The sequence below is a fragment of the Apium graveolens genome, chromosome 2, assembly GCF_009905375.1.
Source record: "Apium graveolens cultivar Ventura chromosome 2, ASM990537v1, whole genome shotgun sequence".
Classification (NCBI taxonomy): domain Eukaryota; kingdom Viridiplantae; phylum Streptophyta; class Magnoliopsida; order Apiales; family Apiaceae; genus Apium; species Apium graveolens.
The window spans coordinates 85,809,349-85,881,437 of record NC_133648.1 but is presented as its reverse complement, the minus strand read 5'-3'; the positions used below and the strand labels follow the sequence as shown (position 1 = coordinate 85,881,437).

Below are 72,089 nucleotides of genomic sequence, written 5' to 3'. Positions count from 1 at the left end.
AACTCTGAAGAAAACAAGTCAGTATTTGTATGAAGAATTACGGAAACAAACATTCACTTTTTGAGTACAGAAGCCATATTCTGATGACCATCAAGTTCTGATAATAGTCAAGTTCTGATGTAAATCCTGATGGAAACTCTGATGCTTACGTGGAATTATTTATTTACTTGACTTATTTATGGTAAATACTGAACGGTCATATTTAATCAGAATATAATTAGGTGAGATAAAAACAGTCATAATCATTAAGGGTTAGTGGTAAACGTGTCTGTCCTGAAAAGCTGCATGTGTACGGTAATTATTGCTTATTTCCCGTACCCATTAACTCTTGCTTTAACTTTTTACTGACTGTTCACACGTTGCCAGGTGTAAATTGTTTGCCATGCTTCAAAAATATAACTGTTGAGTGGAGAGAGTATATATATATAGGAGTTACAAGATTTTCTAATCTTTTACTTATTTTTCTATTCTTAATCTCTCTAATATTCTCTGAAGCATTTTCTTACAGAACTTTTATCAAACACCTTGCCAACATTCTCTTTCTCACTTAATTTCTTACAGAGATGGCACCAAAAGACTTAATTTTCAATGGAGCTAAGTTTGTTCGTAACAACTACTCGTCTATTCTTAGCAAGGATGAAGCTCCATCGAAATTTCACTTTATTCAGGATTTCCTTGCTAATTCTGATATTGGGTATGCTTTGACCCAACCTGAAGTAATCTCTGGAACCCAAGTGCTGGAGTTTTGGAGAAGTGGAATCTATGATGATGGTGGTGCTCAAGGGTCCCCAAGTATCATCTTTACAACAGGGGAGGATGAACATGTCGTGACTTTGGCTACAGTTCGCCAAGCATTGCAACTACCAGAGAATTGCATTTATTCGACTGTTGAGGAACCAATTCTTCAACAGATGATGGCCAGTCTGGGGTATGAAAAGACGTTGGCAAATCTTGGTCAATTGAAGAGACCTTACATAAGGAGGGAATGGAGTTTCTTCTTTGACTGCATTACAAAGGCCTTCGCCAACAAATGCTCTAATTTCGATGCAATCCCTATACTCAGTCAACAAATCGGGTATGCTCTCATTAATCAAACTGATTTTGATTATGGAAGTGTTGGTTTAGGCTTTATTGGGGATAGGATGACAGAAGATAGGAATATTGTCTATTTTGCTAGAATATGTCAGCTTATTTATAGTTTTTGTTGTGCTGATAAGCTTCGATTAGCTAGTGAATTAGTTTCACCATTTAGACTAGCTAAAAGAGCTTTTAATGACTTATTATCTACTGATAATAAGAAGGTTGTGTTGAGACCCCTCCAAATTCTTATATCCGTCAAATAATCCTTAATAAACTATGATCCAGTTACATACACTTCACTATATCCTGATGTTCAACCTTCTGAACCTCAACCTTCAACTCCTACCACCACCACACAAACACCTCAAACTTCTCAACAACAACAACAACCAACCATCATGACATATTTCAAACCAACACAATCATCTCAACCATCAGCACATACCCTCAGGTCTTCATCTTCCAAACCTTCTAAGAGGGCAAAGTCTGTTCCTCAACCTCCACAAAAGCGAAGGAAGATGATTCTCAGAGATGAATCTGATAGTGAAAAGACAAATGAAGCACAGGTTCATGCTTCAGAGCCTGTGACAGTCGAAGCTGAGAATGTCATTTTTCAGAAAGAAACAGAAGCTGAAGGGTCAATCCCTCAAGTAAATGCTGAAGCTCAAAGTTCTGATACTTTAAAGAGGAAAAGTACTGTAAACTCTATTGAAAAGGCAACTCCTTCATTGGCAAGGAGACTAAAGAAAATGAGGGCAAAGAGGTTGTTATGGATAAAAAACTAAGGTTATTACTTGCTGTATTTAATACTAAGATTCGGGAGCTCAAGGCCTTTAATGGCTGCTCTCGTGTTTCGTGACTCAATCTGCCTTTACGAGATGCCTACGTATCTCTGTGAGTTAGAGAATCAAGCCAAAAAATGTAGTTCTGATTTGTGGGGTGAGGCCCCTTATATAGATGTTGGGAGTCCTTGAATTGGACTTGGTATAGGAGACTTGGTGGGCAAGTCTCATAGTTAGAATGGACTTTGGAGTCCTAGATAGTAGGAAACTGATTCCTTATCCTTTTAGGTCCCCTTGAGGCTAATCTCCAAGGATTTATATCCTTATCGGGACTCTTTTCAACATCTGTTTTGTCCCTTATTAATTAATTACGAAATTAATTAATAATCAGGGCTTTTGGGCCTTTTTTATTCCATCAGGCCTGATCTGGTCCATCAGGCTTAACCTTTCTGGTCTGAGTATCATATATCTTTTTATTGGGCCTAGCAGCCCACAGCTTGTACAATTAATGCAGTATTTAATAATACAATCATAATTTATTTATCCCTATCATTTGCCCCCCAACTTTTGGGAAACATCGATTAGGTTTCGCAGAAGTTAAGTCTATTCGTTCCCTTACAGGGTTTCATTTTTCCGTAAAGTGTGGAGCGACCTACACATTTACAATGAATTTTCCCTTTTATTCAGGAATTATCTTAATTTCCAGGAATTTTTCCCTTATTTCCGGGATTCTTCCCTTATTTTCTGGATTTTTCCCTAATTTTCTGGGTTTTTCCCTAATTTCTGGGATTTTCCCTAATTTTCTGGGATTTTCCCTAATTTTCTGGGATTTTCCCTAATTTTCTGGGTTTTTCCCTAATTTCTGGGATTTTCCCTAATTTTCTGGGATTTTCCCTAATTTTCTGGGATTTTTCCCTATTTTCTGAAAATATTTAAGGAATTTCTGGATTTTTTCCCTAATTTCTGGGATTTATCCTTTAATTTTTCTGGATTTATTCCTAATTTCTGGGATTTATCCTTTAATTTTCTGGATTTATTCCTTATCTCTGAAAATATTAACATTTTTCAGAAAATATTTAAGGAATTTTCTTATTTTTCTAATTAAATAATCAGAAAAACAGAATTTTTGTTGCTCAATACATCCTAGGCGTTGTTGATCCACGCCTAGGAGACAGTTTCCTAACAACGTCTAGGAAAACTTGCGTCCTGGGCGTTGTTGGAGGCTGATGCTTCCTGGGCGTTGTTGATCCACGCCTAGGAGACGGTTTCCTAACAACGTCTAGGAAACTTGCGTCCTGGGCGTTGTTTAAGACAGATGCTTTCATAGATCCTAGACGTTGTGCACCCACGCCTAGGAGACAGTTTTCTAACAACGTCTAGGAAACTTGCGTCCTGGGCGTTGTTGAAGACAGATACTTTCATAGATCCTAGACGTTGTGCACCCACGCCTAGGAGACAGTTTTCTAACAACGTCTAGGAAACTTGCGTCCTGGGCGTTGTTGAAGACAGATGCTTTCATAGATCCTAGACGTTGTGCACCCACGCCTAGGAGACAGTTTTCTAACAACGTCTAGGAAACTTGCATCCTGGGCGTTGTTGAATACAGATGCTTCCTGGGCGTTGTTGTACCACGCCTAGGAGACATACTTCTAACAACGGCTAGGGACGATGTATCCTGAGCGTTGTTGAATACAGATGCTTCCTGGGCGTTGTTGTACCACGCCTAGGAGCCATACTTCTAACAACGGCTAGGGACGATGTATCCTGAGCGTTGTTGAGGCTGTTCGAGCCTTGATTCATTCATTGAACTTTGATTTTAAATCTTTTCAAAATTCAAATCTTATGGGCTTCCCGCCTTTTTCTTAGGCCCAGGCCCGTTTGTGCATCTTTGAGCTCCTCTATATAAGAGGTGGAGTGTGAGTTCATTTCTCACACTTCACTTTCACAAAAATTTCTAAATTTCAACTCTGCAATTAGTCTCTCAAGAATCGCCACCTCCAAGCGATTTCCGGCTTTCTACTCCGCCGCTTTCTGGGCTTATTTTGAAGATTCCGTTTGAATCTTCATCTTCTTTACTTACTTTCAAGAGCTTCCTGGGTTTTTGTCTTCATCCATGGCGGATTCCGATTCATCTCACTCCCATGTCCCCCAAGCTGTTGCCCGTCCCTCTAGGGCCAGCCGAGGTAAAAAATCTCTTGTACATTCCTCAGTTATTTCTCTTAGGGATCTTTTAACCGAATTTGGGCAAGCCTTTCCTAACATGTTACACTTAGATGCATATAATTATCCTTCTAGATTTGGTCCAGATCAAGTAGGTACCATAGCCCGCCTTTTTGGCATTTCCCACCCTTATAGGGCCGAGGCTCCAGGCCCAAATGATAGGGCCTGCTACCCAAAACCTGGGGCCATTCGGGTCTATAAGGAAACCTTCTATGCTGGTTTTCGCCTACCTCCTCATCCTTTTGTTTTTCGCCTTTTGGCTGAGGCCCGAGTCTGTCCGACCCAACTCACTCCCAACTCTTGGCGTTTTATTCACTGTTATATGGCCCAATCTCGTAAACACGGTTTTGAGCCAAATGTTTGTGTCTTTCGTTATTTATTTAAATTTGTAAATGCTTCTGAGGACCAAGGATGGGTCAAAATAGTTCATAGATCCTTGGCTCGTTCCTGCTTTATTTCTGGCACCAATCCCGACTCGTATCCAACATGGAAGAGTGAGTGGTTTTATATATTTCTGGATTCCGAGGAGGGTTGGGACCATTTTTTCAGGCCCAACTTCTCAAAAAGTATAGACGGGTCTTTAAGAGACCTAAAATTGGGGATAGATGAGGATGCGGCCATCAAGGCCATTACTGCTGATAACTTGCACCATTGCGCTCTCATCCTTTCAGAGGGTAATTTGCAAGGTGTAGGTCTAAGTGACCTTGGTCCCGAGGGTATTTCTTTCCCCTTTTTGTTCCATTTCCTCCATTCTCTATTTGTCCTTTTTCTTACGTGCTCGTATTTGCCTGCAGCTAGGGCCGCTTTGGACACGATCTTCAAGAAGCGGGAGGCCCGTGCCGCCAAGGGCTCCGCTGTTGAGAGCCACCGCGACAAGCGGGTTAGGATTGGTGACGGCCCTTCAGTCACGGTTCAGGAGGCCATCCCTACTTTTTTATCCCAGAGGCCTCCTAGCCTTGATGAAGATAACTCTCCCTTCACCGTCACTTGGGGCCTTCAGAGGAGGGACACGGTGGTAGGGAGTTCCGAGGCTGCCGCCGTTTGGTCTCAGAGTGTGATCACGCCTCGTGACAGGGCTGAGATCGTCGAGTCTTCTGATGACCTACAGATTGAACGTCTGGGTGCTCAGGCCGTGGCTTCTATAAGCCTCTTCCTTTTTTAACTGTTTTTTTTTGTTTATTATTACTTACTGTACTTTGATATGTTCGTGCAGATGAATACCTATCTCCAGGCTGCCCTTCACAATTTGAAGGATGTGAGGACCAGCCTAACTATTGCTGAGAGGGACAGGGATAGGTACCTCAAGGCTTCCGAGGCCAACTTCACTCGTTTTCGTGAGGTAGAGAAGGAGCTGGCGGACGAGAAGGAGAAAGTTCGTAAGCTGGAGCTGGATGCTCAAAGGGCCCGAGCTGAGGTGATAGCTGAGTATAAGGCATCTCAGGACTTTCAGGATGTCCTAAATGCTGAGTACGATGCTAACTTCCCGGAGACCTTTTCTAGCTGTTGGGAGCAGATAGTAGAGGAGATTGGGAAGAAGATTCCGGAGGTGACTCTTACTGCCTATCCAGTCCCTGACATTCCTGGGAAAGAGCCTCTTCTTGATGATATCCCTCTTTCTCCTATTCTTGCTTCTTCTGCTGAGGCCGAAGCTGTTTCTCCTCGAGGTGCTGATCATGTTCCAGTTCCTTCTTCTGCTGCCAATGAAGGAAACATCGATGATGACTTCTTCAAGGATCTTTGAGTATTTTGTTTTTCTTGTTTGGCCCATTGTGGCTTTCTATGTATTGACTTAATCGCATTCAGAACTTATTACCCTTCGGGGCTTGTATTCTATATGTTGCTTTTCTTGCCTTTTTCTGTTTTATCTTTACAATCTTAATATGCATTTGAACCTTAAACATCCTTAGATAGAAATAATTTCAAACTCTTTAATATGAAGTCTGGTTTTCCAAAACCTTACATAGCATGGGTTCGACCCTAATCAACAATAACTAGACAATGTAAATTCTACTGGAATATAAAATCCTATGCAAGCAAAGCTTCAAGGTGCTTTTAAACCTACTTGTCAATGACAAGTGAGAATCGTACTTCTCCTATCTTACACATAGTAAACCTTCAGGTTTTGTGCGTGCCAGGTCCTCAGGACTTCAAAACCTTCCATAGTTTCCAGCTTGTAGGTTCCTCTACCCTGAACGCCCTTGACTCTGTACGGCCCTTCCCAATTCGGGGCAAGCTTTCCTTTCTGTCCAACACCAGAAGCCTCTATTTTTCTCAAGACTAGATCTCCTTGTTTAAAAAATCTCTCTTTAACCCTTAGGTTGTAATAGAATGAAGCCTTTTTCTGATATTCTACTATCTTTGCATGTGCCTCATCTCGCACTTCATCAATTAGATCCAGGGCTAACCTCTGCCCTTCCTCATTTTCTACAGCATTGAAAGTCTGAATCCTTGGAGAGGAATGTGATATCTCCACGGGAACTACTGCTTCTGCCCCATACGCCAACATGAAGGGAGTTGCTCCTGTCGTAACTCTACAGGTAGTCCTATAGGCCCATAATATGGGAAGTATCTCATCCACCCAATTATTTCTTGACTTCTCGATCCTTTTCTTTAATCCATCCAGGATTATTCGATTTGCTACTTCTGCTTGCCCATTAGCTTGTGGGTGAGCCACAGAGGTGAACCGTAACTCAATTTCATTTTCTTCACAATACTTCTTGAATTCCTCGTTGTTGAATTGTGTTCCATTGTCAGTGACGAGGATACGGGGAATTCCATATCGGCACATAATGTTTTCCCACAGGAATTGTGCAACCTGTTTAGTTGTGATTTTGGCCAAGGGCTTGGCTTCAATCCACTTAGTGAAATAATCAATGGCTACCATCAGAAACTTCCTTTGTGCTGTGGCCATAGGGAAAGGCCCTAGAATATCCATCCCCCACATAGCAAAGGGGATTGGGGAGTTGATAGAGGTCAGCATCTCGGGGGGTAGTCTAACAACTGGTGCGTGCTTCTGACAGCGATCACACTTCTTCACATATTCTTTGGCATCAGCCATCATTTCTGGCCAATAGAAGCCTAAACGAGTTATCTTATGAGCCAAGGCCCTGCCCCCCAAGTGTTGTCCACAAATACCTTCATGCACTTCTTCAAGAGCTAAGCGTGCCTCATCGGGCCTGAGACACCTCAAGTAAGGAACCACGAAAGATCTTTTATATAAGATCCCATCTATCAAAGAGTACCTTAGTGCTCGAACAGTTAACTTCCGTGCCTCAATCGCATCGCTTGGCAACCAACCGGTCTGAATGTGAGCCTTGATGGGATCAATCCATGACGTTCCCAAGCCTACGGGAGCCACAAGCTTAACATCTATGCTTCGTGTCTTCAAAACACGGAAGTACACACTTCCTGAACTTTCTTCAATCTCAGATGAAGCAAACTTTGATAGCGCATCCGCTTTAGCATTTTCTTCCCTTGGAATGTGTTCAACATGGCATTCATTAAATTGGGTCATCACAGCCCTTACTAGGCGAACATACTTAGCCATCGTATCATCCCTTGCCTCAAATTCTCCCTTTACCTGGGATATGATCAACTTCGAGTCTCCACGGACCTTTAAATTTTTGACTCTAAGTGTCCCAGCTAGACCAAGGCCAGCAATCAGGGCTTCATACTCTGCCTCATTGTTTGTGGTTGGGAAGTCTAGTTTCATGACATACTCAATTAAGAATCCATCTGGGCTTTGCAAAACCAACCCTGCTCCACTGGAATTTGTTTTTGATGCTCCATCAAAATAGAGAACCCAATATTCTTTCTCCTTGTCCCCATTGTCGACTCCCTTGTCTTGAGGTATGGTATCTTCCTGCCCCCCGACTTCTTGGTTGGGTATGGTACATTCCACCACGAAGTCAGCTAGTGCCTGGGCTTTTATGGCCGTACGTGGCTTATACTTGAGATCGAACTCTCCCAACTCTATTGCCCACTTAATCAGTCTCACACTTGCCTTGGGACTGTGAATGATATTTCTCAGTGGCTGATTTGTTAGTACTTCAATTTGGTGAGCTTGAAAATAAGGACGCAGCTTTCTTGAAGCCATTACCAAGGCTAAAGCGAATTTCTCAATGGCTGAATAATTCAACTCAGCACCATGCAAAATTTTGCTGACATAGTATACGGGTTTCTGGACTTTCAGTTCCTCCTTAACCAACACGGCGCTCAAGGCGCTCTCCGAAACAGCTAAGTACAAGAATAAAACTTCATTCAGAACTGGCTTGGCCAACAACGGGGCCTGGCCCATATACTTCTTTAACTCTTCAAATGCCTTCTGATTTTCCTCACTCCATACAAAGTCTTTGATGTTCTTTAGTGACTTGAAAAATGACAAGCACTTGTCTCCTGACTTGGAGATGAATCGTCCTAACGCAGCAACCCTTCCTGTGAGCTTCTGAACATCCTTGACAGTTTTGGGGGGTTCCATGTCCAGGATTGCCTTTATTTTATCGGGGTTTGCCTCAATTCCCCTCTTCGAGACCATCAATCCCAAGAATTTTCCAGATCCTACTCCGAAAGCACACTTCGTCGGATTCAACATCATCTTGTGGTACCTCAGGACCTCAAAAGCTTCCCTTAAATGGGCTATATGATCAGTCTTTACCAGACTCTTGACTAACATGTCATCAACATAGACTTCCATAGTCTTACCAATAAGATCCTTAAAAATTCTATTCACCAACCTTTGATAGGTGGCTCCTGCATTCTTGAGACCAAACGCCATAACAAGATAACAATAAACACCAAAGTCAGTGATAAATGATACCTTTGGAATGTCATCCTTATGCATTTTGATCTAGTTATATCCGCTAAACCCATCCATGAAACTCAGCATCTCATGTCCAGCGGTGGCGTCAATCAAAGTATCAATTCTAGGCAGCGGAAAACAGTCTTTGGGGCATGCATCATTCAAATCGGTGAAGTCTATACACATCCTCCACTTTCCATTAGCCTTCTTCACCATTACAGGGTTTGCTAACCACTCCAGAAATTGAATCTCCTCAATGAAACCAGCCTCTAAGAGCTTTTCCACTTCCTGCTTTATAGCCTCTTGTCTTTCTGGGGCAAAATTTCTTTTCTTTTGTTTCACTGTCTTCCGGCTTGGATCTACATTTAGCTTGTGAGTAATTAACTCCGGGTCTATGCCTAGCATATCAGCTGCTGACCATGCAAACACATCACTATTTTCTTGCAAAAATTTCGCTAACTTCCCTTTAAGGGGCTCCTCTAATGTGGCTCCAATGAAAGTCGTCCTCTCAGGATTCTCGGGGTATAAAGGAACCGAGACCAATTCTTCTGCTGGCCTTCCTCTATTCTCATCATTTTCTCGAACATCCATATCTTCAATAGGAAGAACCTGCCCCCCGACTCCATCTGCCCTCAAAGAGGCCACATAACAGCTTCTAGCCATTTTTTGATCTCCTCTCTCTTCTCCAATCCCGTTTCGGGTGGGAAACTTCATGACTGAATGGTAGGAAGAGGGGACTGCCTTGAAGGCATGTATCCCTGTTCTTCCCATGATAGCATTATAAGTTGAACTAGCCTTTACCACCACGAAATCCAGCATCTGCGTTGCTTGCCTTGGCTCCGTACCTATGGTGGTTGGCAATTTGATTATCCCTTCCACAGGACATTCTACTCCAGCAAATCCATATATCGGCATGTCGGTTGGTGTTAACTGGGAGTCGTTATACCCCATCCTTAGAAAGGTGTCGTGGAGCAAGATATCCACAGAAGCACCATTATCCACAAGGACCCTCTTAACCGGGCTATTTCCTATTATTGGTGTTATGACCAGCGGGTCGTCATGGGGAAACTTCACACCCTCTAGGTCGGAATCATCAAAAGCCAATGTTACTTCTGTCCTGGCCCTCTTCAGGGCTTCTCCAACAATATGCATAACCTCTCTAGCATATGCCTTTTTGGAATTTTTGGACAATCCAGCAGCAGTTGGACCTCCAAAGATCGTGTTTATCACAGGCCCTCGAGGTCTCGGCCCTCCATAAATGGTGTTTATAACTGGTCCTCTAGGCTGGGGGTTTCACCCCTGATCGTCTTGGTCCCTCCTACGATCTTCAAAGTTCTTCTTTCCATTATTATTTCTGTCCCCTCCATCTCCAGTATACTTGTTCAATCTTCCTTTTCGAATCAAAAACCTAATTTCATCTTTCAATTGCCTACACTCATCGGTGTCATGGCCAACATCTTTGTGAAACCTGCAATACTTGCCCTTATCTAGCTTGGCGGGATCAGCCTTCAAGGGCTTAGGCCAGCGAATATCTCTGTCTTTCTCAATCTCCATCAAAATCTGACTTCTGGGAGCATTCAGCTTAGCGTATTCAGTGAACTTTTGCCCAGGTCCTCCCTTCTTGGGGATTAAATCAGGGTTTTGTTCGGTTCTAGGATATTTGTCCTTAGCGATATACTCCAAATCAGTTTTTCGTTTCTTGCCTCCAGTGGGCTCATTACTTACTACGGTCTTCCTCATACTCTCTTCAACCTTGATATACTTCCCTGCCCTCTCTTGGAGCTGCAACATGCTCTCAGGGGGTCGTTTGGCCAAAGACATCTTGAAAAACTCATCCCTAGTTCCTTGTTGCAGTGCTATCATGGCTACCTTATCATCAAGGTCTGGGACTTTTAAAGCCTCCTTTGTGAAATGATTCAGGTAATCTCTTAAGGATTCCTTAGCTCCCTGCACAAGACTCATAAGAGATGCTGAACTTTTCTCATGGACTCTTCCACTGATGAATTGCTTAATAAAAGCCTGACTTAATTCTCTGAATGATCCAATAGAATTTGGGGGTAGGCGACTGTACCATCTTTGAGCCATACCCGACAGGGTTTGAGGGAAGGCCCGACATTTTATAGCATCATTCACGGGTTGCAGCAGCAGTGCATTAGAGAATGTCCTAACATGATTAGCGGGGTCTCCCGTGCCATCATAGGCTTTGATAGTGGGCATCTTGAATTTCCTTGAGATATGGGCATTCATTATCTCTTCTGTGAAGGGTGGAGTTGGATCATCAGGATCTCCAAGGGGAAGGAGATTGCTTGGATCAGTTCTTGGGACAGCAGCCCTTCTTCTTACTGGACCATCCAGGTCTATGACAGGAGGAGGATTTCTCCCCCTAGGAGGTATGTGGGGTCTGGTGGCTTGGTGAGCCTCCAAATCACGCCTCAGCCTTTGGATTTCAGCCTCATGAGCCCTGATCTTTTCCTGCACTTCTTGGGGATTCGCCCCTGGGGTGCTTTGGGGGCGTTGCCTTCCATCGGACATTGGCTCTTTTCCAGGACGCCTCCTTCTCGGGGCCACTTCATCATCCGAAGATTCGGAGTCTCTCTCAGTGTATGGACCAGAAAATTCCCGATTCTCAGGGATAGGATCCAAACCTCGTATATAGGGGGGCGACCGCCCTCGTGCTTCGCTTCGCCCAGCATATCCACTTCCTCCAACCTCAGGGTGAAGGGGCATCCCATAAGGGGGGTTAGTAGTAACAATAGTTGAATATTCATACCCGACGGGTCGAGAATTCACAGGTATATGTATTTGTTGAACTTGAGGATTCGTACCTTGAATAGTCGGGGGAGTTGTCCCTTGTGGCTGAGGATGAGTTGCCCCTGTCTGGGCTTCCCCCTGAGTAGATGCATAAGTTGAATGGGGGGGAACCTCCACGGTTGATGAAATCACCTGGGTTGCCTCCAATGGCGTTCCTTCCTCTAGAGCTCCAATTGTTCTCCGTGTTCTCGCCATGGTTGTTGTTGTGTTTCCCACAGACGGCGCCAAATGTTATGGATAAAAAACTAAGGTTATTACTTGCTGTATTTAATACTAAGATTCGGGAGCTCAAGGCCTTTAATGGCTGCTTTCGTGTTTCGTGACTCAATCTGCCTTTACGAGATGCCTACGTATCTCTGTGAATTAGAGAATCAAGCCAAAAAACGTAGTTCTGATTTGTGGGGTGAGGCCCCTTATATAGATGTTGGGAGTCCTTGAATTGGACTTGGTATAGGAGACTTGGTGGGCAAGTCTCATAGTTAGAATGGACTTTGGAGTCCTAGATAGTAGGAAACTGATTCCTTATCCTTTTAGGTCCCCTTGAGGCTAATCTCCAAGGATTTATATCCTTATCGGAACTCTTTTCAACATCTGTTTTGTCCCTTATTAATTAATTACGAAATTAATTAATAATCAGGGCTTTTGGGCCTTTTTTATTCCATCAGGCCTGATCTGGTCCATCAGGCTTAACCTTTCTGGTCTGAGTATCATATATCTTTTTATTGGGCCTAGCAGCCCACAGCTTGTACAATTAATGCAGTATTTAATAATACAATCATAATTTATTTATCCCTATCAGAGGTATAATGCAAAATCTCCATCTGAAGATTCTGCAGAAGCTGAGGAAGGGGATCAGGAATCTATGATCTCAAAAGAGCCAATTATCATTGAAGCCCTTCCAGCTAAAGCCCAAGACACTGTTCCTGATACAGTGATCACTCCTACTGTTTCTTCAGTCAGAGAGACAACAGTTGAAGGTTCAGGATTAAGTCCTGAAATTGATCTTCAAAGGCTGATTAACCCAACTATTTTATTTTTGGAAGCTCCATCTACAGCGACTCAGCCATCTACAATCAACTCTCCAATCTTAGATACTGAGATACCATCTACACCAGCTCTGGAGATAAATTCTGATGCTCAGAATTTAGATGATGTTATTCCTGACTCTCCAGTTACATCACACACCCTTGTGCTATCAGAACATAATGAATCTTCCTCAAGTTCTGAAGACAGTGTTTCTGTTGAAACTTCAGCTCCTATTCTGGGAAAGGAAGACTTGGTTAAGAAATTTGTTGAACAGGATGCTCCTGTACGTTGGGAAGAAACTCACAGGGGATTTGAGTGGACCAAGAAGTGGAATGAATCAGATTTTATTCCAAGCAGCAAAATTCTGACAAAACATGTGTCAAAAGCTGAGGAGTTATTGTCAAATTCTGATTTCAAGACTCAACTCAAGGTTACAGCTATGAGTACAAGAAGTCTTCATGGTCTACATTCCATTACTCATGATAAGGTTGATACACTAAAGGAACATGTTGATAAGCTAGATCTACAGATCAAGCTTGACAATAACAGATATATCAGACCTACTCTTGAGAAAATTGAAGCCATTGAGAAGATTTAAGAGAAGCAACATGCCCAAATTACTGAGGTCCTACAAAATCAAGCTTCTCAGAAAGCTCAATCAGATGAGATCCAATCTTCAGTTGAACTTCTTCTCTCTCTCTTACTTTCTGATGATGTCAAAAAGGGGGAGAAGGTAGTTAAGTCCAAATGCTCACCTACTCAAATACTGAAGAAGAAGGATGACAAAGGTGATGACTAGGGAAACTCTGATAAGAACAGAGGTCAAGGAAAAGTTCAAGGAAAATCTTCACATAAAGTAATTTCTGATGTTAGCAAATCTTCTACACAGAACAAGTCAAGTTCTGATAAGCAAAGTCTGATGTCAAGTTCTGATATCCTGATTCAGTCAGGATCTAAAGACTCTCAGAAGTTTTTACAAACTCTGAAGCTAAAGGGGAAGCAGACTACTGTATATTATAAAGATCCTAAAATCCAGACACTTGATGAGGAGATATCTAGAAGATTATTTCTGAAACAAAATCCAGGAATGGATTTGGAAACTCTCAAGGAGGAAGAAGCTAGATTTGCAGCTGAGAAGACAAATCTTAAGTCTAAAGCTTCTGATGCAAAGAAACCTCCAAGGCCTAACGAAAAAGGCATTGTGATCAAAGAAAAGTCAAATTCTGAGGCTTCAAAGTCCAAGACTAGATCACAAACTGAGATTGGTCCTAAGTCAAAGGGAAAAGAAAAGGTTGGTGAACCTTTAAATATTCAGAAAAAGATAAGTTCTTCCATTCCAGTCTATCAAGCTACAATGCATGATGATGATTTGATAGAAGATGAAACTGTTCAAATTCTGAAGAGAAGAAAGATAACTGAAGAATTTAAAACAACCTCTGACACTGCTCAAGTTGTTCAGAATGAAGAACAGCAAGTTACAAAAGAAACAGCAAATTCTGATCAAGCTATCAAGACATCAACTACTGACATTGCTCAAGTTGATTTAAAAAAGATGACAATTGCTGATAAGAAGAAGCTGTTATGGAAGAAAGCTACTCCAGTTGTACCAAAGTCCAGTCTTATGATTAATCAAATCACAACATTTGGGTTGAGATCCAAGCAACCTAAAGATAGAGCTGGATTAGGTTCTGATGAAGAAAAGATACATACAGGGTTAGAAGTTACTCTAAGAGATCCTTTCATATTGACAGACAAACCATATGAACAAATCAAACAAAAGCACATTGACAAAGTGTTGTCTGCTCAAATTGTGATAGATGCTCATGATAAAGAAAATCTAAAAGAGAAATTGATCTTATTTCTCAATGATGGAAGAACTTACAGACTAGCTGATACTGATGTGCTAAAGAAGTCTGTCAGAGAGCTTCAATATATTCACTATCTTCTGGAAGTAAAATATGATATTACAAGAAGATGGTCAAAATACATTTTGAAGGCTATAAGAGATCTTCTCAGAATCTCTGGTACAAAGCCTTCTCAGTACATTCCAATGATTACTGAAGATGATGGAAGAGAAATTCCTATGCTGAAGAACTCTGCTAAGGTGGAAGTTATTCTGAAAGGAAGATGCTTATGTTATAATGAAGACTCTTCACATCCTAGAGTTATCAGACTTGGTGATGGACTTGAAAGAACATCAATTCAAGCTCTAAGAACATCTATTTATCAAATTGGTGATAGCAAAGATGAAGAACTGATGCAGGTCAAAGCACAGTTAGTTGAAGTTCTGAGAAAAGCTGAAGATAAGCTGGTAAAAGATTTTGTTAAGAATCATTATGGATTCAGATTGATCCAGTGATGTTGGTAAAGCTAAAAGGATTGTAAGTTGTAGTTAATAGTCTTATTAAACTCTTATTGCATTTGAACTTAAATATTTTTGATATCATCAAATCTATTAACTTGTATATTTTGCATAATTTACAAGTTGGGGGAGATTGTTAGATATATTTGAGATGTCATGTCTAATATATTTCATGTTTAGTTTTCAGATCTTAACAAACAGGAAATAGCAGGACTTACTGGAATCAGTTCTTACTGGAAGTCAGAAGATAGATATCAGAACTTAAGGTCATATCAGAATTTAAGTACGGGAGGACTTACAGTTAAGGAAGGAAGCTGATTTACAGGATAGAAGATCGAGACTAAAATAAAAGAAGATATGCATGGAAAGAGTTAGAAGATAAGAAGACTTATATAAGATATCTGATTGATGTATTTTAGGAGACAGAATTATATTCCATATCAATTAGAAGTTATCTTGTAACTGTGTAGTATATAAACACAGACATAGGTTTACACTATATGTGTTATCATTATCGAGAAGATCATACATTATAACCTAGCAGCTCTTAGTGATATTTGTTCATCACTGAGAGAGAACAGTTCCATTGTAACAGAGTTTATTATATTGAATATATCTGTTTACTGTTACTTGTGTTCGAAATCGATTTTATTGTATTAAACACTGTATTCAACCCCCTTCTACAGTGTTGTGTGACCTAAAAATATCCGTTATGAACTTAATTTGGTTCATCCTAATAGGAATGCAGTTGCACGTCATTTGGAAACACTTGGAAGACATGATACGCATGACCTTCGAACATTTGATAGGCTTGTTGCAGATATACAGAATTTACTAAACATGGATTTAGGTATTAGGCCAGAGCAAGCAAGATTTCAAGACTTTGAAGTTAATGATCCTGAACCAGCAAACGATGGTCAGGTTGTGCAAGTTCAAAAATCTTTCAATGTATGTAAATGTGATATATGTTAATCATGTAAGGAAGATATATTTGTATATAGAATAAACTGCATTTGTAATTGGTTTTCAATATATATATATATCTTTTTAATCATCTATAGTAAACACAACATGACAGTAATCCAACATAAACAATTAATCATATTTGCATTTTTTGCATAAAAGCGTTTATTACTGTCCTCCAAGTAGAACAATTACAATACATCATCACAGCATACCGACTGCAACATAATTTATATATTTCGAGTATAATCATCTAATAATATGCGAAGCTTTCCACTTTCTTCAATCAACATATTAGCATGAGCATTCAAATTATTAAGATGTTCTTTCCATCCATCTCCAAACTTTTCAAATGCACTTACCATTTCTTCTGTATTTTGTTTGAATTTTTTCTCATGACCATGTAGAGATGTGGATGTATCACCTAGGAATCTGTGTGAATTCCATGTATAAGAATGTGGAATTTCAGTACTACTTTGTGATGACTCTCCACATTTTTTCCTTGATCCATTCTTCAGAGTATGTTCTATTTTGCTGTGAAACATTGAAACTGAATCCATTCAATTTATAATATAAAGCAATATAAATCATAAAAATAGATAAATATTTGAATATTACTTGAACTGTTCCTCAAGGCCAATAGAACGAGCAAACAATTCAGATTGCCTATTTTCAATTGTAGCATATATCTCTGAGTAGAAAATCTTTGGCTCTTCCATGTCATTATTGAATTCTGCGCACGTTATAGACGAATTTTGCAACTCTTGCTCCGCTACATTCTTTATGCCTGACCATCTCTTCCTCTTTTCACTTCTTGAATTCGTTTTGTAATCTATAGTATACATCTAAATGTTAAAAACACCCAAAGGTATATATACATGTGAGTATGTCTGGTAGTTTTTGGCAGTTATTTTCTGATAAATTTAACAGTTACCATAATTTAGAATAACCGAATGGTAGTTATCAATTTAATTTTTTTTCCTATTTTCAACTGTCATGTTACTCTGATTTTGTGATGTGTCTTTAAGGAATATGCTGATTGGCTCCTCATTCTGAGAAGATACTTTAAAAAAGGTTTACAAAAAATCCATGTTATATGTGTTGGAGCATATTGTGCATATTCACATACTCATTCTTTTCCTCATGTTTGAAGATCGCCACTTCTACTGCAGAGGATATGAATCAGGATCATTACATGCTTTTGGATTACTCATGCATCAGCCTATGAATGCGGCTAAGGGTATGCATCAGAGTTTCTCAGCTTTAGGAATGTAATTAGCATGTGAATATGCATCCTATTATATGCATTGTAATAACCCCAATTTTTGAGAAATTTTGAAACCCTTATGAATAGTGTTTTTGCTGAACGAGAAAACTTTTCATGCCACGCTATGTAGGGGTTCTGTTATTGATCTTATGGGATATTATTAGTACTCTATGTGGTATATAAGTGTATGTAAAGATCGTCAGAATCCAATTCCGAACACTTTGGTTTTTCCCGGAAATCCACAAGATACGGAGAGAATTGAGTATAAGGTAACAGGATAAAAAGGATTTAAATTAAAGGATTATAATAGAGGATCATAAAAAGGAATATAATGTATTGAGAAAGGTTAAGGGAACCTAAGTAATAAGATCCCGGGTATGATCCTTCAAACGATAAACGAGAAGGAAAGTTAAGCGAACCGTATAACAGATCAGCGGTCATTAGGCAAACGATTAGGAAGTTAATCAAAGGGATTAGTGGGAATGATGTCATCCAACCAATAGAAAGAGGACAAGGAAGGGAGGATGACATCATGAGGATGACATAAGCATGACATGGGAAGGAAGGAGGTGTGGTGGCTTTGTAACCACACAAATTCAAGGGCAAGAAGGTAATTGACTAAATCAAATACAAAAACCAAGCAACCAAGCCAAGTAAATTCATTCTTCATCAAAAATCAAAAAGAACCAAGGCTTGTTCTTGAGAAGCTCTCGGCTTTTTACTATTCATTAGGCAAGAAATTTCAAAAATTCAAGATCCAAGCTTCCTAAATTGGTGAGTAAATTCCCTAATCATCTTCATGCTTAGTTAGGGCTATATCATGAGTTTAAGCCATTAATTCCTTCTCAATCTTCTTCATTTAATCAAAGAAGAAGACTATGAATAGTGTTTTCAAGTTTTTAACTTGAAGTTTTTCTTGTTTTTCTTGAAGATCCAAGCTTTCCTAAGACTTCTCAAAGCTTCTTAAGGCTTCCTAGCTCCTCCCACCACTTCAAGGAAGGTATACCATCTCCAAACCCTAGATTCCTATATATTATAAGATGATTTTGATTAGTAGGATGATATTGTAGCTTGTTGTTGTGATTAGAGTTTGGGATTTGAAATGGTAGTGAAATGGAATGGTAAATGTTGAGGTTTTGATGAAAAGAACTTAAGTATGGTTAAATTAAGCTTAGGCATAAGTATAAATGATTAAATTGAATTGGTTGGGGTTGTTATGATGTGATAAGGATGGATGTTGGTTGTATGTTGGATTTGAGGTTGAATTGGGAGGGTTTTGAATGGTTTAAAATATTGGAAATCGCGTAAACATAGCCGTCGTAACGTCCGATTTTCTTTGGACTATTTTTGTGCATAGCATTAGGACCCGAGAACCCCATGCTAGAATATGACCACTGCCATGTTTAGATAGCTCATGTTATGAGCTTCGTTTTAATATGTAGTTCGTTCGATTCCGATGCACGGTTTAGGAGAAACGACCGTTTCAAGTAACGGCGTTTCGCGAACGAAACTTTTTCCCTCGCCTTACTTTGAAACATAGGTTAAAGACCAAAAAGGGTTAATTAATGTATGAAACATTTATGGTAAGTGTGTTAGGCAGTTGGTAAGACACTCGCGAAGGAATCGCTTTAAAACTCGTAAAGGTTAAATTATTAAAAATGGTGGAGCCGAGGGTACCCGAGTGACTTAAGCGAATCAGTGAGCGCAAAACAAGCGTTAGAATCTAAGTTAGTTAAAGTATAGATTTACAAGTGACTTTGGTTTAATTCCAACTTACTTGTTGTTTATAGGTTATCAGACTCGTCCCGAGCCTTTCTCACCCCCAAGTCGCTCAGGCAAGTTTTCTACCCGTTATAACTGTTGTGGTGATGAGTATATGTATTTGCATTATCTTGCGATAGATGCATGCTGGTTAATTAGCAAATGTTGTTATATATTGAAGCATGCTGCTATGGTATATATATATGCATGCCTGTTTCGTATTCATTCCATATATAATTGTTGATAATACCTATGCTAGAGGATAGCGGTAATTTGCATATACCCTTAGTACAGGGACCCAAAGGTGAAAATATTTTCTAAAACCGGGAGTCGAGGATCCCGAGTAGATTTTGTATATATGGATATAAATATATATATATATACTTATATATATATATATATGGTCATAGTTTTCAAAACTATTAATCGAATAAGGTTTATTCGATAACTTTAACTTTATTTTATTATTGAATATTATTTCGAATATTATTCGAAGGCGTATGACTCCTTTATATTAAATGAATATTATTTTGAATATTCATTCGAGGACTTATGACTCCTTTTATTTATTTATCTGAATATTATTTGAATATTCATTCGAGGGCTTATGACTCAGTTTATATTATTTAATGAATATTATTTGAATATTCATTTGAGGATCTATGACTCCGATTATTTGCTGAGGTATATTCTTTATTTTATTAAAGAATAAGGTGTCAATAATCAAACTTATTTTCGATTATTCAAATAAAGATAGTACTTTCATATAAGTATATCTTTGGTTATTTAATACTCGTTTCAAGTATAAGTTTTAATACTTCTACTTCAATTATTTTTATAAAGATTATTCTTTATGGGAATATTATTTAAATAATAATATTCAGTCATTTTCTAAATATTCTGGGGACTGATTTACTTCATTAAATCAGCTTTACTCCAAACACTCTATAAAGTGTTTTCGAGTCTTCAAAATGATTTTTAAAAGTTAGAGCGGATCCCAAAACTCATTTTTATATTTAAGATCTTCCTTTTTAAGGGGATTTAAATACTCGCTCAAAACCTAAGGGATCCGGCTCTATGGTGTATTTTATATTCGCAACAAGGTTGCAGTTTTGGTAAATGAATTGATTACTTACCCAACGTTCGGGAAGTAAGTCCATCTATTGAGTCGGCATAAGCAACAGGGGCTCAGTGGGCGTCCATGATAGTGTAAGTGGCTCAGTGGGAGTCCATCAAATGCATAAGTGGCTGAGTGGCAGTCCAACATAAGGTCCTATTGAGACCAGGGTGATGACCAGTGGGGAATTCGTCCATCTACTAGTAGAAAAGGTTACTTATGGGTATCTTTGCCTGATCAGCAAGATATCTGGTTTATGCCAAAATTCTTTTCCTTTCCAAATTTATTGGATATTGCAACTCTGTTCATACTTTATATGACAGAGGTTTTCAAGAAATTGTATAAAGAAGATGTATATGTGGATATATATATATATATATATATATATCAGAACTTAATGAAGTATATCATGACTTCATTTCCTTTAATAATATTTCAAAGATTTAATCTATTCAAATCTTATTTTGTAGTCTCATCTATGTGATGAACTGTTGAAAACTCTTTATACTTTGAACAGTGGTAGTTCAAGTAGCTTTATATATGATATAAGTGTAGTGAAGTATTTGGTAACTTCATTCCTTGTTTTTACTTATATCTAGTAAGTAATTATCTTACACTTGATAAAAGATTTTAGTAAGTATCCATTTAGATACTTATATTATTGTTATCACTATATATTATCTTGCGAGCTGTAAGGCTCACTCTTGCTTTATTTCTTCATTACACAACAACAGTTAGGAAAGATGGCCAGACTCCATCAGACCCAGCGCAAGCGCGTGGGAAGCGTCCCGCGTCTTCCCGATGATGTTGTAGCTGCTATAGCTGCAGAGGTAGATCTATTATAGATCAGACCATCTACTTTTGAGAATCAATTATGTATAATTATAACTTGTGGCAGATAATGGCAATTAACTGTAAATTTATCAAGTAATCGTTTTGGGTTGTAATAACTTTTAAATTGTGGACTCAAAGACTTGTACTTATTTCAATTTCATCTCTGAGACTATAACGGGTTGTGGTGTGTGTTAGTGTGGGGTCACAGTATAAGGTTATTATTATTAATTAAGTGAAGTGATATTGTGGAAAGAAAGACCGTGACAACCCAGATCCCCGACCCCGGATCTGGGGGTGTTACAGAAATGGTATCAGAGCTAAGCGTTATAAACCTCAGAGATGATGGGACGTTAAGATAATAAGTTAACTAAGATAATAAGAACTCTTTCCAAGTTCATAGTCGGGCTACCTAACGTAGCACTGACAGTTAAAACCCTTATGGGAACCCTTATAAATATCGTGATAGGAGCGTAGTTCGTTATCGTATATGGTAGCGGGACTCCGAACCCTGAGGTTGAGGAGCAACATCGCGATGATATTTTATTACTAATTGGAGATCGGATTGTGGATCCGATAGAGTGTCCTAATGCAGGACCGGATGATGTTGATATTGAGGATTTAGCGGTTGAGGATGTTGTCCTAGAAGGGATAGTTGTTGAGGAGGATCCCATGGAGGATCCTGACAGGATTGGATAAAGGACCACTGATGAATTGATGACCATGGTTTGGTCGACTACCCGAGGTAGGATTGGCCGGTCACTACCGGAGGTTCGTTCAAGTTGTAAAGATAGTAGCCCCTTTAACGCGGCTTACTCATAAGACTGAGAAGTTCGAATGGACAGAGAAATGTGAGAACAGCTTTCAAAAACTGAAGCAGAGGTTGGTGATGGCCCCTATGCTGGCGTTGCCGGATGGAAAAGGAGATTTTGTGAAGTGTAGTGACGCTTCGCACAAGGGCTTAGGGTGCGTGCTTATGCAGCACGGTAAGGTAATCGCGTACATGTCAAGACAATTAAGGTAGTATGAAATTCGATATCCCCGCTCATGAGCTTAGGCTCGTGGCAATAGTTTACCCTAAAGATTGGAGGCACTACTTGTATGGAGAGAAGTGCGAGAATTACCTAAGCCATAAGTGCTCTAGTACATTTTCACGTAGAAAGAGCTCAACATATGCCAGAGGAGGCAGTTAGAGCTAATCAAGAATAATGATTGGGAGATTCTTTATCATTCGGGGAAAGCCAATATGGTGGCTGATGCCCTTAGTAAAAAGGAGATCCTCAAGATGATAATGTCTTTTGGAGAGTTTATAAGAGATTTTGAGAAAATGGAAATAGAAGTGAAGGTAACCGGAGCCGGTACCGAAAAGCTGTTTGAGATTGCAATACAGCCCGAATTATTGGAAAAGATCATATTGTGCCAGAAAAAGTTATGAATGAAGGCAGAGAGCCAACAATTAGATAAAAGATTAATATCGAGAAAGATGATAAGGGAATAATGAGGTATTCCTATAGAATTTGGGTTCCGAAAGTTCAAGAGCGTAAGGATGAGAACTTAGATGAGAGCCATAGTTTGAGGAATAAGATTTAGAGCAAACCCTGAACGCGATAGTCAGGGAGGTCGCCATCAAGATAGAAGGAACCCATGACATAATGGAGTGGAAAATGAGGATTTTAAATTAAAAGATGACCCCAATTATGGGGAGTAGGATGAAACATTTCATACTAAGGAAACAAAAAGTCGAGTAAGGAAAGGAGACCCGAGACGGTACTCCTATACGTCAATTCATGGACCTGTCTAGACAGAACTTAGACTATTATCCCCAACCACCACCTTGAGGAAACAATGTGGTGTGAAATTCTTTCAGGACCTCTAAGTCGCTAAGCTCTCAGAGTTCCAAGGAACAAGCTGGCCCAATCGAGGCAAGAGCCTGGCTAAAGGAAATATAAGAATCATTTGAGATTCTAAATGATTGACGAATCTCAAAAGGACTGTTTTGTCACTTACCCTCCTAAGAGAGAGACCACCCGCTGGTGAAAGACCAAGAAAGGCACGGAGCCAGAGGTTAGAATAAACTGATTTAAGTTCAGTCAATTGTTTTCGGGAAAGTAATTCCCAAAGATAAGGAGATAGTGTAAAAGCTTTGGAGCTAGAACAAAGGCAGACGAGTATGATAAATTATGAATCTAAGTTGTAAAAGTTGTCAAGATTCGTTCTGAGGACACGAATCCAGAATGACGGGATGTTTAAAATCAATGTTTATGTTGTGTTGGTCCATGAAATAACGATAAGAGAAAGGAAAATAAAAAGAAACTGAAGTGGAAAGGAATATAAAGGCAATAGAGTTTGAGGAATGATAAAGGAATTGGGTATGAGGAAACCCTAAAGACTCGTAGCAATAGAAATAGAAAGAGTATGTAATCATCAGGATGAGGGTGATTCACCATGAGTTAAAATTGCTGGGTGAAGGCATAAGAGATACATATATTTTATCCCCTGTAAGTTGGGAGGATTTGAGGAAAACTTGAGATAGTTCGAAGGTTAAATATGAGACGCGGATAGACTGAGGAGACAAGGAAGTAAGAAATTAGGAAAATGGGATGAAGGAAGTGACCTTCAAGAATGTGAAGTGTAAGACCGGTGGCTTGATACCCAGAAAGGGAGACGCCAGGTATGAGAGATATCCCAACATTGAGGTGACTGTTGAGAAACAACAAAAGTAAATAAGGAATTATTAAGAAGAAGTTCACGTTGAACACGACCAATATCTTCCAGAACATCCTTGTTATCGTTACCAAATTAGGCAAGACAAGCGGATAACCGTTGTTATCTTTTGGAGGCCATATGGATTGACCTCAATATGAATAAGGATGCTATTATGAAGTTAGGTATAGACTATCGAGGTGGGAATGATGAATATGATAATCTATCAGGGATATATGACTTTATTTATCCATGGAAGGATGCTTGTACCTTTTTAAAGGTGGAATTAAGGATAGAACATCGGTAACTTAAAACGAATCCTAGGGGAATGCATAAAGGTTGGCATTTCACCCTTAATAGGGATAGTATGAGTTTTGACAGTATGAATTGGAAAGGATTAAGGTAATAATAACCTTTAAGGATCAGTGGAGAAATTTTTCAGAAGTATATAGACAATGGTTCTAGTATTAGTAAATGGTATTTTGATATGCCCTGTATATAGGGAATACAGGAGGAACGATTGGACGATAACCTTAGAGGTTTTACAAGGAGAAAGGAAATATTCGAAATTCTCAAGAATAAAAATGTTGATAAAGGAAATATGACATAATTATAATGATGCCAAGTGGGGCACGTGTCAAACCACGAGAAAGTATGGATCGAACCAGTAAAGGTCGAAATTGTTCAGGGCAAGTAGGACCTAAGATAAAAGATGTTTAAAGTATGATTGAGAGTCAGTCGTGACAGTGATTAACCTCTAAAGATTGAGGCAATAACTTATGGAAAAATGGTGATATTTTTTTTTTACTTATCAGATTTTAAGGAAAACATCTTCACATAAGCTGTGATTGAAATGAGGTAGAAAATTTAGTTGAAGGTGGTTAAAAGACATTGACTGTAAGGAACTATTACTATCAGGAAAGGCCAAAGAGGTGGCCGACACTTTAACGGTAAAAGGAAAAATTATAGGCGCGTGTGCCAAAAGAATACAGTGATGATGGTTAAAAATGTGAAGGTTGAATTATGGTTTGGAAGATTGACATTCCTTCTGATGACTGTGCAATACCCAACCGTAATAGTAGTTGGTAAAGGTTTAATTTGTGTAATCGCCATGAACGGGCTATCTATCTTAGAAGGTCCTATCTTGAGATAAGCCAGGACCATGTTTCAAAAAGGACCAAACAAACCTTTGAGTTAAGTCTTCTATTGAAGGCATATGATTAAGAATGGTATTAACCTGCTATCGGTGCTTTGATTGAAACTCTTCTGCAATTTTATATGCTTCATGTCATGTATGTATGTCAGGATCAGGAGTGTTCTTCATGAATCATGAATGGTGATTATGTTACCTCCTTAGAAGAATTCGATACGATATGTATGGACTCCGTATGGTTAGCTATTAAGACTTCATGGAAAACGAATGACTACAGTAGGTCAGTGGTGGACCATAGTAAGGCAGCAATGATTCTGCGAGTATGAGCTGATTACAACCCTGAGAGTTGTATTGGAATGGATGTTGAGATTGAGTACCACTAATCGGGTCGTGGTAGTGTATAAGTTATCATTGATAGACTAATTAAGTAGAGTATCTACCTATTGTATATTTATTCTTTCTTATGAAAAGAGAGTCGTATTACTATACGAGGAAGGTTGCGGTGCAAGCATAGAATTCTATTAACGATGATGTATAAAATGAGATTCCAGATTCGATTTTCGATGTCGAGGGAATTTCAAAGGTGATTGAGTATAAGCTCGAGGAAGAGCATGGGTCCATAGAATGATGGACGGAATAGCAAAAATATTTAGGCACGTGAAATACGAGGCTATAATGCTTGATGCTAATATAAATACGTATATGTTTTGTTCTCCTATGACAAACCTCTATAGTTCAGAGGTAGGTTCCAAGCCAGATATTTTGTGGCAGTATATTTTTTTTTCACATATACAGTTCTCTTCAATTCGTTCTTTTCTCTTCTTTTCATTTCATGTAAGCTGAGAAGAACAACCCTTCCAGAAAGGGGAGGTATTGCCGAATGACTATCTATCTGTGTGATAGAAGCCTAGTAGGATACCAGCTATTATTTAATCGCTTGTCAAGTACTAAAGGCTGGCCACCTTCTGTACTAACTAAGCGATATAACAAGTGTTCATGATCATAGTGATCTCTCAACAAATTCCTTTACTTCTATTTGATTGATCAAATTTTGGAAAATAGAAACAACTGAAAAAGGAGTAATAAAGTGGTGGTAGTATGCGGAATGGGAACACATTCGTGATACTAAGGTTGACGTGGTTATTAAAAGGTTATAGAACGCTAACGAGCAAAAGTATAACCAGTATAATATTAGGAACGGAAGGTAGTAGCGATTACGAACTGGAAAAGAATGGGTATTGAGAAGCAAAAGTTCTAATGATAAAAGCTATAATGAGAGTCTGTGCAATAGACTTGAAAGAATTTGGAATGATCACTTAATTCGGATTGAGTTATCTTACGACAATAGATCATATGTCATTATCGAGATGTCGCCTTATGAGATCCTTGAGGGAAGACAATGTCGATCTCCCTTACGTTAGGATGAAGTTATAGAGCGCAAGATGCTCGGACCCGCAGTAGTCCAAAGGACCAAGGATATGATAAATCTAATCAGAGGACGGCTGGTAGTAGCCCAAGATGGACATGATAAGTATGTTGATTTGACACGAAAGGATAAAGAGTATGAAATAGGGGACCTAGTAATGTTATAGGTATCCCTTGGAAAGGATTGATGAGGTTCGGAAAGAAAGGAAAGCTAAGTCTACAATTTGTTGGACCCTTGGATATATTAAGACGTTTGGGAAGTTAGCATATGAGCTAGCCCTAACCCAGAACATGTAGCGAGTCATAACGCGTTTCACGTATCAATGTTAAGGAAGTGTAATTCAGATGCCAGATAAATAGAGGCATATGAGCGCATAGATATGCAACCCGACGTAACCTATATGGAGCAACCAGGAAGGGTTATAGAGTGAAAAGGAACAAGTGCTTAGGAGAAGGATTATCAAACTAGGCAGAGTTTGGTGGTAGAACCACAATGTGGAAAATTGACTCGAGAGTTAGAAAGTGTAATGCTAAGAAAGTATCCCCATTTGTTTTCTATCTGATTCCGGGACGGAATCCTTTTAAGGAGGGGAGACTGTAATAACCCCAATTTTTGAGAAATTTTGAAACCCTTATGAATAGTGTTTTTGCTGAACGAGAAAACTTTTCATGCCACGCTATGTAGGGGTTCTGTTATTGATCTTATGGGATATTATTAGTACTCTATGTGGTATATAAGTGTATGTAAAGATCGTCAGAATCCAATTCCGAACACTTTGGTTTTTCCCGGAAATCCACAAGATACGGAGAGAATTGAGTATAAGGTAACAGGATAAAAAGGATTTAAATTAAAGGATTATAATAGAGGATCATAAAAAGGAATATAATGTATTGAGAAAGGTTAAGGGAACCTAAGTAATAAGATCCCGGGTATGACCCTTCAAACGATAAACGAGAAGGAAAGTTAAGCGAACCGTATAACAGATCAGCGGTCATTAGGCAAACGATTAGGAAGTTAATCAAAGGGATTAGTGGGAATGATGTCATCCAACCAATATAAAGAGGACAAGGAAGGGAGGATGACATCATGAGGATGACATAAGCATGACATGGGAAGGAAGGAGGTGTGGTGGCTTTGTAACCACACAAATTCAAGGGCAAGAAGGTAATTGACTAAATCAAATACAAAAACCAAGCAACCAAGCCAAGTAAATTCATTCTTCATCAAAAATCAAAAAGAACCAAGGCTTGTTCTTGAGAAGCTCTCGGCTTTTTACTATTCATTAGGCAAGAAATTTCAAAAATTCAAGATCCAAGCTTCCTAAATTGGTGAGTAAATTCCCTAATCATCTTCATGCTTAGTTAGGGCTATATCATGAGTTTAAGCCATTAATTCCTTCTCAATCTTCTTCATTTAATCAAAGAAGAAGACTATGAATAGTGTTTTCAAGTTTTTAACTTGAAGTTTTTCTTGTTTTTCTTGAAGATCCAAGCTTTCCTAAGACTTCTCAAAGCTTCTTAAGGCTTCCTAGCTCCTCCCACCACTTCAAGGAAGGTATACCATCTCCAAACCCTAGATTCCTATATATTATAAGATGATTTTGATTAGTAGGATGATATTGTAGCTTGTTGTTGTGATTAGAGTTTGGGATTTGAAATGGTAGTGAAATGGAATGGTAAATGTTGAGGTTTTGATGAAAAGAACTTAAGTATGGTTAAATTAAGCTTAGGCATAAGTATAAATGATTAAATTGAATTGGTTGGGGTTGTTATGATGTGATAAGGATGGATGTTGGTTGTATGTTGGATTTGAGGTTGAATTGGGAGGGTTTTGAATGGTTTAAAATATTGGAAATCGCGTAAACATAGCCGTCGTAACGTCCGATTTTCTTTGGACTGTTTTTGTGCATAGCATTAGGACCCGAGAACCCCATGCTAGAATATGACCACTGCCATGTTTAGATAGCTCATGTTATGAGCTTCGTTTTGATATGTAGTTCGTTCGATTCCGATGCACGGTTTAGGAGAAACGACCGTTTCAAGTAACGGCGTTTCGCGAACGAAACTTTTTCCCTCGCCTTACTTTGAAACATAGGTTAAAGACCAAAAAGGGTTAATTAATGTATGAAACATTTATGGTAAGTGTGTTAGGCAGTTGGTAAGACACTCGCGAAGGAATCGCTTTAAAACTCGTAAAGGTTAAATTATTAAAAATGGTGGAGCCGAGGGTACCCGAGTGACTTAAGCGAATCAGTGAGCGCAAAACAAGCGTTAGAATCTAAGTTAGTTAAAGTATAGATTTACAAGTGACTTTGGTTTAATTCCAACTTACTTGTTGTTTATAGGTTATCAGACTCGTCCCGAGCCTTTCTCACCCCCAAGTCGCTCAGGCAAGTTTTCTACCCGTTATAACTGTTGTGGTGATGAGTATATGTATTTGCATTATCTTGCGATAGATGCATGCTGGTTAATTAGCAAATGTTGTTATATATTGAAGCATGCTGCTATGGTATATATATATGCATGCCTGTTTCGTATTCTTTCCATATATAATTGTTGATAATACCTATGCTAGAGGATAGCGGTAATTTGCATATACCCTTAGTACAGGGACCCAAAGGTGAAAATATTTTCTAAAACCGGGAGTCGAGGATCCCGAGTAGATTTTGTATATATGGATATAAAAATATTTGAATATTCATTCGAGGGCTTATGACTCTTTTATATTATTTATTGAATATTATTTGAATATTCATTCGAGGGCTTATGACTCAGTTTATATTATTTAATGAATATTATTTGAATATTCATTTGAGGATCTATGACTCCGATTATTTGCTGAGGTATATTCTTTATTTTATTAAAGAATAAGGTGTCAATAATCAAACTTATTTTCGATTATTCAAATAAAGATAGTACTTTCATATAAGTATATCTTTGGTTATTTAATACTCGTTTCAAGTATAAGTTTTAATACTTCTACTTCAATTATTTTTATAAAGATTATTCTTTATGGGAATATTATTTAAATAATAATATTCAGTCATTTTCTAAATATTCTGGGGACTGATTTACTTCATTAAATCAGCTTTACTCCAAACACTCTATAAAGTGTTTTCGAGTCTTCAAAATGATTTTTAAAAGTTAGAGCGGATCCCAAAACTCATTTTTATATTTAAGATCTTCCTTTTTAAGGGGATTTAAATACTCGCTCAAAACCTAAGGGATCCGGCTCTGTGGTGTATTTTATATTCGCAACAAGGTTGCAGTTTTGGTAAATGAATTGATTACTTACCCAACGTTCGGGAAGTAAGTCCATCTATTGAGTCGGCATAAGCAACAGGGGCTCAGTGGGCGTCCATGATAGTGTAAGTGGCTCAGTGGGAGTCCATCAAATGCATAAGTGGCTGAGTGGCAGTCCAGCATAAGGTCCTATTGAGACCAGGGTGATGACCAGTGGGGAATTCGTCCATCTACTAGTAGAAAAGGTTACTTATGGGTATCTTTGCCTGATCAGCAAGATATCTGGTTTATGCCAAAATTCTTTTCCTTTCCAAATTTATTGGATATTGCAACTCTGTTCATACTTTACATGACAGAGGTTTTCAGGAAATTGTATAAAGAAGATGTATATGTGGATATATATATATATCAGAACTTAATGAAGTATATCATGACTTCATTTCCTTTAATAATATTTCAAAGATTTAATCTATTCAAATCTTATTTTGTAGTCTCATCTATGTGATGAACTGTTGAAAACTCTTTATACTTTGAACAGTGGTAGTTCAAGTAGCTTTATAGATGATATAAGTGTAGTGAAGTATTTGGTAACTTCATTCCTTGTTTTTACTTATATCTAGTAAGTAATTATCTTACACTTGATAAAAGATTTTAGTAAGTATCCATTTAGATACTTATATTATTGTTATCACTATATATTATCTTGCGAGCTGTAAGGCTCACTCTTGCTTTATTTCTTCATCACACAACAACAGTTAGGAAAGATGGCCAGACTCCAGCAGACCCAGCACAAGCGCGTGGGAAGCGTCCCGCGTCTTCCCGATGATGTTGTAGCTGCTATAGCTGCAGAGGTAGATCTATTGTAGATCAGACCATCTACTTTTGAGAATCAATTATGTATAATTATAACTTGTGGCAGATAATGGCAATTAACTGTAAATTTATCAAGTAATCGTTTTGGGTTGTAATAACTTTTAAATTGTGGACTCAAAGACTTGTACTTATTTCAATTTCATCTTTGAGACTATAACGGGTTGTGGTGTGTGTTAGTGTGGGGTCACAGCATAAGGTTATTATTATTAATTAAGTGAAGTGATATTGTGGAAAGAAAGACCGTGACAACCCGGATCCCCGACCCCGGATCTGGGGGTGTTACATGCATCCTACTATTTTTTTGACCATTATCTATAATGGTTGGATCTATTATATCTTGGAAATTATATTTAAATACTATTCGCTTTAATCTTTTGTAGCACGACATCATGAATTGGAGTGGATTTTTTTAACATTACCCACATTTTTGTACTTCTTGAACATGTCTATCAATACATTTTTCAAATTAGATAGAAAATAAAGAGGGATGATTTTTAACTTTATATGTAGTAATCATCTATTCTCGATAGATGAATGTGATGCATTTGCAAAAAAAATATCCAAATGTTGTAGTTTGACAATGTCCGTGATGTAGTTAACGTTAAATTGAATTTTCTAACTTTATAGCTACCATGATTTACCTAAAAAGTATACGTACCAACCAAAGAAATTTAAAAAAAAAAAAAGATGTAGCAATTTCTTGAGATCGAATTTCAACCGGAAGTGATTTTCCAAAAAAAGTTTATACATTGCAATATGCAAATCATTACAAACATACAAAGGTTTATGAGAAAAACCAAATTTATATGAAACATAACAAAACGAAAAAGGTACAATTTACCATGATATGAGTCATTAACTTGAAAATATATCAAAACTATATATTAGTCTTCTATTGACAAGAAAACGGCACTCCCGTAATAAAATTGGATTCGGTTCAAGGTCTCATCACCACCTTGAAAACCTAAGTCGCATATGCAAACACAAAATTACAACATCATTCAATGTAATTTAAAGCATAACCACATGGAACACGTTCAAATTGATACAAAGAGTATTCCAACAGCATCAGAATATCAAATCTCAGTCTCCAAACTACCTTGATACAGTTAAGTAGCAGAATCAGATCCTATGAAATATATGGAGGATAATTACTAATTGGGAGGATTGACTTCAATGTTAAAAGTTGGAAAAACACTATCTTGCTGTAATGTGAAGCGCAGATTGTCATCTTCCTTTAAGTCAAGATCTTTGACAAATTTGTTCCATCCACGCGAAAATCTGGCAACTGTACCGTTTAGAACTATTTTTATATCCCAAACTCCTTGGCCCGTTCTGAACTTCACCATGTCTCCGCTTTTCCACATTTGATCTAGAAATCTTATAGTTCTCGGAATGTGCTGCACAACAGTTGAACATGTTAGCATAATTTGATCAGTCTGTTCCTGAACATAATATAACAAGGTATTCAAAATAGTTATATTATAGTCTTATATATTATTATTTACCGCTCCATGACATTTAGAGTTCAAGAGACTTCCAGCCAATAATTTAGAAAACTGGAGATTCATTCCAACTTGCGCATCATGTGGATTGTTGTTTTCCATCAACTCCATATTCTGTATTCCAACATTGTCCTCTGCGGGGTTATCATATCCTTGCACCTCCATTATAGTTGACACATCCACAATTTCAACATTTTGTTCCAAGTACAGATATAAGACAATGTTAAAATCACGACCAGTGCCTATGTAAAAGGAGCCTGCAAAGTAAATAAGGAAACAAAATATATGGCATACCAATCTCAGCAGGTGGATCTGTAGAATTATCTTCAAAGAGAAAAAATTTGTCATTAGACCTTCTCCTCCCATTACTTTCCGCTGTGGAACGTGTAATTTCCTTTCCTTCACACATAAAAATCCTTCCACAAATTTCACCATTCACATCAAAACTAAATAATATCATATCATTCTCCACAAGACCAAAATACTTAATCAATTGTTTTAGCCCATAAATTATTCTTAATTTAGCATCGTATCTCACATCTCACAGAATCCCATTGATTACAATATGTTCAACACCAAGGAGCTACTTTTCAGTCTCCTGGCCTAAAAACCTCGGGATTGTCTGTTACAATGTTCAAACATAAAAGAATTATTGATCATTTACAAAAAAGATACAGGAATATTATAAAAATAATAGGTTACTCACAAGATATCCAAGCTTCAAAGGGCCCTAAAAAAATCTTATAAAACGATCTTCTTCCATTCCTATCCCCTGTTTGTTAATTATCCAATTTAAATTTATTAGTAAATATATTTGTATCTTCTAGGTATTAAAAAACTGATGTTTCAAATAAAGTGTTGCACCCTCATAGCAATATCAAAAGAATTGTGAAATACCTTCTATTTTCTCAGATTCCACTTCTTTCTTTTTAAAAATAAAAAGTAGAACAATCTCTGGTAGCTCTTGAGCCATATTCATAGCTACTACATCACATGCGCAGATATCCAACTTCTTCAGAACTCCAGACCATCCTTTCCCAAACCAACACTTTTCTTCAACCCAATGGATGAGTACATTCCATTTTCTGTAGTCATGCTTCAAACAGATCCTGGACAATCCTTTATGTCGCTTATACAAATTTTCCAAATGAGTAGGCAGTTCCTGTTCAACTGAGCACATTGGATATTAGATTCAAGATAAGTAAAACCAATGTTTATACATATGAGGTAAATAATAAATGTATAGATAGAGAGAGTGGTTACTATATTATCCAAATCCTTCATACTTGAGTATTGTCTGATCACCATCAAAGATTGTTCAGAATCAAGTCTTATAGCATTGTAGTGAATACAAGCAAGGTACCTCTCAGTAACATCATGATTACAACAATATATAAACTCATCCATCGTCCAATTGTTACAATTCTCTTTATTGAAAAAAGCATTGGCTCAACTGAGGGATGTGTAATCGAAACAGCCATATGGTTGAAACACTGGATAGTAAAGTTGTCATACCCATAATATTCAAAAATAACAACAGAATACATCTTTAAATCATAAAATCTCAAAAATTCTTGAAGGCCGCAGAATTTCTTTCGATACTTATCATAATTCGCATTCCAAACAATTATCTTGCACTTTAGGTTTAATTGGGAATGAAGTTTACTCCGAAATATATCAATAAAACTAGACGGAACCCTCTGCAATTTTGGATAGATGATGCAGTCAGGTACAATATAAAGTCAACTTCTTAATAACGTTCAAATACAATCAGTCAAACACTTACAAATGCTCCATCATCATCTCTTTCCACATTTACAGAAACAAAGCTGCCTAATGGTTTTCGTCCTCTACCTATATTTAACATTGATTAATCATGTATACCTAAATTTTTAATTTAGCTTCCAACAAGCAATGAAAAACATTGTCTAACATATTACCCATATCCAAGTCAACATTCTATGAGTCGTGCTTTCTCTTAAGTTCCTGAACATTCAAATTTAAAACTCAATCCAAAACAGTTTATGCAGAAATCTTAATAAAATCGTGAATAATCTACTATTATAAATCTTAACAATTTGCTCTACAGAAGTACAGGCATCCAACGGTGAACTAATTATATCAATTTGAAATCAAATCATTATTTATATGACTTCGAAACTAAAACATGCAATCAACATCAATACATGGAATACTCTTATGCATTCAAATGGAGTATTATATATACTAAAAAATTATATTTGAATAAAAATTAAAGTCATAAACAAACTATTCACCATGAACTTTACAACCAATTGACAACAACTAAAACATGGATGGATGGGGTTACTAACCTCCAAAAAATGTTCATAATCTTCTGATTTAGAGAGTTGGTTTTCGTGATTTGAGTTAGTAACCATCGATCCTCCCTCCGCAGAGCTCTGTTCTATGTTTTGTTGGTCGTTAACGGTATAATTTAATAGGCCTAAACCCAATACTTTGTTAAAGATTTGTTGGGTATGAATGACCTAATCTTAAAATATAAATATAAATTCTTTTAAATTAAATATTACAATATACATATTATTGAAATTTTGTAAAGATTATTAAATTAAATTTTACAATTTATCATCAAAATAATATCAAAACAAAATATATTTTCATTTAAATCCTTATATACTTATCAATTAATAATTATCATATTTTATAAATTAATCAACACAAATTAAAAAAATACATGTTGAGATTATTTTAACGTTATTAAGTAAATAAATTATTTTTAGATCATTTCCTTCATAAAATTGTAATATACCTTAAAATTAATGTATGTCATATGAAAAACAGTGAAATATGCGCTGATTTTATTACGAACAAAATTTAAAATTAGCTAATTATGTTTTAAAAAAAATTATGACAACACAACATTGAATTTATAATCATTTTTCAAAACAATAAAAATTAGTGTCTTAAATATATTTTTCTAACATATGTGAAAAAGTATATTCGCGTAAATTTTTTTCATTAAAAGAGTAATGTTGTGTTAGTGTTCAACTGAAAAGTTACGTAAATATTTTTTTTACATTATTTAAAAAAATTGAATTTATTTAGAACGCGTAGCGTATGCAAAAATTCCTAGTTTAATTAAGATACAGTGCACTTTCATCGTCCTTTAAAGAGGTAAACTTATGAAATTCAACTCGCCACCTTATCTTGGTACCTCGAATGGCTTGATAATGCTAACATCAGTAGTCTTTGTACTAGTATAGGTAGGTCTGTCAATGGATCAGGTTTGGATCGGATCGACCTAAATCTATATCTATATCCATTTATTTTTTCGGATTCAGATTGGATCGGCTCCGGATTTTTTATAGACCGTTCTATATCCGGATCCGTTCGGATCACGGATTTCGGATCGGATATCCGCTCCATTTATGTATATTTATTTTTTAACTTAAATTATTACAATATCTATCTAAAATTGACAATTCCGAAAAATATTAATAAACAAGTAGAATACAACGAAGTCCAAAGATAAATTACGAATTACAATTCGCTTTTTGAAACAAACATATTATTGGGTTGTACACTATTTTAATTTTAACAATGAAAGAAATTGATGTTACGAAATGAAAGTGTTATATGAATTAAGACTTGGGTTATGCGGATCTAAAAGGCAAAAGAAATAGGGTTATAGAAATGGACTGAACTAAAGAGACCGAACCAAACGAAATATAAATAATGAGACTTGACTCGAGGATAATACGTTTAAAATTAAAATTATTAAAAATTATTTTTAGTACATTATATATATATATAAACCGGATCGGGTTATTAACGGATCAGATCGGCCTAAATTCATATCCGCTCCATTTATAATCGGATTTTTCTTATCGGATCGGATCTCGGATCGGATTTTTAATAGGTCGATCCATATTCGCTAAAATAGCCTCGAATTAGATCGGATCGGATCGGATTTTCGTTAAATTGACAGGCCAAAGTGTAGCATGCTTGACGGGACTAGCATATTTCCGGGGAATGACCACTACTTCTCGCAACAAGTTGCAGGGCATGCTAGTTACTAAGAGGCCAAGCTAAAATAGGAGGCCTTAATTTCCAAAAAATATTTAACTATATATCAATTAAATGAAATTTAGTTAATATTTTATTATTAAATTTTTAGGATGATTTTATGTAGAATTATTTTCATTTTATTGATTAAATTTTTTATATTAACTTTTATTTGTTATGAAATTTAATTATATATATACACATTTTTTTTTGAAAAATTTAATATTAGGGACCAAAAATACAATTTTTTAAAAAAATTATTTGCTATTTTATCAACTTCCAACATATTTACAAAATACAATTTTGTTCTAAAAATATTTAGAAAGTACAATTTTGCATAATAATTTGCATTTTAGGTTACATTTAACTTTAATACTAACTATTTTAGGTTATAATTTTCACAAATATTTTTAAAAAAATTTAGTTGCAAACATAGTTGTAAAACATTTTTTTGCAATTTTTTTTAAATTGATAATATTTTTGTGATTTTCTTAAACTTGGATATTTATGAAGAAAAACCCTTTAATGATGTTATAAGTTTAAATTCAACAAATTGTAAAATAAAAAATTAAGTATTTAGAAGTACTTATCGATTGAATTTGAATGTGGCATTAAAATAGAATAAATTTAAATAAATTTAAGAAAAAAATTATATTCCTTATTAAATCATTGATAAAATGTTATAATAACTAAAAGTTATATTTTTGGGGACTTAAAATATAAGCCTGAATACAATTTTTAAATTTTTAATTATCAATTAAAAAATTAAATATATAATCATAGAATTTTTTGAGGCCTTAGGTCACCATGTAAATCACCTACATGGAGCACAGAAAAGTGTTGCTTACTTCGAACACTTGGGTAGACTGATTTCTTAAGACCTTCATTTGATACCTTATCTACCTACTTGCTTGGTGCCCATTTCCTTGACCTTTTTCTTTAGTGCCTCATTCTATTGTGCAACAAATGGCTACAACAAGAACAATAAAGATTTATATGTATTTGACATGTTTGATGTCATAAATATGAACAAGTTATTATCTTTTTGCAGGTTCTTTTGTTGTGCCCTATCTCCTTACAGTTATCATACTTTGGGTAATCTTTTACTGTGCTTTCTTCGTATGTGATCCCTTCTTCTTCCGTCTTTTCTATCCACATTAATTTGCTGAAAAAAACCCAAGCTCCATTGAAACACAAACTATTAGCAGATGTAAAAATGCTAACTGTGGTTCAGTTGGGATATTTACCTTGATTTCACATGTTTTTTTGTTGTGGCCCTATTTCTAATACCTTGTGCTGAAGAAATGATCCGGCCGTTTTGAGCATTTTTGGGTGGTTATTTTTGCTTTTTTTACTTTATTTCTAATTACTCTTTACACATATTATCATTAAATATTTAAATTAATTTATTATAAGAAAATATATATTTTTAATAATTATAACTCAAGTAAAACTTAGTGAAAAGAAAAGTTTTAGATTTAAAGTAAAAAAATACTCAAATTAGATACTTTCGATGTGGTCAAATGAATTAAGAAAAATGCTCCACTTATTATTAAGTATTAAATGATGATTATACAAATTCTTGATAGAAAATTATTAACTCACAAAATATATAATTTTAAGGTGGGGTTAATGATGAAATCGAAATTTTATGATCTTTATATTTAATATTATATATAAGGACATAACTCTTAAACCTGAGCAAAAAAATAAAAACAAGACATTTAGTGATTTAGTACTAATAATAAGAGTCCCGTGAAGTTTACAAAGATTTTTTCTATATATTTATTAGACGGAAAAATATATAATTATAAAAATAAATCTATTAAAATTGTCGATAACATCACCCAAAACTAATTCTAGTATTTTTTATCATAATAAACAATTACATTAATAAAGTTTCTAAATTCAATAAAAGTATATCTTCCATTCACAAAACATATCGTTTAACAAAGGTCATACAAGATTACCCCAAAAATATAGATAATGAGACTTAATGTCTGAATAGATAACCCACAAAAAAAAATCATTAAAGCGAAAAAAACCTATGAAAAAAATACAAGTACAAAAATGTGTGCCGGGTTTTTTACACTGTGTGCTCTAATTTTTATATATTTTTGATGAGCTGATATGATTTTATTGGTAGATTTTTGGGGTTTATCCTTATTAATAAGTTAAGAATTAACTAGGTAAATGTTTCAGTATGTGTTCATAAACACACCCTAAAAAAATTATTTATATAAAATTGATAAAAATCATGTCCCTGCCCTAAACGAGGAAAAATAATTTAAAATATCAATTCTGAAAATTATAACCCAAAATATTAACTAATCATACGAACCAAAATAACTTTTTAACATAACATTTTGACAAAACGCTAAATTTTTGTATATCTTGTGTTTTTTTTTTATTTTTTAAACATATAAACATTACCCAAAGGTACTTTTTTCTAAATTTTTATTTTAATGTTTTGTGAACCTGAATTGTGTAGTGTCTTAGTCTGTAAACACAACTTACTTTATGCAGCATTTTGACACTAAAACACTGCTTCATCTAGTATTTTACATATATTAAAAAAATAATTTTAAACTAATAAAAAATTGTTAAACACTAAAATAATTAAAATTTATATTAAATTATTTCTAAATCCCGAAAGGGAATTGGTGAACCCTAAAATGTTAAAAATTGTTAAATTAGGTGACACCCTTAAATTTTAAAATTGTTTAATTTAGAGTTTATATTTATGGTTCCTAGGGTTTCGGCTCTAAACCGGTGCATTTTTTTATATTTTTAAAAACCCAAAAGTGGATTGTTGAACTATAAAATGTTAAAATTGTTAAATTATATGTATTTTTATTCAATTTTCTAATATTTCTAAAATTCAAAAAGGATTATTGTACCTTAAAAAATTAAAAAATTATTAAATTATGGTACACCATTAAATTTAAAAATAATTATTAAAACGTAATATTAATTAGTGTTTCTAACCCCAAAACAACACACTGTGTAGAGCTAAAATAATAAAAATAAAGAATTAACTAAGTTAAATAAAGAATTAACTGAGTTAACACTACACAGTGTTCCATTATATATAATAATAATAATAAATAAATAAAAAATAAAACGCTATGCGAAATAGCGTTTTAAGCTATTTTCACAATAGTGCATCTTTCATTAATATTTTGGGGCTTAATTTTTTAAAATGACATTTTATAGCTTTTTTTGTTGGTTGTTGTTTGTTTTGCACTAAAGAATGAAGACTTGCTTATACGATGGAAAAAGAAAAACTCCCGCAGAACTTCTGCGAGAAAATAAGAGAATGATTGACAAGTCTATCAGGGAAATAGAAAGAGAACGACAGGGTTTGCAGAATCAAGAGAAGAAACTGATTGTTGATATAAAGAAAACTGCAAAGCAAGGGCAGATGACGCCTATGATTACATATATGGAAAGAGTATACACGCAGTGAACACGAGTGGCAGTTACGAAAGGTTGATGCATATCAGCATGGGTTATATGTTTCTCCACATCCTCTCCATCCGAAGACCCTTTTCCACTGCATGATTCTTTAGTTGGGGCTTTTGATTTCTGTGGTTCTAGTGTAAATTGAAGATATGGGGAAACTATCTCTCGCGCGATTCACGTAACCGCCATTATCATCTTCAACTTTTCTTGCACTACTTATGACAAGATCAAGATCAAGGAAGAAACAATTTTCTCTCGAGCGGTTACTTTTTGTATTTATCGGTCACACACGTATATGTTATCGTTCATCATTACACATTTCAAAATGAATTTTCAAACTTCTTACCCGATTGGTTGAAACTTGTTGGCGACCAAGCAACAAGTAACAAATAATTAGGTAAGTCTCATGTGAATTATACCATGGGCTAAGGTTTGTTCAACTATTTTCAATTTAAGTGATCAAATTTTTATTTATTTGAAGTGAGTATTTATTCTTACGTATATGTTAGATCATTCTTTTCACTTTTTACGTATTTTTAACACGCACACACAAGCAGGGGGTCTTTTGGAAATAGGCTCTTCATTCTTCGGAATGAGGGGAAAGCTGTGTACATCTTACCCTCCCCAGACCCTGCGTTAAGCGATATTAGGTATGTTTGGTTTGGTTTGGTTTTACATTTTATATTTAGCAAAAAAAATAAAAAAAATAATAACATTTTGAACCTTTTTTTTTATAATCCATTTCATAGAGAAATTTCACATATCACCAAAATTTAAGCAGTAAAAAAAGGGTGGTGCCAAATGCAGGTCACTTTTGCCAAATGCAGTTTGGTTAGATTACGTTAAAGCCCCTCGTGCTCAATAAATGATTCAACCCTAATTAATGTATACAGGTGTACTTTTCCTTTTCCTGATTAGTAAGTAATGTTGCTGATTGCTAAGTAGATTAATAATTAGACTTAATATTCATATAAAACAATACGTGATATTATATTTTATAAATATTTAACTTCTTATAAAATAATTCATCATGTCAATTTTTATTGAAAATATAGACATCAAATTTAAAATATTCATTGAATATAATAAATTTTTTTATATTTAATATAAGTTATTTTCATTTTTCTTACATAATATCAATTATAAAATATGATTTTTTATAGAAATTGTTCTCAAAGTATACTTATTTTAAAAAAATTAAAATATATTTTAAATTGAGATACTAATTAATTAATTATATAATTTATGTTTCTATTTTAAATACACAATAATAATATTTAAAATATACTTGTTAACTAATTTGCAAGTATTTATTTATAATATTTTAATTAGTATGCATAAAGGTCGCAGGTGACGGAGGTGTTACCCTCTAGTGGATCAGCTGGAGCACGACCATGCTAACTATTTCACAAATATTTATTTGTACATCTCTTAAATGTATAAAAGATATATTAAAAAGGTACAATTACATATTAACATTGAGGTATGTAAAGATTTCCATTTCTCAATTCTAGTCATCAGAGGAGCATCTCATCCATGTACAGAATCTTCATGAAATTTGAACCAAAATCTATAAATCTCCGGAACAGGACAATTATTGATCATGGGGACCTGTAAATATAATCATAATATCAACACAATATGATATGAGTTAATAAACATTGACAAACTAGTAAAGCATACATACCGAAATAAAGTGATTAGAGCTTCTTAGAAATGCTATGCAGATGAGTTTCTCCGGACTACTAATGCCTCCTGGAACATATAGTGACAAATATGTCAAAGTACCCATTTATATCGAGTCCAAAGCAACTAAAATCACATTGTAAATAGTCGCAATTACTGGACCCATTTCATCTAAAGACATCCAATACTCATATGAACAAGGACTTTCACAATGGTTAACTCTTCTTAACGTCATTCTTGCTTCATCTAAATTTTTATGCAATACTTTCATCCAATAATCCAAACGCGTCTCTATGAAATCATGCAAATCTGTACGCACCCTTCCCCATTGATCTATTAACCCATAAATCTGATGGGCTACTGATCTATTCCCACAATTACCGTCAGCAGAAACATTTACATATTCATGAATATATGGAACAACAAATTTTGGAATTTCTGAATGAATGGATTTTCCGTTGCGGGCCCTTTGAACTTTTTACCTGATTTAGATGTAGAAGTTTCTTTGTCAATATACTCAAAGTATGAAGGATCTCTTTTTGTGGAACTCCTACTTTTCGGGCGCCCCTTACTTTGTCGATCACTAAAAGGCTCTTTCACTATCACTGTCTTTGGGTGCATCATTTTCTCCAGTTTAGATATGTACATTTTCTTCACCTCCGGTGATTGTTTCAGCATAATGTTAAAGTAATTCCACAAAATCTCATCATCATCTTGAAATTGTTTGTGGTTATTATCGAAAAAAAAGTATCACATTTTATATGAATAGTTTTTCAGAAAATATGAATATTATTCAACTCGATGCTCTTTCCTTTATTATCTAATATCCTCATCTCATGCGCGCATGGAAGATCATGAGTTGTTCTCAAGTAACAACCACATGTAGAAGGGTCAATGCTTACTCCGTGACGACTATATTCCTTAATAATTTTTTTTAATAACTGTATGAGAAATTTTACCAGTCAATTCAGTCAAGAGATGCAAAACAGTGACATGAAGATCCTTGTTCGTGGACTTGACGAAACTAGCTTTAATTTCATTTTCTTGAAGTTGTAAATATGAATGCACCCTCAACCAAATTGTGTCTAGACTCCCCGTTGAAGTCCTCAAAAATCTCTTTAGTGAATTATGAGCGCTTTAAACCCTATTATTAAGAGAGGATAATATTAAAATAATACAATAAACTATTAAAACTAACAAAAAGAAAAAATGATGAACAACTAATACCTATTTGTAGTACGATTTCCAAAATGCAACACCTTGTTTGTGTAAGCATGCACAAATTTTTTTGCATGAATCAACCACGTATCTTGTGAAGGGTTTTTAGCACATAAATGCAGCGAAAACGTAAATTTAATCTTAAAAAAACCGAAACCCTCCGCAGGATCCATGCGAAAAATAATATTTAATTCGTAGTTCAGTATGTTTACCTTAAGAAACTTTACGTTAATGGAAACATGGAGGTTTTTAATAGCGATCCAAGAACGATGAACGGAGATCCTTAGCAGCTGCTCCTCAAGTGTGAAGCACTCCACCGGTATCCACCAAGAAAACGATATAATGAAGGAGGAGGAGATGGAGTGAATTAGGGTTTTGTAAATCTTTTTGGTAGAGACAAAAATAGGGTTTATAATAGTATATTTATAGGCAAAATTTTCAGCTGAAAATTTTCCCATAAAATATTATTATTATTAACCCTTTATTATTCTCACTAATAATTAAAACACCTTTTAATTATTAATCCTTTTTCTAAACTCTTTAGAAATAATTCTCTCACTTGATTTAATTTCTAAAAATTAAATTCTTAATTAATAATATTAAGAACCTTTTATTAATTAATTTATAATCAATTAAATCTCATTTAATCAATTATTAAATTTGTCAATTAATTATTTATTTCATAAATAAATAATTATCAGCCATTATTAATTAATTCCTCCACCATTAAATCATTCTCTTTTATGGTGTGACCCTGTAGGTTCAATATTAAGCCGGTAGCAGAAATAAATAATAATAAAACTATTTTATCATTATTTATATAAATTATCTAATTCATTAAATATGATTAATTAATTAATCATATTTATTCTACATCGTGAGGGATACTTCTCAGCATATCGCGACTATCCGGATAATACGAATTCACTGCTTAGAATACCAAGAACCTATTCAGTGAGTAGTTACCGTACAATTAATTCCTTCTACCCTGTAATGTCACGATTAAATACAAGGCATGGAACTTGTGTCAAGCCTATCTTATTTAATCACTTGTTTTCCCATTCACTATGCTTAGTTCTATTTAATGTAAATTAGAAACTCCTTTCTAATTTCATTCACTTTGGCCAGAAATTCCTGAACTAACATAAGTGGATCAGCATTGAACATTCTCTTCCTACACTGGAAGGGGTAGATCCTTTATTGATCATACACTATCTTCGTGTACAAATTCCTATACCGAGTAGAGCCCTTATAATTGTCCCTTGAGACTAAGAACTAAACCAAAGCATAGTTCAGTGTACACAAGATGACTATGATGACCTCAATTCTAAGGATACTTGTACAACTATCTCTATGTGAACAACTGCTGACACGTGAGTGAACTCCATCAGTTGTTCAGCTGTGTGAGTCATGTTCAGTAAGCTTATTCTATAATAAGCACCTACATACTATCTATAGTGTCACCACACAAATGTCTATGAGAACAGACATCCTTCATAACGAAGCAAGCATAGTATGTACCTATCTTTGCGGATTATTAATTACCGGTTAGTAATCCTACGACCAGGAACTATATAAGTTTAGAGTTATCATCTTTTAGGTCTCATTATTATGATCTCATCACAATCCATAAAAAGCTTTACTCTAAAATGTGGTCTATCTTATTTAAACATTTAAATAGATTGAGCCCGCAATAAAAACAAAACAAGCCTTTTATTAATATCAATGAAATCAAAACAGATTACATAAAAGTTATTCCTAAATCATCATACATGATTGGACTTAGGACATATCTCTTTCAATCTCCCACTTGTACTAAAGCCAATCACTCTGGTATCTAATACCCATCTTGTCTTTATGACGATCAAAGTGACTCTGAGTAAGTGGCTTTGTGAGTGGGTCTGCTACGTTGTTTTGTGTGTCAACTCTCTCGACGTTGACATCTCCTCTTTCAACAATCTGAATTGCACCACCATTCAGAGTAAACACGTACCCTGACATGAATTTGCTATCACTTTCTGATTGAAAACTAGAGTCAGTATAACCCTCTATTTTCAACTCATATTCACCACCAAAAACAAGAAAAATGTCCCGAGTCCTTCGCAAGTACTTAAGGATGTTTTTCACTGCTTTCCAGTGGTCTTCAATTGGATTGGACTGATATCTGCTCGTCACACTAATTGAATAAACAACATCAGGCCTTGTACACAACATCGCGTACATGATAGATCATATTGCTGAAGCATAAGGAATCTTACTCATACGCTCTCTTTCCTCAGGTGTCTTAGGAGACATTTTTTCGGAAAGGGACACTCCATGGCTCATCGGTATGAGACTTCTTTTGGGGTTTTCCATGCTAAACCTTTTAAGCACTTTCTGGATGTATGTACCCTGGGTAAGACCTATCATTCTTCTAGATCTATCTCTATAGATCTTCATACCGAGAATGTAGGATGCTTCTCCCAAGTCCTTCATGGCGAAGTTTTTTGATAGTCATACTTTGACTGATTGTAGCATCGGTATATCATTTCCTATAAGAAGTATGTCATCCACATACAATACAAGAAATGTTACCGCGCTCCCACTAACCTTCTTGTAGACACATGGTTCATCTATGTTTTTGATAAAACCAAACTCTTTGATTGTCTCATCAAAACGGATGTTCCATCTACGAGAAGCTTGCCTTAAACCATATATGGTTCGCAGCAGCTTACACACGAGGTGTTCATTTCCCTTGGAAAGAAAACCCTATGGCTGTGTCATATACACTTCCTCCTCAAGTTCCCCATTGAGGAAGGTCGTTTTCACGTCCATTTGCCAGATCTCATAGTCGTAGTAAGCAGCAATCGCAAGCAAAATCCGAATTGATTTTAATAGGGCTACAGGCGAAAAAGTTTCATCAAAGTCAATCCCTTGCCTTTGTTTGAATCCTTTTGCCACGTGCCTGACCTTATAGGTCTCCACCTGGCCATCTGCTCCAATCTTTCTTTTGTATACCCACTTGCACCCAATAGGCTTAACACCTTCAGGCGCCTCAACCAGAGTCCATACTTGGTTGGTATACATAGATTCCATTTCGGATTTCATGGCACTATGCCATTTCTCTGAGTCAACACTACTCATAGCCTCATTATAGGTCACAGGTTTGTCATCATCAATGATTGACAACTCATTGTCATTCTCAATGACAAGGCCATAATACCTCTCAGATTGGCGAGACACTCTCCCTGTCCTACGAATGGGCTGTTCCACAGAAGGTTGTTCAGTCTGAACAGGTGTTTCCACTTGATCCGTAGTAGTTTGTGCTTTTTGAACTTCATCAAGTTTAATTTTGCCCCCACTGTTTCCTTCAAGGATAAACTCCTTTTCCAAGAAGGTAGCATGTCTGGAGATAAACACCCGATGATCGGTGTAAAAGTAATACCCCAAAGTCTCTTTAGGATATCCCACAAAATTACATTTTACGGATAGAGATTCCAGCTAGTCTGGGTCAACTTTCTTGACATAAGCTGGACATCCCCAAATCTTAACGTGTTTAAGACTCAGTTTCCTTTCTTTCCATATCTCATATGGTGTTTGATGAACAGATTTGGAAGGCACCTTATTCAGTAAATATGCTGAGGTTTCCAATGCATAACCCCATAGGAATACTGGAAGATTCGCATAGCTCATCATGGACCGAACCATGTCTAACAAAGTTCGATTTCTCCTTTCAGATACCCCATTTAACTGTGGAGTATATGGAGGAGTCCACTGGGAGACTATACCATTTTCTTTGAGATAATCTAGAAACTCTCCATTCAAGTATTCACCACCTCGATCTGATCGAAGAGTTATAATACTGTGTTTGGTTTGTTTCTCCACTTCATGTTTATATTCTTTGAACTTTTCAAAGGCTTTAGACTTGTGTTTCATCAAATACACATATCTGAATCTAGATCTATCATCTATAAAAGTAATGAAGTACCAAAATCCACCCATGGCTTGCGTAGACATTGGTACACATACATCTGTGTGTACCAATCCTAGCAAATCTGCAGCCCTCTCTCCATGTCCACTAAATGGAGATTTGGTCATTTTACCCAATAGACAAGACTCGCATGTAAAATATGATTCAAAATCAAAGGGGTCAAGTAACCCTTCCTTATGCAATGTCCGCAGTCTATTTTCACTAATATGACCTAGCCTACAGTGCCATAAATAGGTCAGATTTTCATCATCTCGTTTTCTTTTATTAGTTTGTTCAATCTGAAGTAAATCATGCTCTACGTCGCATACACACATACCATTATTTAAAATGCCACGTCCAAAAAGAACATTATCTCTAAGGATAGAATATTCATTATTCTTAATAATAAATGAACAACCATCCACATCCAACATAGGAATAGAAACAATATTCCTCACAATAGAGGGAACGTAATAACAATTATTCAAAATAATAGTCTTGCCCGTAGGCATATGTAAACTAAATGATCCTACAGATATGGTCGCAACCCTTGCTCCATTGCCCATACGTAGAATCACCTCATCTTTTTCAAGAGTCCTACTTCCCTTTAGTCCTTGCAACCAATTGCAAATATGATAACCACAGGCGGTATCTAATACCCAAGTAGAAATTTGACCTAGTGACATATTAACTTCGATCATGAACATGCCTGAATCAGAAGCGGTAGTCTTACTACCCTTCTTCTTCTTCAATTCTGCAAGGTAAACCTTGCAGTTCCTCTTCTAGTGCCCCAACTTGTTACAGTGAAAACAAACAGCTAAATTAGGACCTGTCAACTTGTGAGAATCTAGTATGCTCCAGAGTGATAGTGCAGAAGACATGACGAATATAGTAAATATGTAAATGATAAACACATAACAACACTTAGCAAATATTCAATTTCATTTCAAAATACTATATGAATCGGGTCTTTATTCATAAGTGTCTCCCACTAGTTTATCTAATTTTTTCAACCCCCTAAGTGAAAATTAAGCATTCATAATGCTAGTGGGAATAGGGATCCTACATTCCATCACACAACCTCGACTGTGGCACGAAACGTCATGTGATGTTCAATAGGTAGACAACTCTTGTCAATTACATCTTATATTATTCCCTAATATAAGTTTAGCCTCTTGAATAATTGAGTCACGGTTGTGGCACGACAAACTCAATATTCTAAGTCAAGTCTAACCCAACATTTCGTACAATTGAATCAGTCTCCAACGGCCCACAGCTGTAGCACGTACCGACCTTTAGATTCTAATTCAATATACACATCTCTATGTAATAGACAAGTATTTCTTATTTCGAAATCAAAGCCCTCGGCTGTAGCACGAAATGACAATGATTTAAAAATAAGAACCACTTTCTACCATGTTGGAAGGCTATGACCGACACAAGCCCGTTGTGTCATTGGCCAAGTACTACTTGATATTATTTAATTTTAGAGGGATTATATTACGTTACAATCATAATCATATTATAAAGAGATTCTTCCTTTTAAATTAAATATTTCAAATCAATAATCGATAATCAGATGATTCCCAGATCGGGTGGAGCATTGTCAAGAGGCGTCACTTAATAACCCTTTCTTACAGATAGAAATCTGTTGTTGACAGAATCATCCTTTCTCTCAATATTGAAAATTCATATTCAATTACGTGTTTCATAAACACAAGAATCTCATGATCGTATTCATAATATTTATTGTTAAGGCAAGAAACGATTCCTATTCTAGATTTTCTAGAGCACGCCTTATATTGATTTAAGTTCACCTAAATCTATCATCGCATGGTAAACATAGGCATATATCTCATATATAAAATTAAATAAACAAGTAAATGTAAAGTGCAATAAAGTAAATGTGTTTGGTTATGGCCCCATCCTATGTGATCTTTATCAAGCTCATGATAAATATCAAGGTCAATCTAATATGGTGATGGAAATAAATACAACTACTTATTACATAAGTCTTCTTCTTTGTTTAGACTTCTTGTATGCCTCGTCTTCTTCTTTGTATCACCTCCATTGGATAGCCTTCTTGAGTCTTCAATTACATTACATGATTGAAAGTAAAACTAATCTAATGAACTTACAAGAATAACTCGAGTTATATTCGAGATTTATGATTACAAAGATTGACGACATGCAAGTCGTATTTAAAACCAAAATCAAAACTATTACACTAAGGTCGAAAGGCCATAACCATCCACCATGCTCATACAACACATAAAAGCATGTTAAAACACATAATCTGATCTTAACATATCATATTATCCATGATCTAATCATAAAAAGAAAATATGACAAAAATCAGAAAAATCAAAATCAAATCAGAAAAACAAGAATCACTGTTTACGGGTAGTAAACGACATCAAACGCCTTACAGACGAGTCGTTGATAGCTTTAGCTATGAGTTTTGTTCAGACGCTCGTTTACCTATGGAATAGGGTATTCGTTTGCGTAAATCGGACACCAGACCCAGATTTCAGCAAATCTGCAGCAGCCAATTCAGAATCCGTATCTAATATGATTCTCATAATTAGAACAAACATAAATCATGTATATATCAGTATATATATAGATTACATAATCATCTTATGATTATACAACTCACATGAATATCATATATTCAAAACCATACATATATAAGCATATTATATCAACATCAAATCATGGCGAATCACGTACATGCTCATATATCGAAAACAGTTCAACACATAAACGAATTAAAAACTTTTCGCAAGTAGCTCTGATGCCTTTGAAGGGTTTTTAGCAAATAAACGCAACGAAAACGTAAATTTAATCTTAAAAAAATCGAAACCCTCCACAGGATCCATGCGAAAAATAATATTTAATTCGTAGTTCAGTATGTTTACCTTAAGAAGCTTTACGTTAATGGAAAGATGGAGGTCTTTAATAGCGATCCAAGAACGATGAACGGAGATCCTTAACAGCTGCTCCTCAAGTGTGAAGCACTCCACCGGTATCCACCAAGAAAATGATGTAATGAAGGAGGAGGAGATGGAGAGAATTAGGGTTTTGTAAATCTTTTTGGTTGAGACAAAAATAGGGTATATAATAGTATATTTATAAGCAAAATTTCCAGCTGAAATTTTTTCCATAAAATATTATTATTATTAACCCTTTATTATTCTCACTTATAATTAAAACACCTTTTAATTATTAATCCTTTTTCTAAACTCTTTAGAAATAATTCTCTCACTTGATTTAATTTCCAAAAATCAAATTCTTAATTAATAATATTAAGAACCTTTTCTTAATTAATTTATAATCAATTAAATCTCATTTAATCAATTATTAAATTTTCCAATTAATTATTTATTTCATAAATAAATAATTATCAGCCATTATTAATTAATTCCTCCACCATTAAATCATTCTCTTTTATAGTGTGACCCTGTAGGTTCAATATTAAGCTGGTAGTAGAAATAAATAATATTAAAACTATTTTATCATTATTTATATAAATTCTCTAATTCATTAAATATGATTAATTAATTAATCATATTTATTCTACATCGTGAGGGATACTTCTCAACATATCGCGACTATCCGGATAATATGAATTCACTGCTTAGAATACCAAGAACTTATTCAGTGAGTAGTTACCGTACAATTAATTCCTTCTACCCTGCAATGTCACGATTAAATACAAGGCATGGAACTTGTGTCAAGCCTATCTTATTTAATCACTTATTTTCCCATTCACTATGCTTAGTTCTATTTAATGTAAATTAGAAACTCATTTCTAATTTCATTCACTTTGGCCAGAGATTCCTGAACTAACATAAGTGGATCAGCATTGAACATTCTCTTTCTACACTGGAAGGGGTAGATCCTTTATTGATCATACACTATCTTCGTGTACAAATTCCTATACCCAGTAGAGTCCTTATAATTGTCCCTTGAGACTAAGAACTAAACCAAAGCATAGTTCAGTGTACACAAGATGACTATGATGACCTCAAGTCTAAGGATACTTGTACAACTATCACTATGTGAACAACTGCTGACACGTGAGTGAACTCCATCAGTTGTTCAGCTGTGTGAGTCATGTTCAGTGAACTTATTCTATAATAAGCACATACATACTAGCTATAGTGTCACCACACAAATGTCTATGAGAACAGACATCCTTCATAATGAAGCAAGCATAGTATGTACCGATCTTTGCGGATTATTAATTACCAGTTAGTAATCCTACGACCAGGAACTATTTAAGTTTAGAGTTATCATCTTTTAGGTCTCATTATTATGATCTCATCACAATCCATAAAAAGCTTTACTCTAAACTGTGGTATATCTTATTTAAACATTTAAATAGATAGAGCCCGCAATAAAAACAAAACAAGCCTTTTATTAATATCAATGAAATCAAAACAGATTACATAAAAGTTATTCCTAAATCCTCATACATGATTGGACTTAGGACATATCTCTTTCATCTTGCACATATGTTACTAGGTTGGGATGACTAGCAAATATCTTTTGAAAATATTGTACTTTTTCTTCAAAATCTACTTCCATTTGAGCATATACAATCATATTCCAGTTACCAACAAATGCATGTGAAAATACCATACTGCTAGTCACCTTTTTTGCTTTGGCTTCCACATTTTTTGCAATACGTCTTGTGCACAACATAAGATAACTATCCGGGAATATCACACCGACTGCATTTATTAAAGCAAATTCTCTATCCGTAACAATGACTTCTGGAATCTGATTTGAGTTGAAGAGATCTTTCGTGCATTGAAGAGCATATTCAAAACTACCTTTTTTCTCATCTTGTAAGAATGTCAATCCAACGACAAAATTTTTCCCAGTTGGAACAACGCCGATAATTTCAAGTAACGGCATTTTTATATTTGTTGGTTTTATATATTTTAGATTCATTTATAAGCTGACCAATATATATGTTATATACCTTTTTAGTTATTATGTTATTAATTAGTAATTAAATTTATTAATCAAGACTGAATACATTACATAATTTAATTAATTTACAATATACATATATATATATATATATTAATTTAATGTTGTATCTTAATTCTACTCGGGCAAAAAAAATGGTGCCAAAACATATATGCATTTTGAAAAATTATTTTATATTTAATGGAGATTGCATAGATTACAAAAAATGCAGAAAACTAAAATTTAATTTTTTTTTAAAAAAAAAGATTAAACAAATGGTGTGAAAACACTATACTTACTATAAATTAGTTGAAAAAAGATAAAACAAATAGTGTGAAAACACTACTCTATCTTACATTACATGCATGTATTAGTAGCTATTTAATATTAATTGTATAATGTGTAAGATATAAGTTCATTGTATTATTAAGTGCATTGTAAATATAAGTTAATATGAAAATTATATCAAATTAAATATATTATGTGTAAAATATAAGTTTAATAGGTGTATTGTAAATATAAGTCAAAATGAAAATTATATTGGTTAAATATATTATGTGTAAAGTTCAATGTATTATTAGTTGTACCGTAAATACAAGTTAAATAAATTAACGGTTAAAATATTATAATATATACATGTATGTATTTCAAGTCATTCGTATGCACAAAAAATTAGAAGATGATTAACAAAAATCTAGAAGAAGACAGAAAATTAGGAGGGTTATTTGAATAATATACTTGAACTGCGAGTTGTAATCTTGACGTGCATTAAAAAAACCATGTAAAAAAGGGAAATTGAAAGTCAAACAAAGTTTGGAAAAACAGACCAGAGAAGGGAGGGAGAGCAGCATCATTTGTAGGGGAGGGGGAGGAGAGGACATCTTTTTGCTGTTGTTCAATGGCTCTTCTAAACTTTCATTTATCAACCCCACAACTACATTTCTCAAACTCTCCTTCTTCTCTCTCTAGAACTCCCCCACTCTCTCTCCTCCCCACCTGTTCAATCTCCTGCAAAAACCCATCTAAATTCTCCATCATTCATGGAACAAGAAATTCGGGTCTCTTTCGGGTTCGGGCAATGACACCCTCATTCGGATCTCGATTAGAAGAGACTGTTAGAAAGACTGTTACTGATAACCCTGTTGTTGTTTACTCAAAATCTTGGTGTTCGTGAGTACCCCCATTGGCTCCTTTTTGCCTCTTTTTATGGGTTTTGGTGTTAAAGTTTCAATCTTTTTGATGATTTGAAATTGGGTTTGTTGCGTTTTTGATGATCAATATGTCTCTTTTTGCCTCTCTGATGTTAAAGTTTAAATCTTTTTGTTGATTTAAAATTGAGTTTTTTCAGATTTTTGATGATCACTATGTGTGTTTCTCTTTTTGCCTTTGTGATGTTTAAGTTTGAATCTTTTTGATGATTTGAAATTGGGTTTTCGGATTTTTGATTGACAAATGACAATGTGTGTGCGCCTGTGTGTTTTGGACCTTTTGGTTGGTTGTTCTTGAATTTGAAATGATGATCTTTTTTGATGATTTCAAATTTGGTTGGTTGGATTTTGATAGTCAAGGTGTGTGTGTTTCTGGTTCTTGATGTTAAAGTTTTAATCTTTTTATGATTTGAAAACGGGTTTGTTGGCATTTTTGTAAAGGTATTCGACGGAGGTGAAGCAATTGTTCAAGAGGCTTGGTGTGCAACCACTAGTTATCGAATTGGATCAATTAGGTATTTTACTCCCTTTCTATTCTATTCCTTAATGGAAATAGATATGTTAACTTAGGAGTGACAAAGTCCAATACACCTTAAGTACAGTGAGATAATATCCTAATATAATATGATACCGACCCGATTAAACTGAATATGACACAAAATTACTAGTTTATCAAATTTTATTCCTTTGTACCTGTGTATTTATTTTCAAAAACTTCAGCACAAAATTGACACGTTTAGGAATGCAACCTGAATTTCTCACCCCAAATGCTCTAGGTGATAATTTTTTTTTCACTAATAAAGGTATATTTTGTATCTGATTAATTGACCCATATCAAGAGTTGAAGTTAACGGAGAAGTGGCTTTTATAAGCTTGCTTACAAGTATAGGAATAGACTATAAGTTCTTAGATAAACCATCCATTTACCAGCGACGAAGTTTTAGTAATGATTCATGATATGCATTTTAAATACGGAACTTTATTGTGCTTACATTTGTCATGCCAAAAATAACTTCCTTGGGAACATTTATGTGATTCTTAAATTTATGATGTTAAAGTATTTATTGAGCAAAAAGTGAAGTTTAAATGTTTGAGAAATCCATCCATGCTTTTATCAGGTATTGGTATTCATGTTTGCTTGGGTCCGAGATTAATATTATAATATCATCTGTGAGATATAACTTGATATACATTAGGAATTTAAATCAGGCTTTAACATAGTAAGTGAGGATTCCCCCGTATGGAAACATGTTAATTGGATAATTTATGGAATAGGAAGAGGAATATGCAAAAGTGGTGTGATATACAATTGAGCAGTCCATTTGGTCATGTTCATAGCCATCATAATTTGCATTCAAAAGCTCTGTGGGCTAAAATGCTCGGTTCTGGATAAAAGAGTTAAATTAACGTGTGTTTAAAATGAAAGAGCTTAGAAATTAATATTTGCTACAAATGATATTAACCTTTTTTGGTACAATGCCCCAAACAACACAAAACTGGAAAATTGCCCCTTTTGACACACACAATCACATATATAACATGCATTATTGTCCAAGTGCAAGATAAATTTGCGTTTCTATTTATTTTTAAATCGTGACGTCATCACAGATTTCAACAATGTGTTGCAATCTTGCGTTATTATCTGTCGGCTGTGGCAAGCTGCTTCCTAGTTCCTACATTTAGTTAGTAAACACAATATCTATTATCTTCTGCTTAGAAGGGCCATTTTAATAGTTGTGTCATTTTGAGCATTTTTACTTCATTTCGTGCTAAAAAGAACATCTTCTCGCTACAATATTACCCCAAAACACATCATATCAGTATGTTATATAATTATTGGCTTATTTTAATTTATTTTTTCACGTGTACAAATTTCCACTACCATGAAGATTGGATGAGTTGTAGTGTCCACGTATAATAATCACAATATTTTAAGAACCGAAAGTGTGTATCTTTGCAGGTCCCCAAGGACCACAACTACAAAAGGTGTTGGAAAGACTAACTGGACAGCATACAGTACCAAATGTTTTTATTGGTAAGAACTTGGAACTGTTGTTCAACTGTATAAAACATAGGAAGTGCGTTCTAAGTTCTAACTAATACTGTATGCATTATTTCATCAAGAGAAAGTTCATGTAGGTTAACAAGTTAAACTTCGACTATTGTAGTCTCAGCTTGGGTAGCAATATGGAGGGTTTTGTGAGGGTTTTATAATATCCACCATGCACACTTCACTTTAAAAACTTATAATCCTCACATCCAGTGTACTCACGGCCCACGGAATTGATATAATTTTATAATGTGCCTGTATCCACCCTGTGCGGATGCGGGTATTAAGCTTTAACCATTAGTTTTAAATCTTAAAATAAGAAATTATTTATTTTTAATTTATCTATACAAAAATTAAGTTTAATTAATATGATAACATATATTTATAATTTTGTATTTCAAACTGTTACTGTTTTTGTACATTTAAAATTTATTAAATAAATTTGTACATATAACATAGTATCAATATCATTCTTATAATTTTCCCTGTCAAAAAAAAATATCATTCTTATAATTTAATTAATATGCATGTGTGATATATATATATATATAGGCAAATGATCAAATAGAAACCGACCTTAAAATAAAAAGTAGAAACGCCCTTATTTAGTACTATCCACCCACTTCCCTTTCAATTCTCGGTACTTAACCCCGACTCTTTCCCAAAGACACACACTTCAACTTACCTCGTTACCCCACTCCTACCATCGCCATCACCTCCACCTCCATCACCACCATCACCCCCTCTTCTCCATCGCCATCTATATTCATTCCTCTCCATTTACCCCATTTATTTCTCCCATTATGTTCTCTAAACTTTTCTTTTTCAACGACCTTTAATAGTAATTTTATTGATTTTTACTATATAAATAGTAATTTTTATAGCAGAAATTAGTGTTTTCTGTAAGATAAATTAGTGCTTTTTGGCGTTTACCCGGTATTTCAGTAATTTGTGTAATATAAAATAGTGATTTCGGTTTAATCTCAAAAGAGTTGGTGAATAATTTGTATAAATCGATAATTTATGATAAAAATTGAGTAATTTTAGATTTAATTATGATGAATCGTTGATAGAAGAATGAAAGAGTAGTTGATTAGTTTTGTGTATATATTGTATGTATTATGTCACGACTACTAATAAAGGAGAGTACTGGGTTAACAAAAGGAATGTTGTTGGGTGCTTACAAAAAATTTTAATGAGCTGGGCCTTAGTTTCTAGTTTTTATTTTAAGGCAGTTTTTATTTGATATGCTAATCAGGTGTGGAGATATGGACACAAAAACCATCTGCCCCGCATTATAATGTATATATACTAATAGGAGTGCTTGGATATGTACACAAAAACCATATCTGCGCCGCATCAACATTTCTAGTTATCCGCTCCGTATCGTTATCCTGTTAATTTGCTAAATTGTATTTGTTGAGCGGTGCGGATACTGTTCAGAACCCACGGGGCGGGTGCGAATTTTCATCCACTCATCCCTATCTTTAAGTTTTAAAGAATCTCATCTTTCCAGGCAAATAGATATAGTAAAAAGTATATTAGCCTTAGATGGAGGAGTCCTGATCAATTTAAAGCTTTTAGCTTTTCTTCTATTGGACGGATTTCGTATCTGACCATGAATTTTAGTTGGAACTTTTGTAGATGTGTGATTGTATTACTACTTTGCTACGAAGGGAGAAACTCATTCCTAGCTTAAATCCTGTGTGATGCACGGGTTTTTTAATATTCAAATAATTTTAAAATTTTGTTTATTTCATCATATAATAATTTTTATATATTTATATAAATATATAATGATTATAGATGTATGATAAAAAATTTAAAAGAATTAGGAAGAAGTTGTGGTCGTAGTTTAGTATGATAACTTGATAAGTTTTGTTCGTAGTTTAGCGGGATAAGGAGACTATATCTAGTAGTTTAGCAATTTAGTAGTTTAACATGTATATAACACTATTTATTTTTATTTTTAGTAATTAGAATAGGAGGATAACTGTTGAACCAAAATATACCGCATTCCGGTTATTATATTATAGTATATAGATTATTCCTGGCTTCTTTGGTCTGTCATTAGTTCTTACGTATGTACATTAGTTTTGTTTCACCATGAAATGTATATGATAGGATCCTATAAAGGGAGTGATTTAAAATTTTAATATCATGGATACATAGAACAAAATGGCTTTCAAAGTGATAGCCTGGGCGACGCGTTGTTAGTGAAAAATGCTTCTATAATGTGTTTCCTTTAAAATTCTGCATAAGCCATGGCCAAAGTGTACACTTATTATAAGACTAATAAGCATCAGCCTGTTTTATATGTATAGTCTTTGTTGATATATCCACCTATGATCAACTTAAGTTATTGCTGAAGTCCTCTTTGGTCTTCTTTTCTCTTGAACAGGGGCTAAACACATTGGAGGTTGTACAGGTACTTTCTTGAACAGCTTTTCGCTCTTGTATTGTACTTTTGCAGTTAATTTCCGTATTTTCTAGTTCATCCAGTAGAGAGATACCTTTTACAAGCGGAAGGCGAAGGACCATACATGTATCGGCGAAAATGTTAGTGACTATCATTTTTGGGGTTTAACTAGTAAGATGTCAAAAATAGTAGTTTCGAAGTCTCAGTGACTAATTCACAAAAGTAAATCGAAAAATAAATTTAAAAAGATATAGATGGTACATATAAAAGATGTAGATAGTACATATATATTTTGCGGGGACCACTGTAAAATTTTGCAAGGCAACTATGATTTTAAATAGTACTGTAAACACAAAGTCGAAGTAAGAATTGGGAATATTTGCGGAGACACTGTTACCTGCATCAATAGTTTAGGGCCTTCCACTGATTTCATATTGAAATACTTACCAACTTGTGATGCTGCACCTTTTTCCGCACTACTCATACATAGTTATTGTGATATATATCTAGAAGTGCCATCCTGTTATTATGAAGTTCCTCAGAAATTCTGCACTGGTACCTTGTTGATTTTATTCTTACCCTATCCATTGTATTATATTTGTTATAGATTTATGTGTCAGGTATAGTTAATTCTGCTTCACAGTTCGTGAATTCATATGAACAAGAATAAGATAGTCTTGGTTGTCAGATGCTCATTATTTATTCTCTGTCCATCACCCGTGTTTGATTAGTGAGCAACTTTTTCTAGTCTTTTATGTCACATACTTATCTGAGTGATGCTTGTTAATTCTTTAGTTTGCGATTTCTTGCCTTAATATGTGCTTCATCAGATCATATGCCTGGGTTATCAATGATCAAGTGTTACATGTCTCTGATGTCACATACATCTTTAATTGAGCGCTTATCATTTAGTTCAAGTAGTTTGAGATTTTTTGCATCTCTACAGAAATTACTGGGTTCAGGCAAGAGAACTAGTGATTTTTTTCCCGTTTTTCGATTCATTGTGCAGATACTGTTAAGTTACACAGGAAAGGAGAGCTTGAACCTTTGCTGTTGGAAGCTAGTGGCAAAAAGGCAGAGAGCTAATCTTCAAAGCTTATTGAACCTTCATTATCCCATGTACGTTGGATATTATAACCAAGATAACCCATATTTCTGTGTCTATGAGAATAGAATATGTATACACCAGAAAGAATAATCATTTAATAGTATAACATTTGTACTAATATACAAATTTTTTCATGCATCTCTTTAATGAAGTATATATATTTAGCAAAATCATATCTACCCCCTCATGGAGGCATGATACCTCACATCGTGCTTGCAACTGTGCAAGAGTGTTCTTGTTTGTTGCATTACTAGAACATTTACGGGAGGCAGATACAAATAAATCCACTGCCATCGGAAACTAGTGAAGTTTAAATTTTTGTTTTTAGATATAAAATTGAACCAAACATATCAGACATCTTCCCCATGAAAGTAGGCTACAGTAATGGTTAGATAGTGGTTAGATTTACGCAAACTTTACCTACGAGAGTTTTCTTTTCGTAAAAATGTTGGAGGCTTGATGTTATGAAAAATTATATAAATGATGTACAATCATACCCATGCAGGACATGACAATTGACAACACTTGGGAAATCTTAACAGACTCGTATGCTAAACCTTGCAGAGTGTGCAGCCCCTTTGGAGCAAAGGGTGAAAAACCAGAAAATGACATACAACCAAAATGTGTTTAAAAATTAGGAATGTACTAATACGAGTATGATACACAACCTTAGAGCGGTTGTCAATACTAAAACAACATCAATGACAAGAAAAACATAAGCAAAGACACACTCATTACACTTCTACAATCTCATCCAATGCATAGTTGTTTGTAGATACACCGGCATAATTCACTTTCTTGAACCGCACAACAACTGGGTACCGAGTTTTGGGGTCCTGCAAATCACAAAAAAAAACATTGGAAACCAGAACAACATGAGTCAAATAAACAAACAAACTCTACTCCTAGTTTACAGAGTTTGGAGGTGGATGATATAGAGGAAAATTACCTGATCAACAGCAACAACTGATCCAGTGCCTTTGTACCAGTAAGACTCCTTCCTGAGAATCTTCACCTGTCCAACAAAAATCAAGAATTGATGCATTTACATAAAATGTAGTAGGGTTTGAATAAGGGTGGGGGTTTGGCAGTTTAGGGTGTGGCCACTAGCCGTAGTCAGGATGGTGTCATTAGCATATGCCTCTTCATATAATTTTTTTTTTAATGTGTTGTTATCTCTATAGTAAGTATCTTATATCTCGATAGATTTTTTTGCAAAATTATTTTCGCAGCTTCACAGTTGTTTTTACTAGTCAAGGTAATCACGAATTACAAAAACAGTTCATTTAATCGCAGTGTAGGTACATTCAATTCCCTCCAAACACTATGCACATACTATATATGTTTGGTTTGGTTTGATTTGATCCGGTTACGGTAAAATGTTGTAGCCAGTACTCATTTTAGGCTATCACATAAGCAGTCTCAATGTAGAGGGAATATTTGCAGAAACATGCAACAATTTTCATCTTAAAATATAAACTAGCAAACCTTGCAATAAACCAACTCATGTAAAAAATATACACACTCCTAAGAAACAGCAACTTACCGTGGTTCCTCTCTTTGGGCCGATTGGCGGGGGCTTGGGCTTGGCAGCAGGGGGAGCAGCAGCTTCCGGGGCAGCTGCAGGTGGAGCGGCGGCTCCATCCTCAGCAGCCCTGACAACAAACCTACCAGAACTGAAGTTTCTAGAAGAATTACAAGGTGGATTGAACATCATCATCTTAGTGGTGGTGGTGTTGTTGGGATTTGTAGCACTCGGTGCGACTACAAATCCACAAGCAGCTGATGCCATACTGCAGCTAGCCATTTCAAGATACTAATTTTTTGTTATTATGATTATGAGTGAGAATAATAAAATTAATAAATGGCAATGAGGAAATGCAACCAAGGTGGGAAATAAATTGTGAGGCTTTGAATTCATCAAAATATATCTTCTTCTTTATTTCTTGGAATGTAATGATCTGTTTCATATTTGACTTGGCCACTAGCATGGTGCCATGTGTGTACCATATCTCATTCAACCGGATAATGTTGCTGTAGGCATTTAGCACAGTTAATTTCTTGACCAGTTTTGGTAAAAAAAACCACCTTCTTACAGTTTATTTGATATTTTACTACCTTTTGTTTTTTTTTCAAAAAAATGGGGTTTACAACTAAAAGCAATCATGTACACAATTTTTTTTATATTTTCTGAAATATGACTAAAACTTTTTTGATTGCATTCTAGCTTGAATCGTGTTGCATTTGAGTTTGCACATGTTTGCATCAAGTTGTAAAATCGTATTTTTACAAAAAAATTGAAAAATCGTATTTATACAAAAAAATATAAACAATCGTATTTTTCAAAAAAAAAAACTCAAACATGGTGTAGAAAATGCGTTGGATAAGCAACTATTTTCAAAAAAATATTTTTTATTTGTTTGAGTTTTTTGGAAATTATATCAAACTTACCAAGTATATACGGCTTAAAACAGTGTCTGAGTAGAGTAAAATATACCGAGATCATATCCCTACTCCGGAAATATACCCAGATCATGTCCCTACTCCTGAAAGTGTGAAGACCTCGACTAAAATTCTAAAACACTAAGAAAAATTCTACAACCGAAACCGATGCAAATCACTAAAAACAATCTCAACTATTCGAATTCAGCGTTTCCAAACAGCCCTATCTAAAATCATGTCATCTATGAGATTAAATTATGACATCACATATTACATTTCAGCAAAAACCTATAGCATCAACTTTTGCCATACTAAAATTAAATTTAGAAATTTAGGTAACGTCGAACTCAAAAACTGTGACAACTTAAAATATTATGGTGGTCTCAACTGTTGCTTTTTATTTCTGAATTTCATATAATATTTTAATGATTTTTGTTTTAATATATAAATTATGCAAATTGCTGATGCATTTTGTTTTCTGTCCCAACACGAACGGGCTCCCTAGAGCCATGCTCTTGATATTTGGACCATAAAACTGGGTTTTTGGGTATTGTCATGGTCCAAACTCAAAGAACAGTCCAACCCACCGTAGTTAGTTTGAGAAATCATAAAATAAGTAATTTATAAATTTAAAATGAATAATAAATTTAAAATGAATAAGTTATTTATAAGTGATACGTAGATAAATACTTATAAGTTATATAAGAATTTAGATAATTATACTTTTAAGTCAGAATATTTTTACTTAAATGAACTAGAAAAAATAAATTTTAAATATATTTATCTTAATTTGTAAATTTAAAAATAGAAAAACATTTAAAATCATATATTTTAAAATTAAAATTCCCAAAAAAGTAAAATTTCAAAATAAGTTAATAAAAATTACATCATTATTAATATTTAATTTATCAGTTTATAATTTATAAATTAGACTTATCGACAACAATTGTTCATAAGTGGCGACTTATAACTTCACAGCCAAATAGGCTCTTATTTGACTTATCTTAATGATTGTTACATGAACATAAACTTAACATTGATCGATAAGACTTGTTTTAAGACTCAGACTTCGATGGTGGAGAATGAAATTTGATTATTATGGGAAAAGGTTTCATTTACGAGTTAGATTTTGTGGGATGAAATACCAAAGACTCTGATTACATGTCAGCTAATTATGGGATAACAAGACTTGCTCCTAGCCCTAAGTTGTTAAGAGCATCTTTAGAAGGATGCTTAAAAGAGTATCAAATAACATTACATCTTGGTTGGTTATTTATTGGAGGATAAGGGATTTCAACCAAAACAGTCAATTTTTGACACACTCCCAAAATTACAAAAATAAAAATATATTCATCCAACACATATGACTTCTTATCTAGTTTTAAATACTGTAGCTTATAAGCCGTGTGATGCATGTTTTTTAAAATTTATTATTTTTTTATTTTTAAATTTTTTAAAATTAATTTTTATAATTTTTTAATGTACATATATATTGGTACTTATAATGTTGTTGCGATACTATTTTTAGTTTTGATATTTTGTTATAATATTATTACAACAAGTATGCAAAATTCAGAAATATACAGATGTGTAATTGAATTATTACAATTATATATAATATAATAGACTATCTAACCATATTCTATCTACTATTATATCATTGTGTCATATGGTGTTTAAATAGTAGCCTAACAATATAATCCTTTTATATTTATAATTTTCTAAATCTCTAATCATCTTTTATATAGAATTGTATTTGACTTTTTATATTGAACAATAGTAGAATAATGGTAATTATTTTCTATTTATGATTGTATTAAGAATATATACTTATTTTTATTAAGCTTCAATCTTAATAGTGTATTTTTAATTATACCGGATCGAGATTGTTTTGACAGTACATGACCAATTTTTTTGATAATAAGTCCATTCCACTTGTTTTACATAAGGATATAATATAATTATATGATAAGGATGGAATTTGATTTTTATTTTATAGGTATTTGAATTTGGAAAAAAATAATATTACTAATTAAAATATATAATATTATTGTTATTTCTATGTTTGTTTACGAAATATAATTATTTTTTTAATTTAAAAGATAAGTTTTATCATGGTTTAATGGTATACAAATCATATTTAAATTTATTTAATTTTTTTGGTCCCGAGACCCATAATACTGATCAAATCCAACTAACAATATTTAGTATGATTTTAATTTTATTTAAAGCCAGATAAATTTATACGTTTTTTTAACTCAGATGAATAGTATATACTCCCTCCCTCCCCCTCATTATATTATATTATATTTTTATAAACATATTATATTTTCACATATGGTGATACTGTAATATCCTGGCGATCTGGAAAGCAGACTCTCGCATCAACTTCTTTGAATCACACTAAGTTGTTAGCACTTCATGAAACAAGTCGAGAATATGTAGGGTTAAGGTCTTTGGTCCATTATATTCGAGAATCATGTGGTCTTTTTGTCAATAAACGAAGTCCTACCGTTCTATTTGAAAATAATGAAGCATGCATCACTCTGAGAAAAAGAAGGCTACATTAAATGAGATCGAATAAAATATATTGATCCAAAATTCTTTTTCACCCATGAACTAAATCAAAGGGGAGAAATTGATGTTTGTCAAATTCACTCATGTGAAAATTCAGCAAATTTATTTTACTAAAACTCTCCTTACATCATCCTTCGGGAAATTGGTAAACAAGATTGAAATGCGTAAATTTTGAGATTTATGTTAGAATGAGGGTAAGACATAATATTTTTCTCAAATTAAATTATATAGACGGGTATATATATAGGAAGTTTTTCTATATTGTGAGAGTAAAATGGTATAACACTTTTTGGAGGAAATCGCTGAAATAACGGAAAGTATGTCTAGATTTAGGCCTGATTGTAGGCCTATTCGTAATAGCTGTATACGCCCAACTCGCCGGAATTCGGTGGCAAGCAAGGTTGTGTTTGAACTGAATTTGCAAGGTTCCGAGATACGATGACCGAATAATTCCTACTCAGTCGTAAACATACTCGAATGATCTCACATAGTGCTTCTACTTGATGATTAGTAGAGAAAATATGTGTGTAACCCCAGCAAATAGCCTACATATCCTATATTTATAGGAATCAAATCCTTATGTAGTTCTATTAGCCTTAGGACTCCTCCTTTGATGGGCTAACCACGTTTTTCTAAGCCCGTGGCTACCCTCGATCCTTATCCAGCTAGGTTTAGGTTAGAATAAGAGGGTCATAATCCTAATACACCACTAACCCTTATTTATCCTTTTTATCATTGTATTTATCCATTAAATATATGCATGTTCCATACATATATTGTACAAATCCGTTTACGTGTAGTTGTAGCACGTTAGGAGTCGTATCCATCTTGTTATCTCATTGTAGAGTTCGTTTTTAACTAGAACACTGCTTTTACAGGCCTCTTACCATTATCTGTATAGCCCAACTAAGTGCCCTTCTATGAATACCCTGGTGTCTTAGCATATTATAGAGACCCTGGGCTATTAACACTACTACAGAATTGGACTTGCATAGCGTTTATTTTTGGACTTGCATAGCGTTTTTGAGCGCTATTTAAGCCAGTGCTATGCAAGTGCATATGACTTGTATATCATTTTTTTGGTGCTATGCAAGTATCTTATTTTAATAACACTTTTTGAAACGCCATGCAAGTAGGTGTCATCTAAGTGCAGTTAATTGGACAACGCTCTTATATGTGTTATGCAAGTGATATATTTAAAATATTGAATCACTTCAATAGCATTTTGGAAAAGTCTGTCTAAGTGAAATACTTTTTAAAATTCATAATTTAATTTTTCTTTTGCCTTTTTTTGTTATATTCTTTTAATATTTATAGATACAATCAAAATTGAATCACAAATTTAAAATAGAACTGCAGGTTATAAATATTATTTTTTTGACAAATGCAGAAAACTTTCATTAACTTCAATATAATACAGTCGGGACAAACCCCTAACTGTCGATACAACCAGGTGGTAAAACAAATATCATACTAAAAACAATTAGATGATTTGTTTTCTGATCGTTTAACACATAGAATTTAAAAATTCTTGAAATTAAAAATGAAATCAAAGACATCCCGGGCAATCCAAATTGTACCAACATCACTGAAAATAGCAACATCGCAATTGACCATATCACATAAAAACCATTGTTAGCCCAATGTTCAAAAACACCAATCACTGAGATTGGAGAAACGACACCACAGCTATCTACTTGCCGGACACCGGCTATAGACATGCCGAAAACACCCCAGCTATCTACATGCCGGATACCAGCTATAGACATGCCGAAAGTGTAAACACGTGAAAGATGAACAATCTTTGGTTGTGAAAGGTGAGCTCTTGCAATAATCAACACCGCTCCAGATTCGACGCAGGCTTTGCAGATCACCAAGAATATCAATAAACTCGTTCTCAATCGATTCAACACGAAATAAACCCAACCATAATTAAACAAAAACATAACAAAACACTCCAAAAGGAGAGACAAAACACACACTCTAAAAGGAGAGACACACAAACACCCAAAAAATTGGGTTTTATTGTAGGGAAATTAATAAGGACAAAAGAGAATGAAGGGTTGGGGCTTTCCACCGGAGAAAACCAGTGGAAGCCCCTTGATTTACTTGAAAATAAACAAACCCTAGGAGAGGAGAGGAGGGAGGCGGCTAGAAAATTGTAGGGATATGGAGTCTAGGAAATTTTAACCACCGGTTATAAATATTATTAATTCAAATAAAAATGTACAAACTTTATATTACGGTAATTAAGACTAACATCCTAACTCTGTCAAACATGCTAACAAAAGTTTGACTATCAATTACAAAAATCAACAAACATCATCTGGTTAATTAGATCCCCTTAAATTTTGTAGTCACAGCCTTCACCCTCTCATTTTCTAAGGCAATTCTCTCTTTTAGTAGCTACATGCCTGCATTCAAGCTAAGTGAGTCAATCTAGCAAACTATAATTCCTGCCTACAATATTGAAAAACAATTATCAGCATTAGCAATAAATAGCTATATTAGAATTTCTACTTACAATGGAGTCTGGTTACCTAAGGATAGACTCCCCCATTCGGTTAAAAAAATAATCACCCAACTTCAAAAAATTTCATATATATCATAAAAATTAACAAAGATATTCAAAAAGCCAATACAATTGACTTTGCAGTTTTTATTCTACTCTAAAAGTGCACAAAAAAATATACATAATAGTATTATACATACCTCATTGGCATAATTTAAAAAATGGGTTTGTGCATCTTTTTGCCTAAGATAATGCCGCGTATACACCACATCGTTGCCTAAGCTGAGCACAAAACATTAACAACTCCGATGATCTGCCACTACTCCTATAAAAATGAGTAAAAAAATTATAACTATATATGTATGCATGTTTAAGTCGACAGCTGTAATGAAAAGCTAATACGGGAATACATTTAGAGTTATAAACTATGACAATGAAAGAATAGCAAAGAGTAAGTCACTTTAAACAGTTGAAATGGAGAACATCATCCTCTAATAACACTTGTACTATGACAAATATATATACAGGATTAATCATTTCTAAAATGAAAGATATCAATTTGTTTATCTCTGCACTGGAGAATGTAGTTTCCCGGTTTAACCCCACTATATTGCAACAATTCAAAATGTTTTGTTAATTATAACCCATCACATCTACTTGTAAAAGTTATTTATTTTTCCTGTTAATTTCTTACAACTCATTTAAATTATTAAGAACAGGATGAGACAATTATGTGCATTTTAACATTGTGCTCAAAAAACTTTAGCGGGGTGCACAACGCAACAGCCACCATCTTCCAAGTCATGTGATTTTACAGATGTTTTGTAATTTCTTAAAAAAGTTGGATTTTGTCTCTTTACTAAAGAATCTTTCCAAGCCAATTTTCAGAAGATATTTGATTATGCAGTGTCAAGCCAACATAAGCTAATGCTCACCACCTGTGGTAGGAGTTGGTAGGTAGAAATTTAATCAACATTTTAATAAACCTTTTTTTTGTTAATTGATTTATACTTTGTTATATACTTGTTTTATTGGAAAAATGTTGGTTTGCTATTCACAAACATATTACAAGAAATCCTTAACCACTGAATCTATGCACAATTAAGTTATAAAAAACAAGGTAAATTAGAAACTTGATAGCAGTGGTATGGCCACACCATTCACATAAAAACAAAAATAATTAAGAAAAGAACAAAAAGATAAATCTATGTCTGAGTAGGAGTCCTCTGTCATTTTACCTGCAAGCCACATAAAGAACTCCAATAAACTCTTTCTTACGCGGTAGTTGTAGCAATGGGTAATTGACCGTTTTACGATCTAAGGTTAACAAACAGAGCCTAGAGCTTCTTGGTTACATTTAAACCTTTACTAAAACTTTAGAAGTAAAATTATTATATATGTGCATGTTGACTACAAGTAGACCTGGCAATACTGGTATACGACACGTGAACACGGTACGAAATGACACGAATTATTAGTGTTTGGATTTGAAAATTTGGTACACGAACACGAAAAAATATGAATATAATTAGTGTTGGGTTTGGGTTTCCAAATAGGTACACGACACGGAACAAAAGTAAACGGAATAAATAAATAATTAAATTTTTAAATATATATTATATACATATATTTAATAAACACCAAATATGAATTTCACCTATCCTAAATAACATATATATAATTGTAAATACTAAAATATATTTTATTGTTCCTTGACTACTTGAGTGAGCACTTCACTCAAGTGCATTTTTTAATTATCTATTGTATTTTTTAACAATTAATATTTTTCGTATATAATCCGTGTACTTTAGTGTACTAAAGTGGATAAACACGAATATATTAGTTTCGGGTTAGTGTTACCAAATTGGTACACGAATGCAAATCCGGGTCGGGTTCGGGTTTAAGGTTTGGTACACGAAAATACGAAAATACACGGAATGTTTGTACACGACACAGAACGTTGCCAGGTCTAACTACAAGTCTACAAGTACAGTTAAACCTCGATTAAGTAATATCCGATAAAGTAATAACCTCGCTTAAGTAATAATTTTCATCGGTCCCAACTTGGGCCAATGTTGTAAAGTAATATTCTCGCTAAAAGCATAAGATAATAAAAAATTCGAAAATCATTAAGGGCCCAAGTAATATGTAAAGTAATAATTCCATAATTATATATATATATATATATATATATACTGTATAATATATATGATTACAAAATTTAATTCTTATTAAAATATGAATCTATTGTAGCTTGTTTCTTCTTTCCACCAAAGCCAAAATTAATCTCGTCCTTGACTTTATGTAAAGCAAAAATAACTCCTGGTATGTTTTGCTCGTTTTGTAACAAGTAATTGTTCAAAGTGGTGAGTGCATGAAATGCTTCCTTTGATGACACGCTTGGGATGACATTGCTATCGTCGGGTTCAGGATCAGTCCCTTCATCAGTGCTCATTACCGACTCAATGATTTCTTTACAAAGTCTTATCATTAATATTATGGTGTCTCTTCATGTATTTTTATTTAAGAATTACAATAAATATTAGATGGTTGAGTTTTAATACAACGTACACAACACATGTTACCTTTATGTACTGATCTGGTGCAATTTTAATATGCATGCATCTAGTTTTTGGATATAAGTAATCATAATAAAAGTAATTTTAGATCAAATACATTGCATGTGATTAATTCTAGTTTTTATACGTACATTATATATTATACTGTACCACGTAAACATAAAAATTCGGTAAAGTAATAAAATATTACTTTATCGATAAAGTAATAAAATATTATTATATCGATAAAGTAATAAATTCGGTAAAGTAATATTTTTTCCCGGTCCCAAGGGTATTACTTTAAAGAGGTTTAACTGTAGAAGTCTACAAGTAGAAATAAAAATGAAAATAAAATGACTATGTACTAGAAGTAGTGGTCAGTGGGTAGAAACTTACATCAGCATTTTGTACTCAAGGAAATATGGGAGCTGGACATGAATAAATACAGTAGATAGCATGCTCCTTGTTGGCTATCTCCAAAAACTTTAATGTTGACAGACAATTCTACAACCCCAAGTTCTGTTTAATACAACTTTCGATTTTGTGTATGGTGCTATACATTAATTTAATACAACATTTGCTATGAAAGTACTAAAAAATACCTCTTTTTCAATAAATTTAGGTAAAATCATAATGTAATTCCATATATGCAGAGAAGTATATCACTTTGTTTATACATGCGAAGATAATTACTTTATGATAACATCTATATGATTCGTAAAATATACTAAATATTAAAACATACCCAAATGTACCAATAACTACCAGTGTCCCCGTCAAGCTGCCATCTTGCTGGCCAAAATCTCCAACCTTTCATACCGAGAATCAAGATAAAATATTAAAATCTAGACACTAATATGGATAAACTTTTCTTAGATGTACATTAACAGTTCAAATCATATTGTTTTCTATGTTCCAATCCAAAACAACAATGATCCCAATCCAAAACAACACAGGGACTCAAACTTTACTTAAAATAAAGCATTTCAAATATGAAAGTGATGTTAGGTCAGACACACTGTAGAGGGGGTGAATACAGTGTATAGTACACTTAAATCGAACTTTAAGAACTTAAGTAACAGAAAACAAACTTTATTAAAACAATAAACTCTGTTACAGTATGAAACTGTTACCTCTCAGTGATGAACAAATATCACGAGAGCTGCTAGGGTTACAATAAATAATCTTTTCTAATAATGATAACACTTATAGTGTAAACCCTATGTCTGTGTTTATATACTACACAGTTACAAGATAATCGCTAATTGATATGGAATATAATTCTGCTTCCTAAAATATATCAATCAGATATCTTTTCTTCCAAGTATTCCATTCTTCACGGAATTCCTTCTTCATGCATATCTTTTCTTATGTTTATCTCGATCTTCTTTCCTTTAATCAGCTACTGTCCTTTTCTGATCGTCCTTCAGCACTTAAGTTCTGATATCTATCTTCTGATGATTATCTCCTGATAATATAAGTACTGATATCCTTAAGTCCTGACTTCCAGTATAAGTACTGATCAACAGTTAAGTACTGATTTATCCTGTTCACGTAAGATCTGAAAGCTAAACATAAAACATATTAGCCATGACATTATCAAATATATCTAACAATCTCCCCCAACTTGTAAATTAACAAAATATACAAGTTTAACAGATATTTGATGATGTCAAAAACATTAAGTACAAATGCATGAGAATTAGACTAGATAACTACAACTTACAGTCCTTAAAGTTTTTACCAATTTCAGCTTCTGATAAAAACTTCAATCTGTATAAATATCAGAATTTAAGCAGTTGTAGATCTTCGACTTGGCTTCTTCATTTTCTGATCTCTCTGATGTCAGGAGTTGTTCTGAGATAGTTCTTCAACAAACATTTCTCAGCATATCTTAGTTCATCAATCATTCTCCTTTTAACACCTTTAAGCTCTGCAGTATCTTCACCAGTTTGAAAGATTGCAGCTCTGAGATCATTAATATTTGCTTTTCTCAACTCCTGATCTAGTCTTATGACATAAGCTTTGTCAGACTCAAGATTGAATTCAAGTCCCTTAATACCAAGATAAGTTCTGATCTGTGCAGTATTAGGCTTCATATCAACAATATCACCATTGTGATCTCTGTACTTTGGAACATATATGCTGTCAGACTTAACAGAATAAAGCCTTTTCTGTCTCTGAATCTGTTCTTTTAAGTAGTTTGCAGCAGTCTCTGTTATTCTGTCATCCACTTGAAGTAAGAAAAGTACATGCTCCAATTCTTCAAAATACTTCAAAGGAATGGCATTTTGTCTTATATGATAAACCTTACCATCTATCATGAAATACAACATGATGTATTCTTTCAAGTAGGTATGGTAAACCATCTGTACAGATTCCAGTTGATTCAATCTCTCAGGAGTTGCTCCAATACCTGGTTCACTCAAGGAAGTTGGATCATTGGTAGTGTTGTGTACTCTTCTTTCATCAGCACTTCCCAATCCAGTTTTATCTCTAGCTTCCTTTCCAGTAACTACTTTTGCTTCAAAACCACTTGCAGTAGTCTTCAAAGATTGAGCCTGTTTTGCTTTAGTGAATCCTGGTAGGAGTGTCTTTGATCTATTTTCTGATATCAAGTTAACTTGAGCTCTGTCAGAGGTTGTTTTAAGACCTTTTCTTGAAGTCAGAGCAAGATCATCTTTTCCATCAGTAATTTCTTCTTCCTCAGGAGGTACATAAGCCTTGATAGGTTCACCAACCTTTTCTTTACCCTTGGATCTTGGATCTATCTGTGGTTGTGATCTAGCCAATGTTGCTTCAGTATGTGTCCTTTCTTTGATCACAATGCCTTTAGGTTTTGGAAGTAACTTTTTACCAGAAGCTTCAGATTTAGATGTGACTTTCTCTGATTTAAGTCTGGCTTCTTCTTCCTTTAAACTTTCCAAGTCCATTCCTGGATTTTCTTGAAGAAATAACTGTCTTGACATTTCCTCATCAAGATCTAGAAGTTCATCAGAACTTATCCTTTTACCAGCAGCAGAACTTATTCTTTTCCCAGTATCAGAACTTGTTCTGTGACTAGCTTGTCTTGATGTAAACCTTCTACCTTGACTATGACCACTACCCATTCCAGAGTTTCCTTGGTCATCTTTTCCATCATCCTTTCCTTGCAGTGTCTTGTTGGTTTTGCATTTGGACTTAATTACCTTCTCCCCCTTTTTGGCATCAGCAGGTAATAAAAGAGAGATAAGTAGTTCCACTGAGGTCTGGATTTCAGTAAGTTGCGATTGCTGAGAAGCTTGATTTGTCAGAATTTGATCAATCTGAGCTTGTTGTTTCTCTTGAGTTTTCTCAATATAAGCAATCCTGTCAATGGTAGGTTGAAATAACTTTTTCTTATCAATTTTCCAAACTTGTTCCTGTTTGATAAAGTTCTCCTGAATCTTGTGTAGCTCTGCATGAGTAGTTGAATGAAGACCTTGTAGATGTTTAGTACTCAATGCAGTGACTCTAAGCTGGGTTTTAAAATCATCAGAATTTAACATTTTATCAGCTTTAGTCAAGTGCTCAGCAAGATGTAAAGCATTTGAAACATATGAAACTGAGTTCCATTCCTTAGTCCACTCCTGACCTGCAGGAGTTTCACTCCAAGGCACTGGTGCATCCCTGATAACAAACTCCTTTACCAGTTCAGACTTAGGAAGAGTCGGTGGAGGAGTATGTCCTGAAGGACCTGCTTCATCAGTATCTACAGTTGTAGCAGCTTCACCAGTATCTCCAACATTTGCAGTATCAGAACTTAAAGAATCAGTATCTTCTGATAAGACAACAGTGTGAGTAGCAATGGAGGCTTCAGCATCCTCTAATTGCTGATCTTGTTCTAAGTTCTGATCAACAGCCATATCCTGATGCTCACCTAAATTCTGATCATCAACATCTTGATGCAGAGAAGGTGTTGTTGATAA

General features: G+C 34.7%; 2 protein-coding genes across 3 annotated transcripts; one reads left to right on the top strand and one right to left on the bottom strand.

The window, feature by feature from the left end:
- The first annotated feature begins 52,061 nt into the window (after window positions 1-52,061).
- On the top strand, window positions 52,062-58,191 carry LOC141707609 (glutaredoxin-C5, chloroplastic-like). 2 transcript variants are annotated; one of them, XM_074510854.1, is made up of 6 exons: window positions 52,062-52,438; window positions 52,918-52,991; window positions 54,437-54,511; window positions 56,928-56,954; window positions 57,020-57,085; window positions 57,955-58,191. In XM_074510854.1, exons 1-6 carry the CDS (start codon window positions 52,167-52,169, stop codon window positions 58,029-58,031), a joined length of 591 nt encoding a protein of 196 aa, XP_074366955.1. In that variant the 5' UTR covers window positions 52,062-52,166; the 3' UTR covers window positions 58,032-58,191. The 2 variants fall into 2 exon arrangements, with proteins under 2 accessions (XP_074366955.1, XP_074366956.1); XM_074510855.1 differs by lacking the exon at window positions 57,020-57,085 and having other exon boundaries at window positions 52,064-52,438.
- A 453-nt stretch (window positions 58,192-58,644) lies between these two features.
- On the bottom strand, window positions 58,645-59,970 carry LOC141707608 (photosystem I reaction center subunit IV, chloroplastic-like). Its single transcript, XM_074510853.1, has 3 exons — window positions 59,600-59,970; window positions 59,003-59,068; window positions 58,645-58,889 (listed from the first exon to the last, which is right to left on the bottom strand). The coding sequence occupies exons 1-3, from the start codon at window positions 59,858-59,860 to the stop codon at window positions 58,788-58,790; spliced, it is 429 nt and encodes a 142-aa protein (XP_074366954.1). The 5' UTR covers window positions 59,861-59,970; the 3' UTR covers window positions 58,645-58,787.
- Window positions 59,971-72,089: the final 12,119 nt, after the last annotated feature.

Coding starts and splice junctions, on each gene's coding strand:
- LOC141707609 (XM_074510854.1), top strand. CDS start 52,167: ATGGCTCTTCTAAACTTTCATTTATCAACCCCACAACTACATTTCTCA. Junction 54,512..56,927: donor AGTACCAAATGTTTTTATTG/GTAAGAACTTGG, acceptor TCTCTTGAACAG/GGGCTAAACACATTGGAGGT. Junction 56,955..57,019: donor ACACATTGGAGGTTGTACAG/GTACTTTCTTGA, acceptor CGTATTTTCTAG/TTCATCCAGTAGAGAGATAC.
- LOC141707608 (XM_074510853.1), bottom strand. CDS start 59,860: ATGGCTAGCTGCAGTATGGCATCAGCTGCTTGTGGATTTGTAGTCGCA. Junction 59,069..59,599: donor GCCCAAAGAGAGGAACCACG/GTAAGTTGCTGT, acceptor TTTGTTGGACAG/GTGAAGATTCTCAGGAAGGA. Junction 58,890..59,002: donor CAGTTGTTGCTGTTGATCAG/GTAATTTTCCTC, acceptor TGTGATTTGCAG/GACCCCAAAACTCGGTACCC.